Source organism: Microtus oregoni, unplaced genomic scaffold (genome assembly GCF_018167655.1).
Source record: "Microtus oregoni isolate MIOR12 unplaced genomic scaffold, Mior012 000032F_ref0000030, whole genome shotgun sequence".
Taxonomy (NCBI): domain Eukaryota; kingdom Metazoa; phylum Chordata; class Mammalia; order Rodentia; family Cricetidae; genus Microtus; species Microtus oregoni.
In genome coordinates, this window is record NW_024543091.1 from 3,910,748 (window position 1) to 3,981,905 (window position 71,158).

The window sequence follows — 71,158 nt, forward strand, 5'->3', positions numbered from 1 at the left end:
GCCTACATGAGACATGTCCAAGTCCACAGAATGAACCTTCCACGCACTGTGGATTTTCAGTCATGGGTTGTCACAAAAGGCATCACTGAGCTGTGGGATTCTGATGTCGTAATGACAAAAGTGACAGCAGCCTGTGAGAGAGGGTAAAGGACACCTAAGAGTTCTGTTTTCTTGTGGACCTAAAGCTGCTCTTCAAAAAGGAAATCTAATATATTATTTTAGAAAGTAATACTGTGTTAATGCAAGGCAAAGTTGAGTATCAATACATGGGAATATTTGAGGGAAGTATTCAGAATTCTGGTTTGGAAATAATTGCACATATACTGTGTGTGATTCTTGCAAGGTGCTGGGTTTGATCCCCAACATGGGGGGAGGAGTGGGGAACAGGAGAAAGAAAAACAGGCCCACACACTGAGGCCACATTTATAATAATCCATTGCCAAAAAGTACTCAATAAAGGCATGCAACTATAATTATACAACTATACCACATACATCACGGCAACAGTCTGGATACCAAACCCATATGTACTATTAAGCATCAAAGGCCAAACTGAAAAAGCCACGTGCAGGCTGAATACTATAGATGGCATCAGGGCCACAGATAATTAGGAAACCTATTTAAAATCTTTTTGTTAGTGGTGGTAGTTTTTTTTTTTTTTTTTTGTTTTTTTTTTTGAGACACCATTTCTTTTGTATCCCTGACTGTCTAGCTCTGTAGACAGTCTTGTCTACAAGACTGGCTGTGAACTCACGAGATCCGCCTGCACCACCCAGACCTACTTACAATCTTAAACCCTTTGGAAATTTAACTGATATACTTTATTTACTAAGGTCTATTCTTAATCCAGTTCTAAGAATTTTGCTATCATGCCAGTAACACATTAAAGAAAAGTGTCGTACAACTTGGGGACGGTGGTGTCCCTCATGAGGATAAACTTTATTTACACAGGTCTTCAGAGTAAGAGGTCCTCTTATTTACAGAGATCGTCAACAGTCCAGAGTCCCCGCTCCGTGTGAAATGTTACCAGACCGATTAGATTTACAGAAAAGCAAAAAACAAAAGCACAACTTTCTAATCTAATACAGTGGTTAACTTTACAGTTTTCTGAGAGGATAATTTACAGATTTTTACTGAAGAAAATTAGGCAAGTTTGTTTCCTAAGGTAGATTTCCATGGCGATTCAAGAGTATAGCAGATGGACAGATTTAGTGTTTTTGGTTTGTGAGTAGCTGTACATCAATTTCCTTCTGCCTTTTTGTTAAATGTCTTGGATGATGAAGAATCTTGACTTTCACCACAATTATAGCGTTCATAGAGAGTCTGAAATAAAAACACAAATCTGTTTTTCAACATTTTAGCTCAATGTATTACTAAATTAGTAAAGACTGTGATGAATTCTAAATATAAAGAAATGCAGCTCAACCTTTCCACAAGAGAACTATAATACGACACAATCGGCACATAGGCGGACCTGCAAGACCACCGCAAGCCCCTTACTTTTCCTTAAAACTTACTCATAAATTCCTACATGTATATTCATTAGGAAACAATATATAATCTCAGAAGTTATTTACACTAATGAACAAAGACATTAAAATTATTATGTAAATAGTCATATAATTAGGTTCCCTTGTCCCTTAGTGTACTGAAGGGCTGGTTAGCAGGATTCCTACCTGACAGATGCTCCAGTCCCTTACAGAATGGGCATACTATTTGCATATATGTACACACATCTTTCTGAATATTTTAATACACACTTATAATAACTAATACAATTTCCTGAATTTTTTACAGAATAATAACAAGACAGTAGCTCAGTACACATAAATTATTTTTCAGAATGTTTTCGATTTGCAGTTGACTCTAGACATGGAACCCATGGACACAGGGGGTAACTGAATTATTAAAAGTAAAGAAAAGACTGAAGACTAGTCAACATCTAACTTATGAAGGTGACAGATATATTTGCCATTAAATAACATAAAATCTTAGTGACAGAATGATTAATTCACCTTAATTTTACTCAAAAGAACATTTTGAATAATATACTGGTATGAACTTAAAATATGGAGACATGAAATAAAAAGCAATAAAAATAAAAACATTTTGTTCAACTTAAACACCCCAAGGGTATTTTTTCAGCCATTAGCATCTGAGAAAAAAAGTCTAAGATTCCACGAATATACACAGTATAGAGAATATATAATAAATTCATTCAAGATGGGCCCACATTAGCAATATAGGTTGACTTGATCCTAATCCAGAAAGCAAAGTATTGTTATTTCAAATTTCCATAATTTTATGATATTATGATTCAAATTATCTAATTTGTTATAGCTTGGTAGCTAATCTAATTGATAAGCAATCATAGATATTAGAAATTACAAAAGTATTTGATGACAATGAGATCAAATATCACCAGGGATCTGAGTACAGTGTCCCACACTTTTATTCCCAGTTCCCCAGAAACAGAGGACAGGTGAATTTCTGCCTGAGTTCAAGGCTAGTCTTGATACACACCCTAAGGTCTAGGCTACAAAGGCAGGAACAGTGAAGGACTATCTCAAAACAAAACAAACAAACAAAATCAAGCCTCAACACAAAGGTAGAGAGAGAAAGTCCCAGGAAGCTGGCAAGCAAGAGATGTGCTTTGGGGAATGTACCAACTGCCCAGAAGCTATTGCACATGATAAATATTGTCATTTTCTTAAGGCTGTACTACAAATTGACTAGAAGAGATGATTTCTAGAGCTGTGCTAAGAATGTTGAGACAGTCTAAAAGATAAATCTTATTTATTCCAGCTGGAACCCCAAGAACAATAACAACACAAATCAGAAAGATTTACACTCGTAAAACACACTCAGAAACAGTAAGTACCAAATCGCAGAAATGTATTTCATCATAGATGTGAACAGTTAACTTTCCTTTCGGCTATGTCTTTAAGTATCTAACTCACTGCCTTAAAACAGCTGGAATTAATGTAGATACACTTACTTTGGCAGTTTTCAAAATGGAGTTAGGAGAATTCAGACCAACAAGTTGACTCAGAACATATTTCATTTCATCATTGGTTTTCCTAGCCACTTGGCTGCCTGTACAAGGAACATAATCAACAAAATGCTAGTACTAATAAGAATATTGTAAGTTCATTTGAAAATATACCTTCTGGCCAAGTACATGCCTGTAATTCTAGCCCTCGGGAGGCTGAAGTAGGAGTATTACTCAAGTTTAAGGCAAGACCCCTCCACCCCAATCAAAACAAACAAACAAACGAAAAACCACTTTTTGGAGGTTGGGTAAACAGATCATGAATTCAAGGCCATTCTGTCCACACATCCTACTTAATGAGTTGTACACTATTGAGCATTATTGTAATTTATCTCAATCCCTTATGTAAGATATGTAAGCTTATATAAGGAAGTTAAAAAAGGCAATGTTATTAACTTTATTATTGAGCAAAATACTAACTTCCTTGAAGAAGTCAGGCTCTAAGAGAGTGGCCAGTTTAGTTTCTGGTTTTCAATAGTTAACACACTATTCATTCATGTTGGTAATCTAGAAAATAGTAACCTTTAAGGAAACAGTACCTGAATGGGGTTGAATCTGAACATACGGATGTGCGAGCAGCTCAGGGATGGATATCCTCTCTTTAGGGTCCCTTACTAAACAGCGCTAAAGAAGAAAACCAAAAAGCAAGTTTTCATACACGAGGCTGAGAAATCAGCTCTCCAGATGACATCACACTACAGAAGCTGCGCACCAGCCATCTCTAACAGTGAGAGGCTTTCTGAGTCACCTCTAGAAATTCCCAACACCTTCCCTGGAAAGCATGCTTTCAAACAGCGTCCACCAGAAAGTCCCTTCATTGGACTACATTAAAGACAGCTGAACAACTCCGATCACCTCAACCATTTCCTTTAAACAACATGAAATTAGGAGAAATTATCTTTCTACATCCACATACGGTTAATGTTACCTTTAGCACGTCTTGAAGATCTTTTTCTGGAATATCAGGAAATTCAATTTCGTGATTAGGGTCAATTATGGCATGTAGTTTAGAGAGCTGATTAATGATATGCTGGAATGGGGTTTTCCCATAAGTCATATAGTACAAAATGCATCCCAAGGACCAAACATCACTTCTGGGGCTTATCTAAGTAGGAGAAGCAGAAAAGGTTGCTTTATTTTAAAAGGAAAGGTAACATAATATTATATATCTGTAATCCTGATTATATAGTAACACTTATCATCTCAGTGAATATCAAAGTGTAAGATTATGCTTACATGACATGACAAAACATCTTTTCCTAGTTTCTAACTTTAAACCTTTGAAAAACTCAAAACTACTTTAAAAGAAATAAATTCTTGGCATCTTGTGATATATATGTATATATATAGTTATATATATATATATCACTAAAAAATAACATACGTATAAATTTGAATTTATTTGTTCCAAAATGATTACACTGTAATGCATTTGTATCTGAACTCACAATATGTATGTATTTTTAAAAGGTTGTTTAAATTATACAACCCAAATTAGAGTATAAACCACTGAAACAGGCTGGATGGAGTCAGGGGCAGATCACTCACATGACATGCACAGAACCCCCAAGTGAATCCCAACAGCAAAAATAAGATAAAGCATATTGCCATGGGTATTAAATAAATAGAACATAGTAAATCACAGAAGTTTCTTTTTCCTTGCAGATTTATTTATTTATTTTATGTACATGTGTACATGAGTTCTGGGAACTGAGCCCAGGTTCTCTGCAACAGCAGCAAGTACTCTTAACTGCTGAGCTACCTCCTCAGGAGTTCTGAGTACTAACTAATAAGTATCATTCATTCTCCCCCAGATCAACACTATTAAATGTTCACGGTGTTAAATCACATTAGGAATAATCACAGCAACAGGAAGATGGGGAAGGAAAAACAAACACGGACATAAACTTTCCACAAAGAATAAATCTAAATCAAATGATACAAAAAGTTGGTGAAGGCAGGGAAGAAAAAGAAATGGACATTCAAAACCTTTTTAGTTTAAGAAATGAAAGTAAAGTAGAAACTAAAATTCAATTAGGAAATGAGAGCAAAACATCACATAAAGAAAAGGAAGCGGTTTTAACCGTGATAAACAATATTACCAATTAAGGAAAAGGCTAAACTTGAAAAATAAAAATTATGTATGTGCGTGTGTGCACACGTGCCACGTGTATGGTTGTCCACAGAAAACAGAAGAAGGCATTGAATCCCCTGGAGCTGGCGTTACATGCAGCTCTGAGCTACCCAACAAGGATGCTGGGAATTTAACTGTCCTTTGCAAAAGCAGAACTTGCTCTTGAACACTGAGCCACGTCTCTGGCCCCAAGGATGAAATTTTAAAATGTTACTGTTTCATGAAAGCTGAGTCAGGTGTGGTGGCATACATCTGCAATCCCAGCATCTAGAAGGTTAAGATAAAGTCTAGACAATACAAGGAGAGAGACTATGTCTCAAAAATTGAAAATGGAGTAAAGAGAAGGGAGGGTGGGGAGGAGAAATTTGTCACTGCATATTAAATCCTGAGCTGACAATTGAAAAAACTATAATCTCTAGATATAATTCAAAATCTTAAAGTAAAAAAAGACAGATTCTAACTGAAATTACAAACCTTAGAAATAGGCATTTAAAATACTAAACTCTGTAAAAAATAGCCAAATTAAAACTCAGTAAACCTTTCATCTTTTTACACGAAAGGTGATGTTACAGAGCCCACAGTTGTTAGCCTCCTGATTCCCTCACCTTAGCTTCCCAGGGCTGGATCACAGGCTCGCACCACCACACCCAGCTAAATCAGATGCTTTAATTCAAGTACAAACACTAAATTTAAAACAATTGTGATTTAAATTAAGAAGACGGGAAAATAACCAGGGTACCAAGGAGAGAAGCTCAAGAGGCAAACACAAGATCCCCAGGTTGAGTTCCCTGCACTCCTACCCAAAAGAGTGAAAATATTTAGCTGGGCACTGTCAGTGGTAACTCAAGCAATGTAATTCCCATCCCACATAATGCCACCACTCCAAGAAGCCAAGGCAGGAGACTCGCCTCAGGTGCAAAGCCAGTCAAGGGTTCAAAACTGGACCTGGCCTTCAAGCAAAAGTTACAGTGAAACAAAGCAAAATAAACAAACACAAAGGCAGAAAAAAAAAAAAGAGAGAGAACATGGAGAGCACAAATAACCAAACACCTAACAAAGACAAAAACACAAATTGGAAAGTAAGATAAAATAGGAGTTGTGCATAAAATTAATATCTGTTTTTTTTAAGTTCAACAAAACCATGAGAAGTCTAAAGAAAATTTAAAAGACAGCAATTATAAATCGGAGAAGAAATCAGAAGGGAAACAGTTATGAAAACAGCTTTATAAAATAAAACAAGGTTTTACACAAGCTGGGCTGGGGAGACGGTCTGCTCAGTGGGAAAGCACTTACTGCCCGAGCTTGAGGGCCTGAGCTGAGATTCCCAGAACCCTGTGAAGTCAGGCATGGCAACCCAGAGCAAGGTGGGAGTGGGAGTCAAAAGAAACCCCCAAAGCCTGGGGAACAGCTAGCTTGCTGTACACCTGGGCACACAACAACAACAAAAAGACTATTTCCAACAGGCTGGGTGGTGACAATGGATACCCAAAGTTACCCTGTGCCATTTATGTATGTGCTATAGCACAATGTGCCCCCATTTAGAACATTAATGTGTGTATACACACACACACACACACACACACACACACACACACACACACCATACATGTGTGGACCAACATAGGCATGGACATATAAACACAGACATTATGTAAGTTCTTTGAATCCCTAAAAACCTAGTTTTCTAGGGAAGAAAGGCAAATTTATGCAGCAGTGAGTCAGATGCTGAAATGAAAGCTTCCTTTCTCAGTTACTCTGCTTTCTTCTAAAATAAATATTATTCACAAGTCCAACTCACAAGGGAAAACATAAGGTATGTCACTGCTGAAGAAGAGGCAGCATTACGGACATGAAGGTTGCTGGGTCCCAAGTATGTGCAAACACTGCAACAGCAAAAGAAAGATTAGCCTGGTAGCCTGATGTATCGTGAACAGAGAAAATAGGCCTCTGATGAGGGACATTGAGAGGGCTAAGAGCACTCAAGATTGAAATAAAGTTGCCACTGGTGGCTAGTAGAATTCACAAATAAATAAAGGATTATTAAAATACACAAGATTCTAGTTTCATTCCCCAGTACTACAAAAACAGTAAGTGCAAAAAATTAGAAAGGAAACAAACAAAAAGACACCACAGGATATCAAGGAATATCAATTCTGGTGTCTAAATTAGAGTTATTGTTAAAATTGCCTTTAACTTAAAACTTCAAAAAGCTCTTCCTAGGTCAACTTGATATGAGCACGCTGTGAAGAACCACCATACAAAAAAATAGCATCAGAGGACAACCTCAAGCCAATAAAGAACAGTGAAACTGGTGCTGGAGAGATGGCTCAGTGGTCAGGAGCACAGGCAGCTTCTCCAGAGGACTTGGGCTCCACCCCTAACACCCACCCCACAGCTCACAGCTTTCTAACTCCAGTCTCAGGGGATGTAATTGCCTCTTCTGGCCTCCAAGAACACTACAAACATGTGGTGAACAAACATATGTAGGCAATAACCACACACACATAAAATAATAAAATAAAAAAATTAAAAAAATGGGGAAAGTGAATCCCAAAGCAATTACAAAGGTGCAGTTCACTGGTGCCAGGCGAGGTGAGCTGTTTCCAGTACCTTGGTCTTGACTTTCCCATGTTCTCTCGAAGAAGACATGTCTCTGATTGCTTCTGGAGGCATGTAATTAACTGTACCAACCTATTTGCCAAATCACAGAAAACAATGAAAACATCTTTCTGTACTTGTAAATACGTGTCAGATTCTTAGAAACTTGGATAATTAGTGATTTAAGTAACAGATTTGAAAAATTCAAATAACTGCCAACAATATATGTAAGATCACGTCACAACTCCAACAAAGTGAGTCAGATTGGGAACGAACTGGCTCATTTCCGAGTGCCTGTGCTTTGTCTGTAACTGTGTTGGGAAACTAGTATTATCTGCCTTTTCACTGGCCTAGGCTAATTCCGAACTCAGGGATTTGACTGTCACTCACTTTCATGTTCAAATAAATTCAACATTTTCACTTCAGTAAACCAACCAACAAACTAACGTATAAATAAAAAGAACCAACTAGCTTTATCTTTCCAAAATCTTTGGCCCCCTATGCAGACTAAAGTGGGTTGGAAATCTAAATCATATAGAGTTTCTATAGTCAAAAATGGTATAGGATAATCTTTTAGTTTGGCAGTTCTCAAACTGTGGGTCTCAACCCCTTTGGGGGTCAAACGAACCTTTCCCAGGGGGGTTACATATCAGATGTCCACATTACATTTCATAATAATTGCAAATTTACTGTTATAAAGTAGCAATGAAAATAATTTTATGGTTGGGGTCACCACAACATGAGGCACTGTATTGAAGGGTCACAGCAGTAAGATGGTTAAGAACCACTGCATTAGTTCTAAGAACAAAAGAAACACACAAACAAAGCCTGGATGGTAGGATCTTGCCATAGATAACTTCAAGTTTATCTATAAACCAATGTTCACCTGTACTTTTGATACAAAAAGTAATGACTGACTGTCAAGTAGAATTATTTTAAGTGTATCCTGTCAACTGATTCTTCCTAACAAAGTCTGATTTTGCTTCAAGAATTGACAGACCTCTGTCAGGAATCTGCATTCCTCTGCAGGAATCAGCAAGGGAGGTTCAGCCAAGATTACCTTTCAGATCTATCTTCATGTCACTAGTTTATTTTTTATGACACAACTTCATTCCATTTGCTATTGAAGATTTTACTATAAGAACACAGCTGGGGCTACAGAGGTGAGCATGCTGCGCAATCTGATGTGAGCATGCTTGCACTTGAAAAACATACGCACAAACATACCACAAATAAGAAAGTAAATAATTCTTTTTTTTAATGTAGTTGAGCGGAATGTTTCACTATTTCCAATAAAGCTCTCTTAAAAAAATCTCCCAATTTAAGTGCGAAGAAAAGAAACAGGACAATGGAGAGCATGCAGCCACAGTCCCTCTTTGCTCTGCTTCAGCAATGAGAAAACCATTCAAAAATTTTTTGATATTATTTGTCTGATTTTGAACTGCTTTTCTAAATCAAATTGACTATGGTTTTGGACCTTTTATAATCATAGTTTCTATCCTTTTAAAAAGACTTCAAATTTTTTTGAAGAATATGGTCAGTAAAAAAAATATAATGGCAAAATATTTAACGGATATAAAGGAACTAAACCTTATTATCAGCAATCACTAAGAGTTCTACCTGAAGCAAGGCCTTGGGTTCACACTTGTAATTCCACACCTGGGAGGCACAGACAGCAGGATCAGGAACTGAAGGCTGGCCACTGATACAGAGCAAAGCCAAGGCCATTCTAGGTTATATGAAACCCTGGTTCAAAACACTAAAACACAATTCAAAACAGCAAAAAGTGTCCTACCTGAGAATCTTTAACTATGCTTGTTGTATCTGGCTGCATTTGGTTTGCAATCCCAAAATCAATTAGCTTCAGCATTCCTTCAACTATTAGAAAATTAGCAGGCTTCAGATCACTATGAACAATGCCTTCAAAATAAAATCGCTACATTAGATAAAGTAAAACATTCTATGAACAAAAACAGTTTACAATCTCTGGATCAAGCTGATTCTTTTAACTAGTCAATACATTAATATTCATTTATTACACATTCTATACCTTCTTAGAAATTCAGTGTGCCAAGTGCCACTCTAAACTTGCGACTTGTAATGAACACTTTGGACCTGTTAACAATGCTGAATAAATGAGCAAGTACCATTATCCTCATTTTCAGAGTGAGTACACTAATGTAATTTGACTGTAAGTGAATTGTTCAAGGTTACAGGGCCTAGATCTAAAGAAAGGAGGGGTTGAAGCTAGGTGTTTTGGCGGTCAAAATGTGGGACACTGTTGCACACTGCCCAGGAGAGCATCACCAACCACAGTCAGAGAGCAAGACCTTCCCACACCACCCAAGAATCCTAATCACTGACTAATTATTCTTAGGTTAGAAAAAGAGAAGCAGAGAAAACACGTTTATTTTAAAGACAGGGTAAAGTGCAAAGAAGAGCTATGAAAAGAACTAAGAACACATAAAAACAAACAAACAAACAAAACCAGGGGCTAATAGTAAAACACAAAAACAAAAAACCAACTCTGAGACAAGAAAACAGGAAATTCTGTGGAAGCTGAAGTACTGACCATCACTTTCCCATTTTTAGGACGTCCAGATCCCTAAGTCTAGGACCTACTACTACAATGCAAAGACATGAAGGTAAGAACCCCGAGTTAATATGAGGAGGATAGAGTTACACTGCACGTGTGTGGATTGAAGTTTGCATTCTGTGTCCTCTGTGTGACCACTCTTAATAAATGGGGTTGTTTCTTCATTTCGAAATAATCTTCCAATTAATTACTAAAGGTAGGTATTGACAAAATAAGAGTATCTTTCTAAGAGGACACAATTAACAACTATTTTAAACTTTATATATATGAAGAGATTTTAAAATACCATGCTGATGGATTGTGTGTACTGCTTCCAACATGTTTTTCCAGTAGCTCTTGCGTTCCCATGGATTGATGGATTTTTTCTTTTTAAGCCAACTATTCAGGTCAATGTTTCCACATTCCATTACCAAGTAGATGTACCGCTCTGTGATTTCACTGCATTTAAAAATGAACAGAAGCAACAAAACAATAATTGCCTACATTAAATCAATAAGGATTTACTCTTTGCCTATGAATTATAGCAAAATAAAGTTTTCCTTTAAAAATAAAAATGGATCCATACTAATCATAGAGTCGGATGATCTTATCACTGTGTTGCTGTAGTTTGCTCAAATAAGCTATCTCATTCCGGTAACTGTCAAGAGTTTCCTTATCTGCATCTTCTAGGTTCACAAATTTGATAGCATATATATGCTTCTTTTCACTCAATACCTGAAATACCTGCATAGACAGCAAAGAGAAAAGTTTAGAATACACCCTCCCTCTAGAAACGATTACAATTCTGAAAGAAATACCACCATGAACAATGGAAGATTCTGGGCTTTTGAATGTAGAAGTAAAGTAAACCCTGGATGATGAGCAAGTGAGTGCCCATTTCTAGCCCCTGTGACAATGGACATTCAAATAACTCAACTGTACAAATGCCTCAAGTTCTCTACATCAACATCTAAGAAAAGCAACTTAAATTTGCTGCTATGTTCACAAAACTCTAGGGATGCCTCATCCATGGAAGAAACCCTGAGAAAAAGACATTCAGAAATGGTAAGGATGACTAAGGCTGCAACAGACAACTTGCTTTTTTTCATTGTGCCTAATATTGACAAGTTTATTTCTTAGAGAATAGTTTTAAAAATACAGTAACTGTAAGCCATCATTATATTCATTTGTGAAAAGTAGGGTAAGTCACATTTTCAGTTAGGTTGGCAATACGTTCTTATGAGTCAATTTCTAAAAACACCAATAGGAAAATAACATCTGAAAGAGGGAAGCATGTGAGGGTACAACTTCCAGTATGTATGATGTGGGAGTCCCCTCTGTGTGCTGTGATTACCATTAATGAATAAAAAACTGCTTTGGACCTATAGCAAGGCAGAACTTAGGTAGGCAGGCAAAGCTAGGCTGAATGCTGGGAGAAAGAAGGGAGCAGTCAGGGGGCTGCCATGGAGCCGCCACTGGAGTCAGACATGCCAAAACTTTGCCGGTAAGCCACAGCCATGTGGCGATATACAGACTGATGGAAATGGGTTAAATTAATATGTAAGAGTTAGCTAACAAGAAGTTAGAGCTAATGGGCCAAGCAGTGATTTAATAAATACAGTTTCTGTGTGATTATTTTGGAGCTAAGTGGCCGGGAGCCAACAAGTGGCCCCTTCTCCAATACATATAACATACACATCACAACAGTAATCCAAATCCAAAGAACAGTGCCTATAACACGCATCTATTCACTTCCATCCTGACACTGAACAGTGTGTCTGTCATTTAACTGTGACTACCCCATAGATACTGGGGATGAATGAGTCTAAACGCATGTGAGGCTCAAGACCTGAAACTGTACACATTAGAGGGCCCATCAGGTCCTAAGCAGAGCATACTCTTCTTCAATACTGGTTTTCCCAAAGAAAATGCACAGAGTAAAGTGTTTCATTATGACATTTCATATATAGTCTCTTCTTCCTTCATGTCTCTCCCCTGTCCCCACCTGCTCATCTCCTTCCCATAAGGCATCCTCTTTCCTATCATTCCTATTCAATGACTCTCTTACCCCAACTCCTTCCTTATGCTTATAACTGAGATTTTGATAACGGGAACATGAAAAGGAAAATATTTATTGGAAGACTTGCTAGATGTTGTAATATACACTCTATTTTATGTTTTGCTTATGATTTTGATGTTGGGGATTAAACCCAGGGTCTTGCACACACAATGTACATATTCTACCAGAGCAAACCCCTTAGCCTACATATCCTATGTTTGCAGTCCAGGCAAATCTTGCCTCAGCCTGGCAAGTGATGGGATTATAGATGAGTGCCACAATGTCTGATGCTTTCCTCATTTGCAATATGTTAATAAGATAGCCGGAAACAAGACTCGTTATTGTTAGTTGATTTAGAGAACTACAGCAAAACCTAAAATAAGCCCAAAAGCCCTGTTTCACATACTACCACAGCACAGAATAGCCTAATAACCAGGGAGAAACAGTCAACAAATGAATGATGTCCCTATTCAGTTGCAGGCATCTGAGCAGTCAAATATTGCCATCTCGATAGTAAGTATAGGGTGGAGCACAAACAACAAACTATTCACAGAATGTGGTTAATAGGGAAGCTACAGATAGGCATGGTTACACACACCTTTAATCTCAGCATTTAGGAGGCAGAGGCAGGTTGATTTCTGAGTTTGATGCCAGTCTTGAAGAAAAAAAAGAAAAAACTACAGTAGACACAGAGAGGAGAATGGAGAACACTGGTGATTGGAAGGTAGGAGTTGCAGTTAAATTAAGAGTGTAATCAAGTACTCCTTGGCCGAGAGGACACAAGCACATAAGCAAAGCCTTGAGGACAGAGATGGGCTGGTGACACACACCTGTAATCTCAGCATTTGGGAGGCTGAGGCAGGAGAATTGCTACAAATTCAAGGCTACCTGGGCTAAAAAGCAAGACACCATGGTAAGGGACAGAAGGAAGAAAAGAAGAAAAGATATAGGCCAGATTCGAAGAACAAAGACTGAGTGAGTAAAATTATTTATTGTAATAAACTAAGCAAAAAGATAATAGCAAACTAACAACACCAATAAAAAGTAGATTCTGAAGCTACTCAAGAGGTAGGAAAGACAGCATGGCTTGCTGACAAGCTAGTTGTAAATATGATAATAAGAGTAGTCAATAGGTTTTTAGCTAAGTAATTTTAAGAATAGAGCTGCTATTTACTGCAACTGGAAAAACGAGAGAGTGAGTGTTTACACAACTGTCTTAAACACCTGGTAACCAAGAAGAGATGCTGAGCAGTCAAGTGTGGAAAGTTAGTCTGGAAATGAGAGGCCTGAACTGGAAATACAAGTCTGGAAGCTGTAAGCACAAATACAGCACTTACAATCACCACCCTGGAGGAAAACACTGAAGGAAGCCTGAGTTCAGAGAGAAGGAAAGTGATGAAAGCCTAAGTCCTGAGGCCTCGCACCTAAGGTTCAGGGACGCAGGAAGACTGAGAAAGATGCATCAGAGTGAGAGAATAAATACAGGGCTGCATGTGTGTGTGTGTGTTGTTGGACTCTAGTGTCCAAACACCGAGGAGGAGTCGCCCCCAGAGACCACCTCACACACCACAGCCGATGCAAAAGCATGAGGATTTTATTAATTCTGTCATGACAGGGTCCCCCAGCATTCGGGAAGCCGAGGGACCTTGAACAGCGGGTACAGTCTACTTTTAAAGGGGCCACAGAAGCAAGGGGGGTTGTTCTTTGACTATTCTGATTGGCTTATTTGAAAGGGCTCTTACCAATAATTGACTGGAGAGCTGTTGCCAGATCAGATGAGGTAAGAAGTCATTTTGACCCCGTTTCCCAGGGGACCGAACCAAAGCATACGTATATGGGTAATTGTTCAGGAACTGGGTACATGCGAGTGTAGCTGTTAGGTCCTTGGTTCCCAGGGGAGGAGGGGAAGCACTATGGCACAGAGGCTGAGAGGATTCAGAATTGTCAAAAATGGCTTCAGGATTCAGAATTGTCAAAAATGGCTTCAGGATTGTCTTAAAGTCTTACAGTGTGTTCTCGCCAATGAGAACAACTACAATAAAAACAAACCCCAACTGTCTACTAAGAAACCTAAAAATCAAAGCACAGAACCAGTTTTAAAAAAAGCTCCAATGATCTTGAGGGTGGCTCTGTGGGGAGTGTCAAAGGCAGAGATGACTGCAGTGGGCGAGAACCATGGTCTATAAAGACAGCACTCACCATGCGTTCCTTGTTACGCAGGCAGATGAGAACAGAGCTCACGGCACCAAGTAGTCCCAGAAAAAAATGTTATCATTGAGACTGAAATAATTCAGAGCCCTACTTTTGAAATGAATTAATGACCAGACCAAAGACTTAAACAGGCATGTGCATGGTCTTAGGAAATAAATCCAAGACCCCAAAAGTTATTATTACCAACTGTTTAGGATAATAAGGAAATATAGGATAGTAATTAGTCACCTATTACAATTAAACCTGTAGTCATATTGATACCCAGATCAAACAGAGATATATTTTAAATAGATAGTCTTCAATATTTCAGAGATCTACAGAATATAGCATTTAAAATTTTCTAATAGGGTTCATTTATTTATGACAATGAAACAGATCTGCTCCTGGCAGTACCAATCTTCTTCAGAGAAGATGATGGACACCAAAGAAACTTCACATGGAGTTTACTGTCTTTGTGGCAAAAGTAAGTCACTGGGCAAGAAAGTGACCTTGCCTCGACTGCTGACAGTATGTTGTCCTAATTGGAAAAGCAGGACAGAGAAGAGAATGACTGATAAGCCTTGTCAAACCAAGTGAGACAGTCCTTCAAAAATCCTGTTTCATAGAAAAGTGTGTCAAATATTCTAGGCAGTTAGGCTGAAGATGTCCCAATGTTGCAGGGGAACTTTGGGTGACTGTCCAGGCAGCCAGATATTTGTTATTTCTCACATTTTTTAGAAGTTACTTGCTTGCACTTCCTGCTTACTCAGTTAATATTATTTTCTTCTCAGGTCTCTGAGGGAGTTGAAGACTATACATATATATGGTTTTCCTTGCTTACCAAACTCAGAAGAGAAATTCATTAAAGAAATGCAAAGCATATAAGATTGAGACATCAAAAGATAGTTTTGGATGGTAATTCAAGTAAGATAGAAAGTGAATTAGGTACAACATTTTGAACTTACCAAGATAGGATAGATAATGGAGTATTTTCTCTAAATTTGTCAAATGTAAATGAACTAGACATTGTTGATGTACTTATTGTTTGTACATATTATATATAGTTATTATGTTTATTGTATATAGTTTTTCTGTAGTGGCATTTCATTTGTATTTTAATAAATAAAGCCTGCCTGAAGATCAGGGAGTAAAACAGCCCCACTGGTCAGCTTTACAGACCAGGCAGTGGTAACACACATCTTTAATTCCAGTAGTCACACCAGTTGCTATAGCAACTAGGCAATGCATGCCTTTAATCCCAGCCCTAAAGAATATAAAACAGAAATAAAGACAGCTCATAATCTCAGCCTCTTTCTGAGATTCCTGGAGGCAGGATCATCATCTCAGACTCAGATAGAGGTAAAAGCCAATGGCTGGCTGTTTTGCTTTTCTAACCTTCAGATAGAACCCCAATTTCTGTCTCCGAGTTTTAATCGTGCTTCATTTTTCTTTTATTAGTATAGCCTTTTTTCTTTTAGACAAAAAAGGGAAAATGTAGTGATATTTTTTTATGTGTTTTAACAAATAAAGCTTTCCTGAAGATCAGAGTGCAGAGTTAAGGCACGAGAGACCTTAGTGGCACACACCTTTAATCCCGGACAGAAGCAGAGGGATATTTATTAGTTCAAGGCCACCCTGAATTCAGGACAAAGCCTGAAAAGGCAGTCTGAGGACAGGATAGCCCCTTTGGTCTGAGCATTGGTAGAGGTAAAAGGTTTCTCTAGTGGCTGGCTGTTCTGCTTCTCTGATCTCTTAGCCTTCACTCCCTATTATCTGACTCCGGGCTTTTATTAAGAATGATTAGAATTCACGCTACAATATCCTTTGTAGGCATATGTTCCAAGACTCCATATCCTACAACACAGACACTGTATATCCATGCTAATTGCCATTCTATTCATAGCAGCAAGAAATGAAACCAGTAAATGTTCATCCACAATTGAATGCAAAATGAAAAATATATATTCATAATGAGATTTCATTTAGCTATATAGAAAAATAAAACCCGTAGGAAAATGGATGGAAATGGAAGGCGATAATGCTATCTAATATCTTGCACACTAATCTAAAAAATAAAAATACATTTAAAAATAAATCACTCAGATATGTAGGGATAAGTCCCGCCCCTTAAGGGGCGTGTTCGCCTCGGGCTAATGTCTGCCTATAAATTTGGCGAGCGTGCTCCCAGCTGTCTCTTCTGCTTTCCTGGTCTCCGCAGAATGGTGGTTCTGTAAGTCTATTTCTACATTAAAACTATATATATTTTTACAATCTGTCTGCATTCGTTTACGCTGCTACACAGATAAATTTAGGAAATAATCTAATTGCAGAAATTTATGTGACTAGAGCATCGTAAAATGGGAACCTCAAATAAAACAAACTCACTACTGAAAATTTTTACTGAATGACTCTATGCACAGCCGCAGATCATGTCATGTCCTCAATTATAGCCTCCCTGTGATCATACATAGTGGTTACTGCCACTGCAAGCCAATGTCAAGGCGATACAGAAGAAATCTGAAAGCACAGGACACTGAAGAAAAGGCATGAGACAGATCCAATTTTAAGTCTAAAAAGGGTAACTTACTTTACAGGAAGGAGGGGAGGATATGAGGCAGTTTTTCTGGCTCCAGGGAAACAAGGGCTTCTAGAAAATAAAACTGCTCCCATACTTGAAAAGACAGACAGAGTGTTTTTTATTTTATTTGTTACTTACCTTACTGGAACCTCCACTGCCTATCTGTTTTAATATGGAATAAATTCTTCCTTTAACAGAAATGCATTCATTTATCGTTGAGGATCCTGAAACCTAAACAATTAAAATATGTAAATATAAGTTCAAAGAACATATCTAAGACACTAGTTTGCATTAGGTATAGTGGAATGCTCCCAATTTTGGCAAGCCTGAGCTACAAAAGACTGCCTCAAAAAGAATCTAAAACAACAAAAGTTGTAAAAGGTGAATAAGAAAAATATGTTAAATTTGTTCAGAGACAAACCTCTAAAGGAGTTCCCTCTTTAACTGATTTTTACTTAATCTGAGCAGAAACATTTCATCTTTCTCTCATATTTCTTTTCCCTGTGTCTCTTTACTCCACAAGCAGGCAGTCACCCTCCCATTTAACTTTATATAAAAGCAATGTGCTAAGGTGCAGTCAGCTCCAGTCAATTAGACAGTGACATTTCATCCATGCCTGTCCCTCTTTTCTGTCCTGAGAGCAGTTCAAGAAGTGATGTAATTTCTCCAAACGTCAGCATCTTCCCAGGCAATCTACTAACAGCAGTGCCCTTTCTTTCCTTCTTGGACTGGACGGTCTTGCTTTGTGCTTATAGAGACTTTAAAAGAGACGGTGTGCTAAGAGACCACTTGAGACCGTAAGGAAAATGCAGAGTTTGTAATTACCAAAGTAACTAAACTGAATCAATTGAAGTCTGAATAAACTTCAGTTTTACTGAGCCATGTTTTCAATTCAAAATGACAGGATCTTCCATGAAGTTTCCTACAGAAGCTAACAGAAAGATTTAATTTCTTTATTCAGGACTTGAGAGTCTTAAGTCAGAGCAGTATCCCAAGCGTTCTCCTTGTTTCTCCTTAAACAGCATTTCTTAGACAATAATTACTTTGACATTCTTGCCGCTGCTGTGTACACTTTTCAGAATACAGTGACACCAGTGAACTCTACTTCAATACCAGCATCTTCCTCTATAAGTCTCCTCATCCCTACCCACCTCTCCTCATCAGGCCAAAAGCTTGCAAACTACTAATTAGGTAAGTTTACTCTGTTTCGCTATGCTATCTACAACTTTTAAAGCCTAGGAAACCCTCCAGCACCACTTTCCTTCCCCAATGTGTAAGTCACACCTGATTCCTTTTGAAGTCCCTCTAGAACAGTCTCCAAGCCCCCTTCCCAATCACTTCTGAATTGCCTTCCAGATTTTAGTTAGAACAGGACCTGTTACCACTAACAGGTCAATAAACAGACCTGAACCAACATAAATCTCTCCCTCTCCCCCTGGAGAAAGGGTCTTCCTATGTAATCCTGGATGTACTGGAACCTTCTATGACGATCAGGCTGGTTTCAAGCTCACAGGGATCCTGTTGCCTATGTCCTGAGGACATATGCCACCATGTTAGGCTTTCCTTTCACTTTGTAACTTATATAATTTCAAGACTGCAGACACTATCAAGTCTTTCCATAGCTAATATTATATAATTGATCATCTTTCGGTCATTCTTGTTAATAGTGGCAAAATATACTTAACCCAACAGTTGCCTTTGTAACCAATTTTAAGTACAATTCAGTGGTATAGAAGCAGTAGTCATTGTGGAAACATCACCACTGTCCATCTCCAGAAGTTTTTGTCATCAAATACTGAAACTCTATACCCATTGCTCTTTAAGAATTCCCCAATTCTTCCCTCCAAGGAAGGTAACTACTCTTCTACTTTATGTCAATTATTTTTAACAAATCAGTTTTAATAGATGATCACTCTTCTGGCTGTTTCACTTAAACAACAATATAAGCTAATGTTTACTAACTTTAAGTGTCGGGTCCTCCATGCTCTGCTTTAGGAGTTACACATGTAATTAACGTAACCTTAACAACCATTCTAGCAGCAGGCAGTGTGATTGCTCCATTTGTTATATGATGAAATGGGTACAAAGAGCTCATGGAACCTGCCAAAGATCACACAGCTGGTGAATCACACAGCCAAGAATCACCTCCATGAAGCCTCTCTAAAAGACCCATGTTCACACTGCGTTCACAGGTACTATACAGTAATTTCAGTAAGTTGGTACCTTGTTTTGTTGTCAAATGGTAAATCACATATAAGCAAAATCTTTGTTAGTTTACAACAATTATAATACATTCTAAGTACCTCACACTGCTATACTGATTATTCAGAAAATTCACTTTTCCAATTGAATAGCATATTAACAATGGAAACAAAGCTACTCACAAATAGAAAGTAAGTTCCATCATAAGACAAGTTTTACCAGACTACACAAACTGGATCCTTGGCCTACTCCCCAAGAATAGGTGGGAGACACTCTAATCAAGAGACAAAGAGTTTCCTAAGAATGGACAGGTTCTAAAGACCTTTCTCAAGAACTTGATACTGTGAAAGCAAAAGCTATGAAAGTGACTGCACCTTAATACATGTCACCACAGAGCATGCTCATCAAACCTGTAAGTTTTGAAGAGGAGTACTGAGTCCTTGCTGCTGTTGGTGCTGCTGCTGCTGCTGTTGCTGCTGCTGCAGGCAGGCAGGCTGGCTGTAAGGTGTCGATAATGGGCAGGCAGGCAGAAAGTCCTTCTTCACAACTGGAGTCCTAAAACTGGAGAAGATTTTTATTTTGTTTAATATAAAAATATTAACAAGTTAAAAGGATAATTTTAAGTCTTTATATATACTCTAAAAAGAGTCACATAAACCTAAAACTGCCATATTAGCTAGCTTTTTTCATAAGAGCTAATATTTATATTTTCTATTTATGGCACATTACCTACTTTTCATAATAGCTAATATTTATATTCTACTTATATCACCACCAGACATTTAATTTGGTGGAAATTATTCTGAAATCAATTTTCATCCCCTAAAAAGAAATCCTTGTTAATAAAATAAGCAAAATGGAATTAAAAATAAGGAGTAAAGAGAATTCTATAATAGTTTAGTTAAGGCAAAGGTCTGACCACAGATTTTAGAACTGGTTTTAAATAATAATGTTCTATGACAGCCTGCTGGAAATATCTGAGAGCCAGTTATATTACCAAAGGTGTTTGGTCTTCCAGCTTGTGTGTCTGTTCAGCACACACCCACACTTTGTTCCTTTGTTTGCTGTTATATCTCCAATATCGGCAACAGTAGTTGGTACAAAAAAATTCTAAAAATATGAACAATAAATAATTTGGGGCTGGAAAGATGGCTCAGAGGGTAAGGCTGTGCAAGCACAAGGACCTGAGTCAGAATCACCAACACCCACGTGAAAAGTTGGGCATGGCTATGTGCAGGACCGTAACCCTAAAGTGCGCGGGCCGGAGGCACAAATACTACTAAGGCTTGCTAGCTGCCAGTCTAGCCCCAGGTCCCATGAGAGATCCCATCTAAAGGGAATAAGGTAGAGAGTGACACCCCACTCTGGCCTGCAGGCACATGTACGTGCAACTGTGCATACATGTGCAATACAGCACACACACACACACACACACACACACACACATCTTAAGAAATGCATTATTATTTTAGCTAGCAATCAATCATTCTTTGAAATGTCCTACACGAAATAAAATGAGGCAATAATAAAATTGTATTACATAGATAAGAAACTGGTTATAAGAAGGACAGTTCCAATTAGTATAAAAAAATAACATTCTGAAAATAAAAAGTCAAAGGCTTTTTATTGTAGAATTATGTTATCCCTTAAAAACATTAAAAACAGAGCCAACAGTTGAAGGCTATTTCTTTTCTCTGAAATGCCATTCATTTTCTGTTGCAAAACCTTTATTTCCCCTTTTCATCAGCTCTGACCATCCAATATCCTAACTCATCCCTCATTCCCAAGGCCTGCATCTTTGAGTATTTTCCAAACCATGTAAATTATACACCTGAACTCTTTCAGGAGCCATCCCATTCCAATCACCACTCCCTACAGAAATATTTATCCCTTTATCCATTCTAAGAATGCTAAACTTCCTGTAAAACATGGTCTCAATCAGAAAGCTATACATGTTAAAAAGAGACTGTGCACTCAGAAGATTTCCAACCTCTAACAAATATTACAATATCATATAGACTACTTCTACAACAGTTCTTAAAAGCAGAATCATTTGGTGGCGCACGCCTTTAATCCCAGCACTCAGGTGGCAGAGATAGGTGGATCTCTGTGAGTTCGAGGCCAGCCTGGCCTATAGATTGAGTTCTAGGACATTTTCCAAAGCTACACAGAAATCTTGTCTTGAAAAATCAACAACAGCCGGGCGGTGGTGGCGCATGCCTTTAATCCCAGCACTCGGGAGGCAGAGGCAGGCGGATCTCTGTGAGTTCGAGGCCAGCCTGGTCTAAAAGCGCTAGTTCCAGGACAAGCTCTAAGCTACAGAGAAACCCTGTCTCGAAAAACAACAATAACAACAAAAACAAACAAAAAAATCAACAACAACAACAAAAACCAAAGCCAAACCAAACCAAAAAAAACCCCCAGAATTATTATACATCAAGATAATACACGTGGGGGCTGGAGAGATGGCTCAGAGGTTAAGATCACTGTCTATTCTTCCAAAGGACCCGTGTTCAATTCCCAGCACCCACATGACAGCTAACAACTGTCTGTAACTCCAGTTTCTGGGATCTGATACCTTCTCACCAATCCACATAAAATAAAATTAAATAAATTAAAAAAAAAAACATAATACACGTGTAACCATAACCACTTTCCTGTTTGCATTTTACAGGTGATAAAAACTGATGTTGAGAAAAACAGTAATTTCAAAGTGTCTAAAATAAGAAAGCAGGTTCAAGCAAGTTCAGTTTGGTTCCAAATCGTGTCTTATTTCTCTTTACGACCTAGCATTCTGAGCTTGATGCAAAGGTAATTACCAGCTCATGTAATCATCCATGGAATTACTACTGGGTGTCTCACAGACAGACTTCGGATCAATCCATTTAGGAACTGACATCGGAGGCGACTGCTTTGAAACTGGTAAGGCAAGCTGCTCAACAGTGGGACACTTCTGCTAAAAGAAAAATTCCATTACTTAAGAGTTTTCAAATTAGACAGTGAGATAACAGCTTAACAAATAAAACCTTTATAATTGTAAAAATATGAAAACCAAATCATGATAAAACAGGTGGGCATATATGTTCATGTACGTATATGCAGGAGTTTATGCACATGTGCAGATAGAGCTCACTGGTCAACTTAGAGTGTTCTTCAGACAAAGTCTTGATCTAGGACCCGAGGCTAGGCTAATCTATGAGCCTCAGGTCCTAGGCCTCACCTGTCTCCGTCTCCCTACAAGCACATGCCAGCGCCCCACGTGCTTTACATTGATGCTCAGGATCAAACTCAGGGCCCCACACTTGTGCAGCAAGCACTGACTAAGCTACGGCCCACCCAATTTCCAGTTAAATTTTATTACAGTTCTTTTATTCCAAACTCTTAATCCTAATATACTCTACTCAAACTGGTTATATGTCAGAAAGGCACACATTACTTAACAAAACAAGACCCAGCATCTTCATTGTATCACAACTATTAAGTGTTAAAATTTTATAAAATGTTCTTTTACCTAAGGAGATGAACTTCAATTTGGGGACAGTTTTAGTTTTTAGAAAGTATTTGCACTAGATTGCACTGATTATAGTTTTAGACCTTGACACCTCATTATAGAAGAATCACAATGGATAAATCCATTCTACTTTTAACTTTAAAAATGGCTAAAAGACCTCTCTTCTTGGAATATTTTCACCTTTGTTTAAGACCTCCTCGTGTATAAACAGGAGTGCGGACATGTACACTGGAATTAGTGATGAGTATGTGAGGAAGAAACTACTTATGTAAGTTACTGAGCAATGGAATGTTAAAGACAGTGATGCAGTGGGCTGCGTGCCCTTGGTATTTTGGAAGTAAGGTAGTGAGCACGCAAGTATATGTGGCTGCCATGAAGGAATGATCATTAGAGAGGAGTTACGAATGTGAAGGCCAGCTATCAGACAGATGATGTATGGGATGGGTGTAGAAGCCAGGAGAAATTAGGAAGCTGCTGGCTTTTCTACGATCCAGAGCCCACTATTAGTTTTGTTGTGGACCAGTCTTCTTAATTTGCGGGTCATGATCCCTTTGACAACCTCTATTTTCAAAATATCTACACTGCGACTCATAACAGTACCAAATTACAGTTATGAAGTGGCAATGAAATACTTTAATGGTCAGGGGTCACCACAGCATGAGGAACTGTATTAAAGGGTCACAGCATTAGGAAGGGTGAGAACCACTGTTCTAGACAGTGTCAGTATTTAGCCCTGGCTAGACTGGAGCTCACAGAGATCTCCGGGAAGATCCAATGGCTCTAGTTTCATGAAAACCTGCATTTAGGGGGCTGGAGAGATGGCTCAGAGGTTAAGAGCACTAGCTACTCTTCCAGAGGTCATGAGTTCAATTCCTAGCAACCACACGGCGGCTCACAACCATCTGTAATGAGATCTGTCACCCTTTTCTGGTGTGCAGGCATACATGGAGGCAGAATGTTGTATACATAATAAATAAATAAATATTTAAAAAAATAAACCTGCATTTACAGGCACATACCCACACATACAAAAAACTAACAAAACTACAAGTCTATTAGTAAACTGACAAAACCAGAACTTATCCTGACATGTACTCTTACTGAACCTATAGGTGTACAGTATTCTGAAAAAATAACATCTTGTAAACAAGTGATTCCACTAAATATGGCATAAACACTTTAAGACGCAGTACCCCACATTGCCACCAAGCTTCAGACAGGTATTACTAAAGACAGTATGTCCTTTAAGGGAACACATTACCTCTTTCTGAGTCTTAGGGGTAACATCCGGAATGTGCCACTGGTTCTGGCTCATACTCTCAGACTTTCTTGTGGACTGCCATGGTTTGTGCTTTCTTTCTGCAATCTCTGATTCTTGACGTACTTTAGTTTCTGAAATTTTAGTTATTAAAAATCAGTATTTGATGATAAAAATAATTAAGGCCAGGCACAGAGGCATCTGCCTGTAGTTTCAGCTACTCAGGAGGCTGCAGTAGGAGAGATCACTTGAACCAGGGTGTTTGATGTAGGACCATCTTTCTACATGGTGTGACAGCCAAGTTCTCGGGCCATAGTTGGGGTCCAAAGCAATCACACCCGCTAGACAGGCTGTTGCTACCTAACAAAGGCTCAGGATGTGCTGCTCCTTCTCCTTTGTTATTATGTAGATCGCCTGAGAAGAGGGGTAGATTCCAAGCTAGTGACCAAGGAACAGTCCTGCTACCCCTGGAAAGAGAATGTTAGTTAATGAACTTCCCCCTTAGTTTACCTTGGGGGAATAAAAGGTGTTTGAAAAATAAATGCAGGTGATCCTCCGGAATGAATAAAGCCTGAGACTCCCTTCCCATATTGCTGTGTGAACTGTGTCTCAATTATTCCCGCTCCTCCACCCCGGTCCAGAGAGGGAAAAGCAGTTTATGTTGGGGCATCGGACCCTGACAGTTTGAAACCACCTTGGGCAGTACACCAAGACCCCATCTCAAAATAAAACAAAATAAACCCCAAATACATAAGTAAGTGCAAGCAATAAGAAGGTGATATAAACTATGCTTCATTTTCATTCTGGAAAAAACAAAACAAACAAACAAAAAAAAAAGGGGGGGGGGAGGGAGGAAAGACGGGGTCAAGTTTACAAAAACTGCAAGGCAGTAACTTCCCTAAATAGTTTTGAAAGTTTAATTGGAAACCATACCAGATTTAAGTGTTTCTGCTTTTTAATAAATAAAAATTTTTAAGTGTGCATATTAAAGTCTTACTAATAAAGAGAAACTAACAAACTACTGTTCTTAGACCTCCATTTTAATACAGATTTTATTTTACTAGCTTCTAATTGACTGTCTTAAAGGCCTAAAAGCAAAAATGCCAATAACATATTCATAATTCAATAAATACCAAAATTCTAAGCTCTAAGCAAAATATTAACAATTAATGAATGACCTAATAAATTATATCAAAATAATTCATTCCTTAAAATCCCAAAAAAATCAGTGTACCTTCCTATAATCAAAAAGAAATATGACTAACTCAACAAAAGGTCCTTTAATAAAATCAATGTTGAACCACACACATACAAAAAAATATTAATAATCTACATCTAAAATAGAGCTTACAGAATTAGATAATAAACAACAATCAAAATCTATGACAGCTATAATTTCAAGAGTTAAAATACTAAAAATGTCCCCTTACAATAGAGACAAAAAATTTATCTCTCCTAGCAATAATAAACTGGACCTCTTAGATGCTGCAAAATAACCAAGAAAATGAAAAGGATCAGAAAAAAAAAGTTACTTATTTTCAAAGATGATTGTGTACCTACAAAACCCCACAAACTAAGCACTGACACATGCCTATAATTTCAGCCCTTAGTAGGTGGAGGCAGGAGAATTATGAGTTTGAAGCTACACAGCCTAGCATGAGACTTTGTCTCAGAAAAGAACAAATAAAACAAACAAGTATAAATACAAGACTCCTAAAGAATACATAGGGAAATTATTAGACTCGTTCAGTGAATGTAGAAATGGCAATATATCTACGTTAAAAAAAACATTAATTTTGTATACCAACAATAAAGTTGAACACGAAAACTTTGCAAAGCAAAAGATATCAGCTTCCTAGGGGTTAGGGATAGGTTCACCACAGCATATACAAGAGCTCTAGAGAACACAGCTCTCTCAGTGTAGTAAGTGAACAAAAACAAGCCCGTCTAGTGGGTTGAAAAGCTGATGAAGGAAGAGGACAATAGATCTCTAAAATCTTTACAGGTTCAACTGCTTCTCAATCAAACTTCCATTTTTCAAAGGTACTAATGCATAACTCCTAGTATTTTCATGGAAATTCAAAATGCTAATAAGAACTGAAACAATCCTAACGAAAACATACACGATAGCACTAACAGACATCAAGACTCACTATAATAAAGACAAAGTAACTATGAAACAAAGACAAAAATCCGAAACCACACACCAACATACAATCACCTAAGTTTCCAGACAGAGAAGAGAGGGTATTCAATATAGCTCTGGGTCAAACTGACATTTGTATGAGAAAAATCAAGAACAAATCTTTACACTTTATCTTATACATATGCATTCACGTTCATATTAAATTCAAGCAAAATTGAATCAAATATGAAAATAAAATGATTACCTAAAATCTGTAAATAAGTTTAGGATACTGCATAGACCTTGTTTAAAATAAAAGAAATTACAAGAACAAAGACTGGTAAGGAAGAATGCACAGAAATTCAGAATTCCATTTCATCAAATTAGCTACCAAATGAGCAGGCCTATTTGATAAAGATGATTTTTCCCAATGGTATCCAAAGACAAGAAAATATGAAATATAGCTTCAAACAAAGAGCAAGGCTAGGAATCTGTTCCCAATCAACTCCAGGCAAAGAATAAGAAGACTGCTCTAAGGATGGAACGCTGCTTGGGACAGAAGCTCTCCTGGGTGCCATGAGCTGTTGCGGGCCATGACTCCAATACAGCAGATGGCAACTGGTAATTCAGATGTCACCCGCCAGACGAATTATTCTCTGATGGAGAGAACCCCAGCTGCTTCTGTCTATAAAATCACATGTGCAAAAATAGCTGTGGAATCTCCCCATTACCGTGCATTTTCATGTAATTTGTACATGTTAACCTCATGACTACATTTCAATCTTATGGGCATGTATATCTGTGAACGGTCAGGAAGATGACTTCTCATTAAGTTATATAATTTTGATGAACAGAAATACACTAGGATATGCTTCATAACTAGATCTACTGTTCCATCAGGACTGTAAGACACTTAGAAACCTGTTTTGTTTCATTACCCAGACTAACATGAGAAAACAACAGTTACTCCCCAGTCTAAGACAAGCTACATATATTTAGCTGATTTAATACCTCAGAACAATTTCAAACTAGACTGTCTCTGTAAACAGACTGTAAGTTAAACACTTTACAGATACGCACAAGGATAGAATTACAGGTGTCTACAGGTTATTAGCACAAAGCAACCTAAAATACTATGCCAATTTCTCTCAGCAAACCTGGCTGATAAAGGACTCACTCCCTGCACAAATTCCTCAGCAGCTTGTCTTACTGGGTACTATGCCCCTGGCCTCAGGTCACAGCCTCTGCACCAGGAACCTTGAAGCTGGGTGTTGCCATGGTTACTAACTTCCCTCGGATGCAGCTTTTATAGCTTTTTATATTGAAAGAAGTTTGTTGTTGACCGTGTGCATATATAAGCTATGTGAATGAAGGAGCTTGGGAAGGATCAGAATGAGAAAACTGGAACTGAGGAAGGAGAACTGGAAAGAATAAAGTGCTTGACCCTCAGATTGTGGATGGGAATCTTTTCCTTCAGATAGACAGGACATTTTTCTAAATCCCTGCTGCTCTGAAGACATTTTTTCTGTAATCCTGGGTGCAGCCCAGGGAGCTGGTGTCACAGGCTACAGTACCTGGGACATTGGACTTCCAGTATTAAAAACCATGAAAGCACCAGGCAAACATCAGGGCAAGTCCCACTTGTCTCCAAAGTCCCTCCTCAGCTCTACGGCAAGGGGAGAGGAAAACACTGAAACCTCTGACTGGACTCTGGGCTTCCCATAAACATTAAAATATTATCCTCAGCTCTTACCACAGCTTCAGAAAAGTATTAGAACACACTCAAAGTCAACTGGTGAGCCTGCTCCTCCCCTGAGAGCAGCTGCTTACTTTGGAGTGTAAGCATGTCACTCAAGTTACCTAGTCTTACTGACCACTCTACCCATCTGTCTTCAATTCAGCCTCACTGGACAGCCCTGTTTAGGTTCTATTTGTCTGCCTAACCTATTCTCCCGTATCTGAGCTCTATTACCGTGAGCTGCCACTTATATGCAAACGGGGTTTCAAATTTCGTCTCTTTCATATATTCTTCCATATTTTCCCTAATTCAAATTAGGTTCCTAAAATTCTCTTTCTCCTAAATTCTCATAGCATTTTACTTGCATCTCTCCTAAAATCTGTACATTTTATTCACATTATGCATCACCTATTCTACATACACCCCATAATTGATTTGAAATTTTGAGACCCCATTCCTAAAATTATTGGATCCCTAGAACATTTATTACAGTATCTACATAGTGGAAAATCAAAGTATGATTTAAAATAAAAATGAGATTGGGCTGTGATATAGAAGTTGCTTTTATGTCCTTTGATAAAAATAGCAGCCAAACCAACTAAAAGAAATAACTAAGTTATTTTATTTCTATTATATTGTCTCTCCTTTCTTCATTTTATGCACCCTCTAGACAAATAGCTTCCTCCTCTATAGGATTCAATACTATTCATGCACTCTGTAAAAAAATTAAAATGGAAAATAAAGGAAGGCAGAGTGTTGTATCACAAATAGGTTGTTAATCTGTTTTCTCAAGCTATGTGCCCTCATGTGTGTTATGACATGTGCACACTTGGGTATCTGTGAACACATGAAAATTTGAGAACAACTTCAGGTACCAGCTCTTGCCTTCCATTTTGTTAGATACAGGGTCTCTTCTTGTTCCATACTGTAGACATTAGAATAGATGGCCCATGAGTTGCTGAGGATTCCCCTGTCCCTGCCTTCCATCTTACCATAGGACCACTGGAGTTACAGGTCTATACTACCAAATTCAGCTTTATGTGGGTTCTGGAGATCTGGATTCAGTCCTCATGCATACATGGCAGACATTTTACCCACAGAGTCATCTCCCCAATCTATGTGCTTTATTCTTTGATACTTTCAAACATATATAGAATGAATCATTTTCATGCTATGGTTACCTTCTCTTATCTTTCTCTCTCCCCAACTGAAAGCCAACAAGTCCCCCTCCGACTTTCATGTCCCTCTTTTGTAACAGCCCACTGAGTTTAATCAAGGTTGCTTACATGAGAACTTACCTTCCAATTTTGTTAGAAGACTTGATTCAGTTTTACTCTTCGAGATTACTAAATCAGAAATAAGCTCAGAACTTTTTTCATTGGACACCAGAGAGTCTTTGAAATGGACACTTTGAATGGGCTACACAAAAAGCATAGAAAGATTTCAAGTAAGATAACAATATTATAAATAACAGTACTTCTAATTTGTCCTACTGTTCAATATAATAAAGTCTTATCTATGTGAAATGACTGTAAAACTTTATCTCATATTTGAGTAGGCTCACAAACTCAGAAAATATTTTCTCAATTACTGATTAAACATCAGAATAGACATAACCATTAACTTGGTTAATTTGCTTTTTCAGTGGACATATTAATATTACTTAATTATTACACTATATTTCACCCAACAAAGAAAGGGTTAGAAGGTTTATATCCACCACAGAATAAGTCTGATGACAAGAGAAAACATAATTATCTTGTTTACATTACTATACTTTTTATTTAGTTTGCGTTTATGGGTTGTGCAGTGCTGGGAAATGAGCCCAGAGCCTCACATACAGCAGCAAAGTGCTCTACCACTGAGTCAAAACCCCTGCTCTGATTTTACTGTATCACTAAGGAACAGCACTAATAAAAATTAGCACTTGCATAACCTCAATGCAGTAGTTATTATAAATTCAGAGAGTAATCTTTTTATAAAATTAAGTACCATTCCCTAAAAATAGAGAAAATTAGTATTTCAAAGCATAAGACCATTAAAGCTTGCAATGCTGAAAATTTATACCACAACGCCAGGGATTTAAGTCAAGTATGCTAAGAATATTAAAACCCCTAGAAATCACTGTATCAGAGCTAGTCACTTCTTTGTAAAGTTAACGAAGGTGGGCAGGGCAGATTAACTTTGATACTTATGTTCTCACCTCTGTACCAACATGGGCTCTGATTTTAAAGATGTTTTGAGTCATAAGATAAAACATAGTAATAAACAAAACCTAGTGAATAGCTCCATGTTGATTCCTAGACCCAGGCAATCCACTTAAACATTAGTGTACCTCATGGTTCTTCTAAAAGATGGTTGACACTTGCTCGAACAACTTAATGTTTGAGCGACAGTCCAGGACTTGTGTGTCGCCTCCCAGGGTGGTCTCAAACCAATACACTGGAGATAGATAAACACTAGATCCTTTCCCTAAAGAAAGCTTTATAACTTTTAGACCTGGAACCTTTACTTCATATTCACTTAAAACTGAAATACCTTTAAAGTTCTCAATTCACAGGAATCATTTCCACTTGGTTTGGATCCAGGAATAATTGAATCTCGGGAATCTGATCCGGATATCTTTCTATTACCCACAAAAAAAATGGATTTTAACAGTTAACTTGAAATTGCTCCATCATTTGAAAATTGGTTTTAAATACACATATTTGATACTACACACTTTGAATTGGAAGCATCTGTTTAAGAGGCATCTTTAAGAATGACATAATTCTAAAACAAAGGTGACTATGCTTAAAAATTAGGTGCTGGGCAATGACAAAATTGATGAAGAGATAGGTGATTGCCAATGTCTTCATTACCTAATAAGTCACAGCTGGAGTTCAGATAAGAATGTGGGAAAGGAAAAGTACGTAGGCTTTTCAGACTGCACACAGATCAAGGATAAGAACACACAGTGAGCTGCCATGTGGACCTCTATAATCTGGCAGATAGTCTTCTGTAAAAAGGATCAAAACCTGGCTGAATAAAGCTTGAGGGATGGGGAGAATTCAAAAAAAAAAATACATTTTTAGAGTGGGAGAAAATCTCCTGCATGTTTCAACTAGGTATTTGAAATGGAGGCACAAGATAAACTAACAGGGATATGTACCTTGAATGCAGGTCCCCTTTTAACTATCACTATTTACTCAAAGTCTAAATATAACAAGGCCTCAACTATTGAAGGTACCAACTAAAATAGTTGTTTCTCAGTTTTACTAGCACCTACCACACATCCAGCATATTCACATTTCTTATATGGGAACAAACACTAAAGCTGAGAGTATGGGAGTATACCACATGCCATGAACGACATTTCTTTCATTCCTGAAGATGGAGTCTTACGATGTTGCCCAGGGTAAACCCCCCAGCCCCACCCCAACCTCTTGATTTAAAAGATTCCCCTGGCTCAGCCACCCTGCTAGCTGGGGTTACAGGTCTGCACCACTGTACTCAGCAGTCCATTAACTGATCCTATTTCTTTCTTCATTCTGAGCATGACTAGGGCCCTAGGCTCAAGCAATCCCTAGAACTACAAAGAAAAATAAACTAACCATAATCACTACTACTCAGAAAAAAAAAAAAAGTTCTGACATCAGTCTTTAAATATAAACAAAATTTAAAAATCCAAACATACCTTTTTGAAAAATTTGGCACAGCTGAACCATCTGTCTTCACATGATAATCTGGGCTATTCAGAAGGTTAACCGGGACTCTTCCAAAGGGACATGACTAGAAAAGATTTGAAAGATTAAGAAACCAATGGATCCACACAAAGAATTCACTAACATCGGCTTGCTCAGAGGAGACCAAAAATGACTTACCGGTTTAGCTTTGTTAGTTTGTTTTAAGGGATTTCGATGACTTATTTCTGCATCTTGTGGAGGTATGTTCTCTCTGAATAGAAAGAAAATAGCTGTGATTTTTTCAGAGACTATTATGAATATGTATCTTCATTTTACTGCTAAACATAGTTACTACACTTGCATGAAATGTATATATAAATAATATATATTCATATGTATATGTGGATATATAAAAGATAACCATGTAAAGAGCTGAATTCATCATCTTACCCATATAAAATCCTGGCTATAGCAGGCTGTCCTCTGGAATCACAACTCATGTTCCTATTCTGTAGATTTCCAAGGGAACTAGAGAACGATTCTTGGGCAGTTAGTACTGTAGATGCTGTAAAAATTTCACAATTATTATTAAATTTACAAAAAAAGTAATCTTATAAACAGGAATATTTTAAAAGACAACTTGTAATAGGTAAGAGCCTCATGCAAGGTATGGAAGCACAATGCCATCAATACATTCTTTTACATGGCTTTATCCCCAGGGTAAAAGTATATCTTTACTTCTAAATAAGTGCAACTTTCTTACTTGGACCAAGTCATTTTAAAGGAGTTACCAACACAAGTTTATGCAGGAAGGACCTTTGTTTCTGAATATCTTACCTCTTATACACCTACAATCTAACTTTAGGTTTTAAGTACTATATCTAAACGATTTTTTTTTGGTCATCTTTAAGGAATCCAGAATCCTAATTTTACTCCAGCAAACCATAGTACACACTGACAGTCACCTGATAAACTCTTCTTGTCCTCCTCTGACAGTAGCTGCTTTTTCTGGAGGTGTAAGTTGCGTATGGCGATCTCCAGCATCTGCAGCGGCACTGCTCCGCTTTCTACAGCTTTATGAAGAAGCTGTTCGCTTTTTTTAAGATTGCCTAAGACAGGAAAAAATAACTGATTTGATCCAGCACTTTTCACCCTCCATCTCCAGCTTCTTATTTACTCATTAGTGCCTAGGGGGTGGGGAGCAGACTGACTCACATTATTGCACAGGCAAACAAATAAGTAATTTCTCACTTCTCATACATATACTCAATTCCTCCATACCAATTCCTGTCCATCACTGAAACACCATTTAGAAGTTTAATAAATTAACAAAAAAAAACCCAAACCCAACTACAGCAATTAGAAACATCTCAACCATTCTATGTAGTACAGCAGTACTAGTAACAGTCATTTGTTATAAAAAACTATTCATTGTAACATTTAGTCATCAAGACTAAAAATTTGTTAAAGCCTCTTCTTTACATAAAAAGGACAAAGGGCTAACACCCGCTGTTAGACTAATCTACACACAACTGCCAAAATACAAAATAACCAAGAAAAATTACATACAAATTTTCTTTCAAATGCAAATTTATCCCTAATATTTGATAAATATTCAATGCGTACATCATGTATCACACAGGATGTGATCAACAACAACGGAACCCATGGGCTATAGTGCTATGAATGTGGTCCTTAGGGTATAGAGAATATAAAGTAGGGATAACACTTCAAGATAGCACTATTGGAAAAGACTTTCTGAAAGGAGTCCCAGATCTTGGAGAACCGAGGCCAAACTGGCAAATGAGACCTCATGACATTAAAAAGTTTCCATACAACAAAGGAGATAGTTAATCAAAGTAAAGAAACCACCTATAACATGGGAATCTTTGCGAGCTATGCATCTAATAGAGGTCTAATATCCAGAATATAAAAATACTTAAAAAAACAACAACTAAGAAAATAAATCAAACAATAAATAAGCTAATGAAAAGGAAAGACAGCCGTAAAGGAAAAAATACAAGTGGTCAATAAATACATGAACGTGTTCAACTTCACTAGTCACCAGACAAACGCAAATCAAACTGCATCAAGAATCCATCCTATTCCAGTTCTGACTGGAGTACGTGAGTCACTAAGAATACAAACAATAAATGTAGGTGCGGAGGTGGACAAAAGAAAATTCTTATACACCACTGATGGGAATATAAATTAGCCCAATCTTTGTGGACATCAGTACCAAGGCTTCTCAGAACACTAGAAACAGACTTAACACATGGTCCAACTATTTCCTGGGTATTCACTTACTCAAAGGACATATAATATAAAACAGAGAGACTTCACAGCAGTGTTTGCTGCAGCAGTATAGGCAAGGCTAGAGATGTGGCTCAGAGTTTAACACTTGTTCTTGTAGAGAACCAGGGTTTGGTGCACAGCACTCACAGGGTAGCCCACAACCATCTAGAACTCCGGTTTCAGGGGACCCGATGCCTTCCTCAGACTTCTATGGGTTGCAGGTATATAAATGGCTCAAGAACATACAAGCAGGCAAAACACTCATACACATAAAACAGAAAACTAGTCACAACAGTTAAGCCATGAAATAAAGATGGGTATCTAACAGAGAAATGGATGACAAAAATGTGGTATATATACCCAATGAAATTATTTTCAGCCAAAAAAAGAATGAAGTTACGACCTTTGCAGGAAAATGGATGCAACTAGAGACAATCATATTAAGCAAACCAAGCTGATCTTAGCTAAATATCATTTTTTTCTTTTATGGCCCTAGATTTTTATACAGTAACATAAAATCATATATATATATATATATATATGCAAATAGAAGTAAAACTGACTGGGGGAACAAAGGTGATTAAAGAGGGAGAGGGAGAGGGAGAGAAAAAGGCAGGTGGGGAGAACTGGGGTAGGGAAGATGCACTCACTCAGCATATAACACATGCCCTACAAAAACCTTTAACAATTAAATCCTTATGTTTATTGAGAAACGTGAAAAAATTGCATGTAACTGAGAACTTTAGTAAACCTAAATACTTAGAGAAGCACCAATAATTTAAGACCTTATTAACTCAAGTCAAAAAGTCATGAGAGCCTCTGGAAAATGCTGGGATCCCCTTCCCCTCTAAAGGCAGACAGCAGTCTGGGCACAGATCCCAGGAAGCTGCTTAGCTCCAGCAGCCGTCTATCCGCCCTGCTCAAAGCAATCACAATTTTGACCTGGCAGCTACTGCTACGCTTCAGGGATTTAGCTTTGTGTTTATAGACAGCTCAGTTTATTCGTTCTCCATTACAGCTACTATTGAAAGGCCACTGGGTCTTAAAGGCCTGACCGGACCTACCATAAAAAGCAAGGAGAATTGTGGTTCCGTGCTCCCCTGTCCAACCTTCCTTTATCCCAATCCTCCTGCTTTCCCAAGGCCCGACCTCCTTCCCTTCTAACTTTTCTCTCCCCATCTCCCCTTACCCCCAACCCACCCCACCCCAAGATCCCAATTTTCTCCCCGGCAATTTTGTCTACTTCCCTTAGCCAAGAGGATAACTATATGTTTTTCCTTGGGTTCCCCTTCTTACTTAGCTTCTTTAGATTCACCTATTGTAGACTCCGTGACCCTTATTTATGGTTAGAAACCAATTATGAGTGAGTACATCCCATGTTCATCTTTTTGGGTCTGGGATACCTCACTCAGGATAGTGTTTTCTATTTCCATCCATTTGCATGCAAAATTCGAGAAGTCATTGTTTTTTACCGCAGCGTAGTACCCTAGCGTGTATATATTCCATACTTTCTTCATCCATTCTTCCATTGAAGGGCATCTAGGTTGTTTCCAGGTTCTGGCTATTACAAATAATACTGCTATGAACATAGTTGAACCACAATTCTTAGTTAAGGGAACCACTTTAGGGTTGGCAAGAGACCTGACCCTAGAGGGGCTCCCAGGTGCCCAAGCTGAGGTCCCCAGTTAGTTCCTTGGGCAGTTGAGAATAGGGAACCTGAAATGACCCTATCCTATAGCAATACTGACGAATATCTTGCATATCATCATAGAACCTTCATCTGGTGATGGATGGAGATAGAGACAGAGACCCACACTGGAGCACTGGACTGAGCTCCCAAAGTCCCAATGAGGAGCAGAAGGAGGGAGAACATGAGCAAAGAAGTCGGGACCACGAGGGATGCACCCACCCACTGAGACAGTGGAGCTGATCTATTGAGAGCTCACCAAGACCGGCTGGACTGTGACTGAAAAAGCATGGGATAAAACTGGACTCTCTGAACATGGCGAACAATGAGGGCTGATGAGACGCAAAGGACAAAGGCACGGGGGTTTGATCCTACGTAATGTGATGGCTTTGTGGGAGCCCAGCCAGTTTGGATGTTCACCTTCCTAGATATGGACGGAGGTGGGAGGTCCTAGGTCTTACCACAGGGCAGAAAACCCTGACTGCTCTTTGGACTGGAGAGGGAGGGGGAAAGGAGTTGGGGGAGGGGGAGAAGGGGGGGAGGAGGGGGCGTAGGGGGGGAGGAGGGGGAGGGAAATGGGAGGCTGGGAGGAAGTGGAAACTTGTTTTTTTTTTCTCCTTTTCTCAATAAAAAAAGAAAAAAAAAAGCAAGGAGATATCAGTTTCTCTAGGAGGAAAATGTGTGTTTTATAAATACACAGTACACTACAGATTTGATTACTAGAACTTGGGAAACCCCTCGGTAAACTGAGGATTCCCAAACCATGTCTGAGTTGTTCAATGTTTTTTTCCACCTCAAACCTGGGGAGGAGTTTGCCTTGAATAAACCTTACTTTAGTCACATCAGGTATAAAATCAAATCAGGTACAAAGATCCCCAGAATATGAGGGGAAAAATACTATGGAATAGGCAGCTTAAAAATGTCTCAGGGATGCCCCTACCCACCACCAGCTGCAACAGTTGGGAGAGCAGGCCTTGCACCTCATGTAGGCAGCACAACAGAGTTAACTCTATCGGCAGAGGCATGGGTGAGTAAGGAGGAGCTGTCCCTATGACCCATCAGTCACGTGGTGGCACAGGTGGGAGTGAGATTCCCTCCCCTCTTCTGTCCACCAATGCTTGACCTTGAGGTCATGAGAGAGGGAGTGCTAGCCCTGCTCCTCCTTTGCTGCAGCACTCAGGAGAGTGGCCCTATACCCAGTCTGGGTAACACAATAGAGCAGGCCATGAGGACAGGAAAGCAGAACAAGCCCCGCCCATGGCCTGCAAGGGGTGAACTTGCAGGAACAATGCAGGAGAGTTCACCCCGGTGGTGAGAGACAAGGGAGGGCTGACCAACACTGCAACTACCCAGGCCTAGAACCGGGGTTATGGGTTGGTCCCATAATATCCCCCAATATCCACCCGATCTGTGATCTGCTGGAGCACGTGAAGAGACAGATCCTGTAGACGCAAAGCTGCAGGATCTCCATGATACAGGGTAACAGCAGGATAACCAACAGGGGTTCCAGTGAGGGCCCAGCATCACTGCTGTAGCAGAAACCAGAGGCCTCAAACTAAACATTCTTTGCAATGAACACTTGCAAGTGAAGATATACTGATAAAAGGATTTACTGCGTGACTCCCTGTGTCACACTACAGCTTCTGTGATGAGATTCCCCCCCTTTTCTTTTTTCACTTATATTTTGTGGGGGTGGGTGCTGCAAGGGCAGAGGGCGCATACTCAAGGATGGGAAATGAAAAGGATCAAGACGCATGATGTGAAAGACACAAAGAATAAATAAAAAGAAAGTTAAACAAAGATTATAATTTTTAACAAGCTTATAAAATGTCTCACAGAAAAGATGCTTTGGCCTTATAGCAAAAGGCAGACTATGAAGAATCACATAAGCAGAAGAAAAGTTCTTGCAGTGGGGTATTAGGGAGATCCACCAGGTCAAGGTTAGAGTATTATTTTAACACACCCTCCAGGGCTAGGACACACAGACTAGACAAGTTTATCTAAGTTCCAGTATTTGTATTCTACAAATACTCAGTGAGAAAGCTTTGCTTCAGAAGTCGGGGTTTATTTCCACAGACCTTTCCTTGTGAGCAGAGAGCAGAGTGCACACTCTACTTACACCACAAAGCACGCCCGTTCCACGCTCTCATCTGCTCAACTGCAGTACTTCCGCTTTAACTGTTCACTTCAAATCTATGATTCAACACTACGTACACTAGGACAGGCTTTCACTTAAAGTGTACTCGTGACACTTTCAGATTACCTTGAGACAGTTCAAACTGTGCAAAAGACACATGCACAAAAGCAAACTTCTTGCAGTTTTCTCTGGCCATTTGAAAGTAGTCATAAGCATCATCAGGTTCTTGAATACTACAACAAAACATACCCAAATTTAAAAAATCCCAAAAGGACAAAGTTACCTACCCTTGATAACTTCTCTTTTCAAAGACATGGATTATTGTTTATGCAAAAATAAAAAACCCTCGGTGACATTTGTGCACTGTTTTAGGAACTTTCTAAACTCTGCAACTTTGAAAAATCTATATCCACAGGAAAACATTTATATTAAAACAAAAGTCTTGGGTTAAAAAACACAAATTACAAGTTTTAACCTTCTCTCTTTATAATGTAGTACATATATAGTTGGTTAAGTATAGTTTCTAAGCTAAAACTTACGCTTTTAATTCAGCAAGTCTGACTTGGATTCGAGCAAAGCTCTCGTTCTGGCCATATTTATCTGGAGGAAGGGCTTCAATTGCTTGACTATAGCGACCGATCAACTTATTTAAAAAAGCATCATTTAGGGGGACACTGTTCTTCTCTAGTTTCAGCAAGAAATTCAACCAGTTCTCTGGGGTGTTCGCCATCATCATAATTTGGTTAACCGTTTCTGTATTATATGAATAAAGAGAAAAAGAATTACAACAGAGAAACAGATAAATAGTAAACAAATTACAGTGCCCTCCAAATTATAGCTAAGCATTTACAATACTGCCAATGTACATAAGCACATTACTATTTTAATTCATGATTTTATTTATTTTTAAAATAATTTATTTTGGGTGTATGGGTGTTTTGCTTACATGTATGTCTGTGCACCACATGCATGCTCGGTGCTCTGGGAAGCCAGAGGTCTTGAGATATCTTTTTAGGATTGTCTAAACTATGTAATTATAAACTTAAAAACAGAGACAGTTGTGAACTGCAGTATAGGAGCTGGGAATTGAACTTGGGTCCTCTGCCAGTACTTTAATCACTGAGCCATCTCTCCAGGTCATATCTCACTATTTTCAACTGTGAGAATTCACACTGAAAAATTCTCTATCAATCATCTAATTCACGTTTCAGAAGTTTGAGCCTCTGGCTTGACACAACTTTTCCTGGGTAATAGTAATAATAATAGCCAACATTAGTTCCATGTACCTCAAACTTACTTAAACTACAATCAGAGAAGCTAAGGAACAAGAGCACTAAGGCTTTCTTCTTTCTCTTCTTCCAAGTTTCCTACATTTCTCTTAAACGCCCTTCTAATTTCCTGGTCTCACCAATCCCTGCCTTCAGATCCTACAGGGCTTCTTGTAGGCATTAGTTTTCGTGCTGTGAAATCTCATCCTACATAGAACAGCAAGAATAAACCTCAAGCGAGGCATGATGATGCACACTTTTCATCCCAGGGCTGGGGAGGCAGAGGTAAGAGTATCTCTGTGAGTTTTGAGATCAGTCTGGTCTACACAGCCGTACCAGAATGGCTACAGGGAGACTGTCTCAAAATAAATAAACCAAAACCACAACAAGAAAATAAATTTCAGACAAGCTTGTTTTGTTTTTATAGCAGAGTTTCATATAGCCCAGGTAGTATACAACTCAATACTTAGCGGAGGGTGACCTTGTACCTCTGGTCCCCTCTCTACCTTCTGGGTGTTGAGTTTCAAGGCATTCAACAACCAAGCCTGTCCTGCCTAGTGTACACAGTCCTGGGTTAAATCCGCCAAGCATAGTTTCACTTGGTAACGCACTTATTCAGTGCTGACTCGTTGTTTTGTTTTTGTTTTGTTTTTAAAGAAACTTACCTGCCAATCTCCTAATTAGGATATTTTAGTGGTTACTAAGTACTTATAAATTATAGTTTCCCAAAGGAGCTGTCACCTCATTTACAGACAAAAATGACTCTTCTTGCTTTCTGCCAGAACACCTCACTCAGGACTTTGCTTTCTCACTCTGAATTTAATTTGGCCGAATCCTAACTTAATTTCTCAGTTTATCTTCTACTATTTTCCTAAAAGCTACTTTGTGAAATACCTAAAAAATGCATTTTGTCATTTGTGATCTGGAGATAGATTCCCAAGCCCTCTGGGCACCAACCAACCTCTCTATTGAACAGAGAGTGCTTCCAAATCTGCAATCCCCTTTCACCTGAGAAATTTTTAAGCTACTACCAGGGATGCAAGAATATAAAACAGACATACAAATTGAACATTTATTGACAATAACATAAATCAACCTATTTCAAAATAATTTTGTCACATATAAATTTTACCATTTATCAAGAACGAAAGCAAAGCCGGGCAGTGGCCATGCACGCCTTTAACCCCAGCACTTGGGAGGCAAAGACAAGTGGATTTCTATGAGTTCGAGGCCAGTCTGGTCAACAGAGTGAGTTCCAAGACAGGCTCCAAAGCTACAGAGAAACCCTTTTTCAAAAAACAAAACAAAACAAAGAATGAAGGCAAACCTATATCCTAATAAAATGGATGCATTTATTTATATTTTACGCAAAAAATAAAATCTTGGCTGAATATTTGAAATTGGAAGGCAAGGAATATCTCTAGTGTTCTCTAAACTGATCAGTATTTTGATTTTATTATCATCAATGCTGAGATTGTCACTTACCATAAATATATAGTACAAAATGGAAGAAATACATTCATGGCAATTTTAAAAACTCTTGGAAATTCTGTTCTAATCCTAAGCATAAATTAACATTTTTAAATGAAATTTAAGTCAGCAAACCTGCAACTTTTAAAATCAAGCATTCTAACATATTACAATCCAAAGATAATGGTAATTTCATACCCATAAGGAATAACAGTGGGAAAATGTTAAAAGCTTTGCTGTTCATCATTAAACTATTGCATTTCTGTAAGAGCAAGAAACTTCATATGCACAGTTAAAACATGCGATCATCTCAAATCTGAGCCAAGGGATTGCAGACAGTGTTTACCAGCACTGAGTGGTGGGACTCTGTGCACAGTGCAAAGTACACACACTGGGCACTTGGAACCGAGGCTACAGGGCAGCTGAGCAATGCAACATGGGCACATAGAGGCAGAAGCACCTTGGATTTATCGTACATTTGCCTTTGAATTAAATTTCAATTACCATGCATTCAGACATTGTTGCCAATTTTTCCTGACCCGCCATCCACATAGTTACTAAGTTCTAACCCACAGTTTATAAAGATGGAACACAGAGCATCTCTGTCTTATCCTGTGATATGCTGGCACTCAAATGACATCAAACATTTGAAGAATAAAGACTTCAGCTTGTGAGACTAATGCTTCTGACAAAGCTAGTGCATTACGCACTCAGCTGTCATCACCCACTAAGTGCCAACTTCATACCAGGCTTCATTCTAAGCCCTGGACAGAGCAACAGATTGGAAACTGTCCTCAGGGAAACAGCACTCTAGTGGAGAACAGAACGGTATCTAAACATACAGATAAAATTATACATGAAATGAATTCGGGCTGGCTGTATAAATAGCACAAGGGGACACACTCCCACCTCAGTAGGTAACTGTCTGAAACAGGCACATTAGGGAAGGCCACGCAAGCGGACATTTAGAAGTAGGAAGAGGTAAAAGTGACACCTGTTTGGGACTGAAGGGACCTCTGGCTATAAGAGGGCTAACAGAGGAAAGGGGGTGGGAAAGCCACAAGACCAATAGGAGGACCCTTCAAATCCAGAGTTCGGTGTTAAGATTAAATATAACTTTAAGGAGACTGGAGTTAAGAGGATTTGTTGCTCTTGCAGAAAAGCCAGGTTCCATTCCCAGCACCCATATGGTGGCTCACAACTCCCATAACTCCAGTTCCAGGGGATCCAGACCCTCTCCTAACCTTCAAGAGCACCAAGCATAAAAGTGGTATACACACCTATGTGCCAGTAACACATTCACACATAAATCAAAAAAAAATTTAAATATAACTTTAGTAAAATTCATGAGCCTTCCTCAGCCCATAAAAAAAAAAGGAGCAGATAAACAAAAAGAAAAAACCCTGCACGTGTAAGGCGAGCAGGCAGATTAGCCAACACAGCCAGCTGGCAGGAGCAGAACAGTTAAGAAAACTACCGGTGAGTACACTAATAAATGATGCTTTTTTGTTGTTGTTTTGAGTTTTTGATTTGGGCCTTACTGTATTTCCCCCGCTGGCCATAAACTTGAGATCTTGCTGCCTCAAATCCCCAAGTGCTGGGATAACGGTATAAGGCACCCTACCATGCCCTTGATGCATCCCCCTGCCTCTCCCTGGACAGCAGAAAAGTTTGTAATATTTATCAACAAAAAAGATAAAGTATGAAGTACAGTCTAATGGATAGCCATAAATTTCTGAAGAAAAAAAAAAAACCATGTTAGGCAACAAACAGTGGTTGATCTCTTTTCTTTACCTTAGAGGCACTCAAAAAAGTTGGGAGTTTTGTTTGTTTGTTAAAGAAAAGAAAAACTCACCTGTAGGATCAGCACAGATTTTATTCGAGCTCAGCTCATCAGTAAGGTCTTCCTTTATCTTATTTTTAATATCTCTTACTTTGTTCATTATGGAATCAATTGTCAACTTCCTGCCATCTAATTCTTCAGCCTCCATTTCTAAATTGTAATTCATCTTCCAGAACGAAGAAAACAAAACATTAACTTTGTAAACATATCTAAATGTCATTGTTATTGGTGACAGTGGAGCACCAAAATCAAACCAAAACCAAACAAAACACACAAAGACATGGGTTTACAATTTACCAGAAAAGTTTCAACAAGCCAAACACATCCCAATATACTATCAATGACAGTACACTGCATGTATCTGGAAGACAAATGCTGGCCATGAGTTTTGTTTGTGTGTTTGAATCAAGGTGTCCAGTAGCCTAGGATGGCTTTGATCTGTCTACGTGCCTGCGGCTGGTCTTAATTCATCTTCTTCTTTCGCCTCCCTGGTGCTAGGATTAATACATACACCACCGTGCCCAGCGGATGCCCTTTAAAACTTCATTTCACTGAAGGTCTTCCTTTCACTATTTTTTTTCCAGAATTATTTTCTCGGGGCCGTCTATAGATTTTTTCATTAAAAACAAGAGAAAGGAAGTGTTCTCTTGAATTCTGGGAGTGATAGAAGTATGGAACCCGTTAGGTACTGAGAATAAGTTGCCCCTTTGGTTACCTACTCTGCCTGAGTATTCACCGACATTGAGAATACAAAGCAAGAAGAAAAGCCATCCTTCCGCTGATTGACTTTCAACAGTTCTGTCCCTGACAAAGCTGTGATTTGCGCCTTTGCAATTCTAACGCAAGGATTAAGGTAGTGTCGCAGCACTGAGCAAATCCCCAGCTTTTTTTGCGAAGATGTTTTTTTTTTTGTTTTGTTTTGTTTTTTCTTTGTGTACACATTGGTTTTTATTGTAACAAAGCAACTTGTATGCTTCAACATTTAAAATGAGCATCTTTTCCTTCCAGTGAAAACCAAAAAACTAAAAATAAAAAAATTAAAAATAAAGTTACAACAGAGAATGTGAACTCCAAATAATAGAATTCTAGCTTTTTTTCCTTTCTCTGTATATTGGGCTCAGAGATTACACTGTGTCTATGTGAATACAGACAGTTAGCATTTACCAACATGTATCTGTCTACTTTCTCTTGTTTAATAAAAAGAAAATAAGGGGGGGTTAGAAGGTCAGCAAGGGTGGGTTTGAGGTGTCTGGGGGGGTAAGTGGGCATTGTGACAACATGGCTTCTCCTTTGGCATGTTTAATTGTGATGTTTAACAGACATCCTTGCAGTTTAAGATGACGCTTTTAAAATAAAATTCTCTCCTAACGATGACTCGAGCGAAGATGTTTTTAACTGTCTTTCTTCCTGTCGCGCCCATTACCGATTCTCCACAACGCAGTAACTCAAGCCCACGGCAGAAACGAGGCGAGAAAGGCAGCAAGGGGCTCCCCACCTCCTCCCAGCTCCCAGCCAGCAGAGGCAGGTTGTGAGGGGTGCGCAGTCAGTCCCGCCCGCTTCCCACCCACTTCCGGGCCCCTCTTCCCACTCCCAGACCCGGATCATGCAGCTCTCACCGCCGCCCAGCGCTCCCGCCCGGCCGGCCCGGGTCCCCAGCGCCCGTCGCCATCACCGCCCCGCAGCCTCCCGCGTCTGTAGCCGCTCCGCAACGCCCGCTCCGCTGCACTCACCTCGGGAGGCCGAGCAAGGACGCAAACTGCCGAGCCCCAACTCCTCTCCGGAGCCACGTTTGAATTTCCCCGCTGACTTCGACGCCCCCTCCGATTGGTTACGGCTCATCACGTGGCAACGCCGTTCGTGATTGGTTCCGTGTGCCGCGCCGCCTCCTGCGTGGAGGCCGGGCGCACCCACCTGCAAAAGTCCCGGGGAATTATCCCGGTCTGCCTGGGATGGCAGTTCGCAGCCTCTCACCTCCCGCCTGGGTCCATCGGCCTGGAGTCAGGGGCTTTGGCGCTCCGCCGCAGGCTCTTCCAACACCCTCCAGGGAGCCTCGACCTCGTCTTCACCCCAAAGCCCATCCTGCCTTTTGTTAGGATTCTGATGCCCCTTCCGCCTTGACTGCCCAGGCTGCACACTCAGCGCTCCTGACCTCCTCCCTCCCTGGGGTGCTGCGCTTAGAATAGCTTGGCTATAGGCTTCCTGTCTGTTACCCAGCGCCCCTGCCTCCAGAGTGCTGGGATTAAAGGCGTACGCCACCACTTCCACCTTCCAGAATAGTTTAAAATGAATGGTCTCTACATCATTGTAACACCTGATTCAATATAGATATGATATGAATAGGTGTTATACAACATTATTTAGGGAATATCGACAAGAAAAGTCTGTTCAATACAGATGCAAGCAAAAAAAAAAAAGTTCATCTACAGTTGGTTAAATCCAAGGGTGTGAAACCCACATAAATAGAGGGTTTAGTGCAGTAATCCCTTAAAAAAAAAATAATAAGCCATCTTTTCCGGGCAGTGATGGCGCGTGCCTTTAACCAGCACTAGGAGGCAGAGGCAGGCGGATCTCTGTGAGTTCGAGGCCAGCCTGGTCTACAAGAGCTATTCCAGGACAGGCGCCAAAGCTACAGAGAAACCTTGTCAAAAAAAAAAAAAAGTCATCTTTGGTCAAGCACAAAAGTTGAAAAACAAACCTTAAAATTATCAGACTATTGCAGACTATGTAACTTAACTACAGACCTGAACACAGCTCAGCAGTATTTATAGAAATACAAAAACAAACAAAAGCCTTGAACAGGGGTCTTGTTTACATCTGTGATCTAACTGGAAAAGAAAATCACCAGACTTTGAAAAGAAAAAAATGAGACTGTTAACTAGGCAGTGGTGGCTCAGGCCTTTTATCCCAGCACTCGGGAGGCAGAAACAGGTGGATCTCTGTGAGTTTGAGTACAGCCTGGTCTATAGAGCAAGTTCCAAGATAGGCTCCAAAGCTACAGAGAAGCCATGTCTCAAAAAGTCAAAAACAGAAAAAGAAAGAAAAACAAAAAGCAAAAGAAAACTAAACTGTTAAGGGGGGGGGCAGGAATAAATTAAAACGGATCCAGAAATGACACGGATGACATATTGGTTGATAAGAACATTAAAATAGTAATTTTTATTGTATTTCATGTCTTCTAAAACCTAAGAGAAAAATTTAACTGAACATGTTAAGGAGTCATTCAGAGTGTGTGAGAAAAAAACCAAAATAATTGTGTGGAAATGAATTGTCCAAGGAACGCAGTAGAAATTACATTATATATGGTTTGCAGCCAATTTGCTGGGGAAAGAAAAAAATCACTAGGATTGGAAACATAATTTAAAAACGGAAAAAAGGGCAGGAGAGATGGCTCAGCAGTTAAGAGCACATCTGGCTTTCCCAGAGGACCCACATCAGGGGCTCACAATCTCCTATAACTCCAGCTCCAGCTTTGGAGGCACCTGCGTTCATGTACATAACACACACACACACATACACACACACATACACACACACCTATAAATAATACAAAGATCTTTATTTTAAAATATGTAAAATTAAACACAGAGACAAAAATGAACAAAAGCATTGGTGGATTGTGGCACAAAGTGCTATAATGTACGTAAAATTGGAGGTTTTGAAGGAAACAAGGAGAAACAGGAAAAAAAACTGGCCGGTTTGTTCAGTTGTGATTTAAAAACCTATTAACCAACATATTGAATAATTTCCAGAATATCTTAAATTTAGTCAGAATATCTGACTAAATTGCTTAAAGGGTTTATAAAGAAAAAAGTCTTAAAAGCAACTGAAGTCTAAAAGGCAATTACACATAGGAAACTATCATAAAGACGATACAAAATATAGATAGGAGAGCCAAGTCTGTAGAATCCTAAAGAGAAAAAGGGGGTACAGCCAGCTTAGACAAGTTCTCCATCCACCAAAAGCATTATTCATTATGCTGAGAAAATATATTTTCATACATAGAAATGATAAAAGAATTTATCAGCAATAGTACTAAAATACAAGATACAGTTGAAAAAGTTCTTCAGGTAAGTAATTCTGAATCTGCAATGAGTATGCACACACATATACACACCAAAATAATGTGTGTGATCCTATTCGTATAATGATAGTATTACTAAAAACCTAATGTAACCACTAAAAACAAAACAAAAAATGACAAAACAAGCAAAAATTAAGAAGAAAACAAAAAGTTAGGGCTGCTGGTGGGCAAAAAAATGAAAATGAAAAGTGGGCAATCAATCCATAATCATCTAAAATGGAAGAGAAAAACAGGAAAAAATACATTATCAAAATGGTAGGTTGAAATTCAGCTATATCAATAATTGCATTAAATGTACAGGATCAAAAAAATTCTCAGAAAAGAAGCTAGTCTCAATTTGCAACCTACAAGAAACCCAATACATCTGGAGAGGTTGTTATTATTTTGTTTGATTTGATTTTGTTTTCAGATGGCGGTCTCTCTGCATTGGTCTCAGACTCTTGCTTGAGCTTCCGTAGTGGCTGGAACTGCCATGCCCAGCTATCTAATTTAAATGTGAAGACACAGATCAAATAAAAATGAAAGAATAAAAAAAGGTATCACGCTAAACTAGTGAAGCACTAAAACCAGGAAGTCTAACTGGGCAGAAACCTCTATGGACAGATCTAGTAGCTTGTCTTACATGAGGAAATGGCCTGTGATTTCTGAAAATGAGAGGACCTGTTTTGAAAGCATCCTCGCCTATGGGTCTGAGGCGAGTGTGTCCTCTGGAAGTTGAGATCAAAAGCTTGGAAGTCTAGTTGCAGGTTCCGTACCACAAATCTTCATACAGTTATAAAGACAGACCTCATTCGCTGATGGATGCAAGTACTTTTTAAAAACACATTTCAACACCCAATTTGCAGGCCTGGACAGATGTGAACAGTTAACAACTGACGTGTTCTTGCCAAAACTTCAGAGTGGAGAAATGGGATATAATTGGAATAATAAATCTGCTCTGTATAGGAACATGTGGACGGCACAGTATCTCCTCTGGATTCTGCACTTTGCCAGGACCCAGGCAGTTTGTCTGGAGAGGACTGAAAATAAACCAAGAAGAGAAAGGCAAATGACAGACAAAATGCTGTCCTGTGACGTATTCTGTTTTGCAGTAAGATGATGGCCCTTAAAATACTGGTTTACTTAAAATATTGAATATTTCTAGTGAACCAGACAAACAGTCTTGCATCTTCGTGTCAGAGTACGGACTCACCAACTTTCTTACCAGAAGGGAATTCTAGAAAATGTATGGCTTAAACAACAATTACATTTTTCACAGTCTGGAAGCTGGAAACCCAAGGTGAGGTGCCAACAGAAATAGTTTCCTGTGTTGCCTCTTCCCTTAGTGTGAATAAGGTGTCACTTTGTCTGTACAAGGGGTTTTGGTTGCTGTTTGTTTCCTGTGTGGGGGCAGAGACAAATTGTCTGTGGTAGCTCTTCCTATAAAAATGCTAATCCTATTGGATTAGAACTCCACCCTTATGACTTCATTCCACCTTAATTACCTCCTTACAGGCCTTCCTTCTAAATATAATCACATTGTGGATTGTGTTTTGGGAAGACATAATTCAGTCCAGAAGGAGCTGTATCTAGGGAGAGTGGAAGAATTAGCCTAGTGTTTGCAAGCTGACTGTCCCTCAGTAATGCTTATTACCTTGAAATTTTGCTGGCAATGCTAAGGATCAAATCCCAGGGCCTCTGTTCGCTAAGTAAGAGCTCTACTATTGAGCTATCCTCCATCCCAAAGGAAGTGTTGGTAGTCACATTTCACATTACTGTGACAAAATCCCCGATAGAAACAATGTAAAGACAGGTTTAATTGGCTCACAATTTGAGGGCCTCGTCCATCACAGCAGGGAAGTCATGGCGGCAAGACTTTGAGGCCTGGTCCATCACACCCACTGTCAGGAAACGAAGGGATAAATGCTGGCACAGCCTTCTTGGTCCCTTTCACACTAGGAGCCCAGCCCCTAGGGTGGTGCCACCTACATCTGGGGTTTCTCACCTTGATCAACCCAATCTAGAATCTCCCTCGAAGGCGTTCTTGAAGTTTGTCTCTTGGATGATTCTAGATCTTGAGAAATTGATAATTAATAATAACCATCAGAGTAAGATTATCATTTAATAGCTATGTGCTGTAAAGATATACGGGAGGATGTGAGTGTACCAAAAGGCTGTGGAATAATTAATAAAGCGAAATCAAACAGTGAAACAGTGCCAAAAGCCCTCTGATCTGCTTTCATGACGTTTTCAAGCCCCCTTCTCCCTTTATTTTATGGTGCTAAGGATCACATCCAGGGCATCACCCAAGACCTCGAAACCACATCGTCTTCTTTTTGTTCCTAAGTTTGCACTGTCGTTTTCACTATGTTTCTTGACTCAGTGCACCCAGTTGTTGAAAGGCCCTACAGACCCCCTCCTCAAAACCCGCAGCTAGCATGCTCCCGGGGGAACGTCCTGTTTGCTTAAAAAAAAAAAAATTCTCCGGATCAGCAGCCAGCCTGCTCTCGTAAGAACATCCCATGTGCTTGAGAGAGCAGGATGTCTATGAGATAGGAAGACTGCAAGGCAGGATATCGATAAGATAGGACATCAACAAAGCAGGTTGACTGCAAAACAGGATCCATGCTGAGAGAGGAAACCATTCATGCCCCCCCCACCTCATTCCGATAACCACGCTTTTGCTTCTGTAAACTTGCTTTTTGCTCTTCCCTATAAAAAGCCCACCCTCCAGTTGGCAGGCGCGCAAGTCTTCCAAGAGATCTTGCTGCCCGCAGGTACCTGTGTCTACTCAATAAACCTCTTGCTAATTGCATCCTGTGGTTTGGTCTCGGAGTGTCCTGGTTCTGGGGTCTTCATCATCGGAGGAAAGGTCCCTGAGGGTCTTTCATTGTTTTAATGTGGAGCCGATGGTTAGATGTGGGGCCTCATAGATACTAGGCTAGTACTCTACCACTCAGTTGCACCTTTTTCTTGTCATTACTTTTAAACACATCCATCTTTCCTTGACACAAAACATGATCATGTCTTCACAATTCACATTTATTCTGTTCTCCTTCAAATGACCCACTAAATGTATAAATCAGATTTTTTAATGTCTTTGATGTCTTCCTGTTGTTATATCTATGAGCTCTGGCTCCCTCCTAAGCCATATTTATATATGCATATTTGTGTGTGTGTGGGTAGGCCAGAGGTTGGCCTCAAATGTCATTCCCTTTCTCTTGAGTCAGGTCCTTTCAATTGGCCTGGTACTAGCCACTTAGGCTAGACTGGCTGACCAGCAAGCAAGCTCCTGAGAAGCCCAGTTTCTGCCTCCCTGAGTGTTGGGATTACAAGGACAGACCACCACACCCAGCTTCTGTACCTGGGTTCTGGAGATTAAACTCTGGTCCTTATGCTTGGCAAGAAAGTACTTTACCAACTAAGCTATCTCCCCAGGGCCTTGAGCCACATCCTATACTCTTTCCATCACTACTCTCTGGGTTTCTTATAAAACAGAAGTTATCCCTCCCAAATGCCTTCCCCTCAGCTGGCATAATCCTGCTCATTCTCCAGCACCTGCCACTTTTGCAGTTCTTAAGCAAATCTTTGCTTTTATGTCTTTTCTTCAGGGGAGCTCTGCAAAGTCAGGCCTCCTCATTACGTCGCCTTTACATTACCTGACTCTAGGTCTTGAAAAGGTCTCAGATGCTTAGCTTCAAGCCTTAATACTTGTCCATGTCACTACTTTTCTGTCTGGGATTCCTGAGACTTAAACTACAAGAAAGGACTGAACTATGTCAAAAGGGCATTTTGCAGAATAAAGTCTCTTAGATGCTTAGCATGGATGCATCAAAATCTGCAGTTAGAAAAGCACAGTGAAGAGCAGACTCGCCCATGGAAATCGATAGCTCAGAGTGGTAGAATGTTTTATATCATTCTGTAGCAAGAAGATAGAAATGCACATTTGTGTCCCGTGCACACAATGGCAGGTCGGGAGAGTGTCAGGGCAGAGTGCAAAGGTTTCACTGACTATGCCACAGGTAAAATGTTGCTAGCTCATCAATGAGGGAGAATATATATGAATTCTGTAATATACTTTTGAAGGAAGTGAATATATAAAACAGACATAATTAAAAGTTTTATACAGATGGTATGTAAAATAAATCATTCATATTGAAATTACAAATGTTGGTAAATTTTTTTATTTGATAAAATTACATAGGCGTGTCTGTTGTATCAACCATTCTTTTTCAAATTTTTCTTATGTCCTTATACTGGGCGTTCTTTTGGGGGGGGTCACCAACCAGGTCCTAAAACATGACATGAAGACTTATTAGTTATGAATGCTTGGGCCTTATCATAGCTCTTATCTTAATCTGTTTCTCTTTATCTACATTTTGGCACAGGATCTCTCTCTCTCTCTCTCTCTCTCTCTCTCTCTCTCTCTCTCTCTCTCTGTATATCTTACTTTCCTTCTGTTTCCATGTCTGGCTGGGGGTTGCCTGGCTTCTGGCCCTGGTGTGTCTCCCTCTTTCTCGCTTGTTCTCTTCTTCTCTATTTTTTCGAGTGTAGATTTCTCCTCCTATTTATTCTCTCTGCTCACCAGCCCTGCCTAACCCTCTTTTGACTAGCAATGATCTGCTCGGCTTTTTATCAGACCAATCAGGTGCCTTAGGCAGGCAAGGTGAAACAAATGCAACACATCTTTACATAATTAAACAAATGCAGCACAGAGAAATGTAACACATCTTTGCATCGTTAACAAAGGCAGCGGAAACAAATGTAACACACCTTCACATAGTTAAAGTAATATTCCACAACACAGACAAATATAACATGTTTTTGCCCAGTTAAAATAATACTTCACAATTTACCTTGGTTATTTTCCCCTTCCATATATCTCTCCATCTGTGGCCCAGGGACACATGGATCCATTTAGATACAAAATACATAAGCTTGCATTTTGGATAATTTACTACCGATGGAATCATTCAACAATGACATAATATATTTTCTGTACCCTAATAATAGGTTTCTCCACTGACAAAGTAAGCCAGATCAAGCAGAATTAAAAAGTAAAAGACCAGGTTTATTCTGAACAAAGCAACTACTGGGTAACTCCTCCAGTCCCTAGAGATGAAGGTGTGGGGTGGGGGTTGAGGGGACAGGGGGAAATCACGGGATTTATCTAAAGGAGGGAGCTTACATACTCTGGAGGCGTGGGATGATGATGTGTCCACCACAAACTGGGTTTGTGTCCAATTATGGTATGCTTTCAGGTGGGGTCTTAGGCAGCTGTCAACTTCTGGGGATGACCCACCCATCGCCACCAGAATTAGAACTGGGCTTCTTAACTGTCTCCATTGGAGATTTTATGAGAGGGTGAGGTTTGGAGAGAGAGAGAAAAATGAATGCTTTTGCAGGAGCGAGCTGGAAGTCCCAACCGAACAGTTTGTTTTGCCTTGTTTCATCTGATTTCATGATGATTTTGAGGCTTGTTCATGGGGTTGTGTGTGCTGATTGTCCACTCCCTTTTACTGCCAACATTATTCTACTTTATGACAATAAGACAGTTTGCTAATCCGTTTCCATGATTGTCTACACTTAGATTCTTTTCAGTTGGGCTTGTTACATGTAAAGCTTCTAAGAGACTTCACATACAAGCCTTGATATGGAGTATAGTTGACTTTCTTTGGAGCAAATAGAGAGGCTCCATCATATGGTAGGTATATAATTTATAATTTTGTTTCTCAAAGTTATTAGATTGTACATTCCTTCAGCCAGCCTTGCATGACCCTTTCAATCTCTTCATATCCACTCTACCACTAGGTGTGGTTAATCTTTTCAGTTTCAGCCATTTGGCTACATTTGTTCAGTATTTCTGAAAGCCCCTGGAGATTTTCACAACTGTTCACATGGAAGAATGTGTGGCTCCTCCATAATACTGTGGTACTGTGGGCTTTTTGTTTGTTTGTTTGACATCTTCCTCTACTGCTCCTTGGGCCACACTGGGTTTGAAAGAGAACTCTACTCCTCTATTGCATCAGTATCAGTGAAACTCTGTTGTGTCACAGGTTGTGTGTGTATCTATAAAGTTATAGAATACCTTCAGTGCAAGATACAGGCCATCAAAATTTGGTTTCCATGAAACTTTGGAAAGGCAGTAGTAGCTAGATAGCCAGTCTGGGAAAAGAAATTCTTCAACAGAGAGGGAGTGACTAAATCTGTACTGATGTCTGCAAAAGTGTCCTACTACCCCTTGTGTAGGCAGGAGTTTAGATATTCAATACAGAGGGCATGAAGAGCCGGCTTTGTGGAAAGCTCCCAAGTGGTGACACTTGACCTTTTCTCAAAACCAGGTTAAGGAAGCTCATCTTCAATGCTTGCAGAATGAGGCGGGCAGTGATGTTAAAGATGGGAAGGCGAATCAGATCGTATGATGTAACTGCTCAGCTCATGATGGATCCTTGCTTACAATACTCGGCCTTCCTAGGAAATGTAAAAGTGAAACCATGCTCTTTAGGAAAACCTCCAAGTCTCTGCAAGAACTCCCTTTTCATTTCTGCAGTCGGGCTTTGAATATGTTGGCGAGCACTTGACCTCTGCTCTACATTCCTGGTCCAAGGGGACACTTTTCAGTTCTGCAAACCATCTTTGCCTCATTTTCTTCTCCTTCACTAGCTCTGGCTCATGGGTCGTCTCTGTTCCTTCAGCATAGATGGATGTTTCCTGGCCCTTCATTTTGTTGCAATTTCTGCCCAAATACTCATCCATAGATCTTTATATATATTCAGGAGTTATCCTTAGTTCATTTTTATGTTCAAATGTTGTCTTTTCTTCTGAGAAATATTATTTTTTATTTAAAGTTATGTATATCTTTAGGAGGATTGCACCTGAGCACAATAGCATTATGTCACCCCAAAGCCAGAGTTACAGGCCATTGTGAGCCTTCTCCCAATAATGAATGCCCTCTAGCACCCCCAACCCCTGCCCTGTGTCATGCTTTTAATGAGACCTCATGCAACTACAAGCCCTCCATGAAGCACAATTAATAAAAACTCAGAGAGAGAAATTGGGGTTCAACCTGAAGGGCAGAAAAGCAAAACAACCAACTACTGGCTCTTACCTCAACCTTAGTCTGAAAATGATGGTCTTACCTTCAGGAATTTCAGAATGAGATCATGACTGAGAGCTGTCTCCTCCCATTTTATAATCCTCTCTAACTCTGGGATTAAAGTTGTGCACCACTAACGCCTGGTTTCTATGGCAACTGGTGTGGCTACTGGGATTAAAGGTGTGTGTTGTTGTTGCCTAGTCTATAAGGCTGGCTGGTGTGGCTATTTTACTTTTCTGATGCTCAGACAAGTTTTATTTATTAAAATACAAGTGAAATGCCACTGCACCTCCATGATTTTCTTCAAATTCTTCATCACATCCCTATGCTTAGTCTTGCACAGATTTTTAAAAAAAAATCACTATCAATAGTAATCCTGTTCATTTGCGTTTACTGTTTGTTTTCCCTAACCACATATACTTTGAGCATGAGATCCTTAGATCTGTCCTTCTTTGCCAATGTGTCCAACCCACCAAAGGGCATCTAGTTTAGAGGAAATAGCTGTTACAAAACGTCCAACGGATTTGTGTTTATCCATGCTATACTCCAGATTATGACTTCTATAAGAACCAGAACAGTGTCTGGTTATTTTATTGCTTTGCCTGCACACCGAGAATATGTGTTGAATGCAAATGAAAACGACGACAATGATGGTGGTGGTGATGATGGTAACAGTAGCTGCAAAGCTAGGGACACTGTAAAGATCTAATCAGGCTAGGTCGTTTTGACCAGATAGTAGTTAATGGCAGCAACTTCCTCTACTTGTGGGGTCATGAACCTGCATCTAGCTTTGAGAGAACCAGGACAATACTAGCAAAATGCAAACAGCCAAAAGTCCATCTAGGTTGTATTCACAGTCAAGATGACAAGAAAACCACCCAGATATCAGAGTGTGTTTTTCTTATCTCCATGTCTGGTTCTTTGCTCCTGAGACTGTCACTCTCATCCTCAAGGAGCTTTCCACTTGTGATCAGGAACAAATCTCGCTTTAGTTATATGCCTGCCCTAGAGATACTCCTCCTCCTCCCAGAGCCACCACTGCTCTCCCGTCACAGTCCCCTAAGCACCTCGTTCTTAGTAAACTCTACTGCTTCTGCACTAACTGCAAAGAACTCTACTGCCCTCCACACATAGCTTCAAAGTTCACAGCATCCAAGCTTGGTGATCCGTGACAGACTGGCAGCCATCAAAGGTAAACAGAAATACATTTGCCTGAACTAGTCTCCATTCTTGAATAATAAAGGAAGTCTAACCTGGGTCTGCACAACGAGAGCTTAAACCTGTCTGGACAACAAACAAACCAAACGCATGTGTCATTGCTTGAGCTCTAACCAATCACAGGCTGCCAGTGCATTAGACCATGTCCATATGAAGAACATGTTAATTGCAGCCAATCTGGTTGTTCTGTTCCTCTCCACCTCTTCTTTTGCTAGAAATATGATTGATGCATATGGTATGGTGAGATATTCTGACCCATCTTTGGTCCAAAATGTTGTCCTGTTCCAGAATGTATTGCTCATCCAATGCTTTATTAAGTTGAACTGGTTTGATTCTTTTTTTTTGTTTGTTTGTTTTAATGCCTTACAGTCTCCTTCCTCCCCCTTTCAATCTAAAAATTACATCTTTTCATGCACTTTGATGTTCTATGGAGCGCTCAGTGATCGCCCTTGAAGCTCTTACATATCTCATTTACCCAGATCCTAGACTGAACTGGACTTTGAGTGAGAGTCAGTCACAAAACTCTTCTTGGGCCTCCTTTCCCCTCTGATGCATAAGGGTTGTGACTGAGGAGCTTGCAATTTCCTTCTCCCATTCTTAGAATGAGCTCCTTGGAGGAGACTCAATGGCCTCCCTTCAGTTAGAAATCTATCATAGAATTTCATGATTTACCCAAAATGCCTACTAGCCCAACCAGCATACAAAGCTCACGCTGTCCCACATGTTCTTCAGGTCCCAGAAAAACAGCTGGTCTTACAGTTTCTCCAGACATGCTCAGACAGGTGGAACCCGTGGCAGCTTCAGCTCAGATCACAGCCAAGTCTGTGCTGTCCTGATGCACAAGAAATTCTTCACATGAGCTCAGTAGTGACAAGCCTTGAAGTCCCAGAAAGCCACCCACACCCTTGGCATTAAAGACAGTGTCTCCAGAAAGAAAATGACCTTTTGTTTCTTCTAAAAGGGGCCTGACAAAACTTGCTATTGGATTGTAAGAACCCAAATCCTTTCTTGAGCTGGCTAGAAAAAAAAGAAATCACCAGTTTATTGTGGTCTGGAATTTCCTTCCTAAATAAGAAAATGTGAGTTTTTGGTGATAGGAGCAATTTCCTGTAATTTTTTTTTTTTTTGCATTGCATTGCTGCATTCCTTTCATTGCAAAGTTTCATGGGGATTTATCTGCCATATGCAAAGATGCAGCAAGGCACTCCGTAGGGTACAGGGTAGAAGTCACCCTCATTAGCCTCTCATATAACAACTCTGATCAGAGATGGACTTGCATGTGGACACTCAGCATGGTGGCTGTCAGAGGCCCCCTCCCTGGTTTACCTGACAGGGCAAGGATGCCAGGGAGTATCCTGCAGCCCGGCTAGTCAGAACCACAGATGCCTCTTGGGTGGGGATGCAGGCAACCGGGGAGCCTTTCTTCTAAAAAACAGTCAGAATGAGAAAAACTAAGAGGTCCCTTCCCCATCAATACCACAGAGGAGTGGATGTGGACGGAAGAAAAGCAGATGATGCTGTTACCAAGATAAATGGTAAATGTTACCATTTGTCCTGGCAGCATACTTCCCTCATGCATAAATCTTCTGATTTTGAAAAATCAAAAGAGAAAGATGGAGTAATAAGAATGTGAAACCAAAGTATCCCTATATTATCAGATGGACTCTGAGTTTTTAAAGTCAATTATTTTTTAAATCATACTGCAATGGTTTTGATATTTGATATGTGTGATTTAAATTTCTGGGCTGCAGTCATTGGGGAATGAAAAATGTCTTACCAGAGAATCACATCAAGTGACCCCAAGCAATGATGGTATCAGTAGAGTGGCAATCAGTCCCAGGTTTCTGAAGGAAACCTCACAGAGGGCAACCAAAATGCCAGTGTTTTGTATTTTCTAACTGCCGTGTGGTGATCAACGTGCCTTACCATAAACAGTCTCATCAGATCCTAATACTAGTTTCCAAAGTAGGCAGTTTAATTTTCTCATTATTTTTTTTCTCCAGATAGGAGACTGAAGTCTAGACCAGATTGAAGACTTGCCCTGGAATATCACCCCAAGGAAAACCCAAACAGACAACTGCTTCTCAGTCCATTTTTTATTTCTGTATTATTCAAACTTACACATTTGGTCACTGGAAATAGCTATCAGTGTCTAAAGGTGGTTGATTTACGTGCAAATCGGTAAAATTCACACCCTTACTCATGTTGGACATAGTGGTGCATGTCCTAGTACTAGTAAAATAATGTGTGAGCCAACCGAGCAGGCAAGTGCGCTGGCCACTTTCCTGCGGATCTCCAGGAGAACTCCTGTTGTTGTTCAGTTGGTACATGCTCCTCTTGAAGGACACCACTTCTACATACTCCACCCTTTGACCCAGTTTCTACCAAAAGTTGGCACCACGAGTATGGCATTGCACACACTGCAGGAGCTTTGCTGCCTCTGAAATCTGTCTCAGCAACTTTCAGACTATTTAATTCACCCTGGAAGAAGCAAGGGTGATGAAACATGCTTGCAAGGACGTTACCAAGATCGTTCTCTTCGATGTCTCAGGTTCATTCACCCAGGCTACACAGATGCATACAGACCTTCAGAGGCCATCGTGACTGCCTAGGACTGCAGGGGCTACTGCAGAGGCTTCAGGCAAGGTGACACTCCACTCAGAAGAATGCTTAGGTGGGGACTTTCTGGTAACTAGGTAGCCCTCGGACATTTGTGATGTACACAAGAAGAGAACAAAGGGAACCCCACATTCCTCTTGTTGAAATATTTAAATGTCAGACTAAATACCTATAAAAAATGTCCTTTCTTCCTACCAAGACTATACTGTTGAATAATAGTCAAATTGAAATGTATGTTTAAACTTATGGTTTCTATATTCTGATATTTAGCAAAATATAAGACATATTCAAATGTTTTTATTTCTTTACACTTTAGACATTCTTGTAAATGAGCCAGTAATCTTTCAAAGGTTGATAACATCAAAGTACATAATTTATAAACATAATTTGCAAATTATTTTTCTTCACAACTGTGTTCTTATTTTCACCAGAAAATATCATCTATTAAGTTGCTATAATTAAGATTTTCACTGGGTCTGGTGGTTCATGCCTGTGATACCAGGACTTAGGAGACTGACACAGTAGAATACTGTGAGTTTGAGGCCAGCCTGTTTCATGGTGAGTAGGCTAGTGGTCCAAAAAAACAAAATGAAATGAATGAAAATCAAAATCAGGATTTTTCACACAATTTATGACAATTAACACAAATATATACCTTAAATGTGTTTTCAGAAAATTAAATATGATGAAAATTATTTTATACTTAGATTCTAAAAGATAATTTTTCTTTAAAATGATCTATTAAAATGAAGAATCACATTCAAATTAATGCAAATGAAAACTGTAGATAATTAAAATAAACTGTAAAGAGATAAAATTATCTAGAGTTAAAATTTTAACTCACTGTTCAAAATATCTATATTTTCAAATCATACATTGGTGTTGTCAAATAAAATATAGTGAAAATCTTTTGTAAAAAGAGATTGCTTGTTAGTTTCCCAGCCGCCCAGACCCAAATAATCACACAGAAACTATATTAATTACAGCACTGTTTGGCCAATAGTTTAAGCATATTCCTGACTAACTCTATATCTTAAATTAACCCATTTCTATTAATCTGTGTATCGCCACGAGGCTGTGGCCTACTGGCTAGTTTTTGCTGGTGTCTGGCAACTCCGCCTACTTTCTCTATATATCATCATTTGGATTTTCCACTTGGCTTTACTCTGCTAAGCCATTGGCAGAAACAGTGTCTTTATTAACCAATGGTAATAAAACATTCACAGCATATGGAGGGGAATCCTACATATGCCTATTTTTTTCATATTTGGTGTTAAAACTTTACCCTTCTTAGAAATTTAAAAGAATAATGCAATCACTGGAGAAATTATCAATTTTTATGATTTATTTATTCCTGTATGGCTGAAATATTATTTCAACACATGACCAATATAAAGCAATGAAGTCTTTTATATCATTTTCACACTACCTTCAAAAAAAAATTTTAAAACCTTTGTAAGTGATCACATTGATCACACTCCCAGCCTGGTGAGTTCTGAGTCAGATGTCCGACAGCCACAATTTCTCCACATGGCAACGATTACTTGGCTGCTCATGTGGAATCGTTGCAAATAATGCATTCCTCAGTGAATCTGAATCCAGATCCATGAAAGAGTAGTTGATACGTTGAATTGATACATGAAAATTGATGCATGAAAAAAAGCAAGAAAATGAGTTCCCATTACTGGGAATAACTGAGCAGAGAGACATGTTATTTTCTTTGTCTTTCCTCTTGCCCCGCCCCCTTCCACCACTCCAGCTCTCGAGCAGTATCCACTGTCCATGCCGTCAGTGGCAGGATCCCCAGGCTCACAGATGTGGCTGTTTTTATTTAAAAAGACATAGGGCAGGATTTTGAAAAAAGTATTTCTTGGGGTCCAAGTAGGATTATCCATAAAAGTTCATATTTATTTCATAATCATTTCAGGCCTCCATGGGTATAAATGAATAGTGGAGATCAACGTGTATGCTAATTTATGGGCTGACATGTTTTTCTAAGTCACAGCCGTGGGTGGCACCTTCAAAGGTATGAGGGAGGACCTGGATCAGAGTAGCCCCAAGATTAGCCAGATTTTCTAGGAGCACATCAGGACAGGAAATGACTGGAATGAGCCAGCCCTCTCAAGACTGAGCTAGAGAAAAGTAGATAGGCTGGACTTTGAATCTTTGCATGGCAAGAACAGTATTCCAAGAATGAAGTGAATGGCAGGGCAAGGTGGAAGAGCCTGCCCAGTTGGCCATCGTTAGCACACTGATGATTCGGAATGCACATATCCATTAACTACAGCTGACCCAGATTTTCCACAATGACCAAATACCTAAGTAAAGACACAAATTCTTCCAGTGGCCACTTACATGTTCTAATTCACCTTTCAGTCCATTCTTAATCAACAATTGTCATCTGTATTGAACATTAATTTATTGGAGGATGGTTCTCAGGACCACAGTACAAAGGTGGCTAGGACATCAATAACTCTTACCATAGTGTAGTAATTGACCTCACAGAGCCTTCTTTCTTTCCTTTGCTAGTAATTTCCTCTGAAATGTGAACACCTGGTTGCACTGCCCTCATCAATGCTGGTGAAGACCAAGGCTGCTGTGGGAAGTGTTCTCCATTGTAACATTTTTGGGGGAGACAAAAATTGCCGTGTAGCATTTCATGGGGTCTCCTTTTACAATCACTTGTTGAAGGAATTGTAGGTTCTCTATGGATTGTCTGAGTTGAATACATGGCATAGGAAGAAGAGAGAGAAATACTTGTAAGGTAATTCTGAACTATGTGTAATGGGAAAGAAAGATGAAATAATGCTAACCCTACATCCAACAAGAGATGTTCTTTAAAAGAATGCTAAAAGCAACAAATGGTCTGTTTGTTTACAACGTAAACATAGTAATCAAATCTGTACAATTATTTTATATCATTTTTGTTATCATGTACAATTCAACATATTGTAGAATACTTGTAACTTTTCCTCTTAGAAAAAATATTTTTTTTCTGTTTTTTTGAGACAGGGTTTCCCTGTGTAACAGTCTTAGCTGTCCTGGAACTAGCTCTTGTATACCAGGCTGGCCTTGAACTCACAGGGATTCACTTGCCTCTGCCTCCTGAGTGCTGGGATCAAAGGCCTGCACCACCACTGCCTGGCCAAGAAATAGTTTTTAATGGCTATTTCTTTTTTGTACATTTGAAGAACATTTTAGAATAATGGTCTTCAACCTTTCTAATGCTGCCACCCTTTAATACAGTTCCTAATGTTGTGGTGACCCCCACAACCATAAAGTTATTTTTGTTCCTACTTCATAACTGTAATTTTGTTACTGTTATAAATCATAATGTAAATATCTGAGATGTAGGATATCTGATATGTGGATCCACTGTGAAAGGCTTGTTCAAGCCCTGTCATGATGCACAGGTTAAAAATCATTTTTAGAATATTATATGTCGTTATTTAATTCAATTATTGATTATGAGATATGGTTGTGTCTTAAGACATCTCTGATTTCCATGTAAACTTACGGTGGAGAACTATTTCAGTAGTAAAAACAAATACCATTCTTTAAATAAACTTAAATATTCATCCCACACAACTGTGTAAAGTAGATATGGCGGGCATTATCTTCGTTTATCAGATGGAGAGACTAAATTTGTTGACTTGCCTGTTCCCACACATACTAGGGCCAGAAATAGACAGAACCGAAGTCTCTCTCGACTGCTGGTGAAAGATACTTCCCACTGTAATACAGAACTCTCCTACCTGCTGCTCAAGAAACCTGTGATCTTTGCACGTATGTTCTAAAATAGAATCCCATGTGTAAAAACAGCGTCTTCTAAGCTAGGACTCTATAACATGAACTCAAAATGTGTGACTTTCCCTTTTTTATTCTCAGTCAGAAGTGAAGAAGTAAATGCACACCACCAGAAAGAAACTTGCTGAGAGTACGCAATTTTGTGGACCAACATTAATTCACTCATCATTCCTTATTGGGAAGTGGCTTAAATTATTCTGCACAAAAAAATAATTCAAATACTATAGGGAATGTGGCTGGATCTAATTTTTTTTTTTGCAATAAGATTTTGCAAATGTGTTGATGAGTTTACAGTTCTGCTAGACAAACCTGACAGTTGATTCTTGATTTTATTTTTCAACAAAATGATTCTCTCAGTAGATAATGAAGGCATGCTATTCCTTCCACTCCTGCTTCAAATTCATAACTAGAAAAAAGTTCACGACTGGGCGTGTACTACATCATTGTTAAACCACTGCAACTTAATTCTACATATCTTATAGTAAGGACAACACAAGTAATAAGCATTTGCTTTTATTTCTCCAGAGAATATCCCTTAGCCCAGATAGGCAATTGAGTGATATCAATTACTTCATAGAAAAGAAAAATCTGTAGAAGGCAGTCACGTGGTAGAGCTGGTGTTTGGAAAGCTGTTTGTAGCACTTAGGATGTGCCTGGCTTGATCTGGTTGCCCTCGCATAGAGAACAGAGATTCATGGTGGGAATCCAAGCAGTTATGGTGGGCTGTTACAGAGCAGTGGAATATAGAGACACAGATATATAGTGAAGGTATAGTTACACCAAACGACGAGTCAGGATAGCAGGGGCGTGTTGGAGCAGCGTCTCCCTAGCTCATAGGTGCCAACTGTGAGCAGCTCCTTCCAGATCTACATTCACTGATGAAATTGCTGCTGGGCTTAGTTGCAGAGAGAGTATTTAATCATAGAAACCAAAAATAAAATATAAAGCTGCAAATGAGGCCTCTGAACCCTCGTATTTCCGGGCCCAGTTAAATACTTACAGGTCCATCTTCGGCAGCAAAAGTTAAAAAATATATAAATATAAATATAAACCATTTTGGACATGGTTTGGGTTACGCAGAGTCCTCCTTCTGTGCCCCCATGCTCAATTCTTTCAATTCTTTCCCTTAAACTCCGCTCAAACCTTTCTCTTCTCAACATCTGCAGCTGCTGTTTGCAGCCTAGTTATCTCTTCCTTATACCACTTGAAAGGTTCCTGATTTCCCAGTTGAGAGTGTTGACCACTGAAGTGCATCTTTCAAACATCAAGTCAAGGATGTTTTGTAAAATAGATACTAAGTACTGTCGTGTTTATTATCTTTTATGCCGGTTATATACAGTAAAGGCCCACACTCCTTAGCATGATTTCCCAAAGTCTTTATCCTCGGTTCTACCATCTGATACTCCTGCCTTGGTCTTATGACCTGGCAATCTTTCAACACTTCTTATTCTAAGCACAATGTTGTCGAGATAAGCACAAGTTCAATTTCTCCACTTTAAGCTTGTTTTGTTTTTAAAGAACACCTTGTATTTATTTGCTGATAATTTTAATGTACATATACAATGTGTCTTGATCATATCTAACTTTTATTTTCCCTTGCCAAAGACTGGCTCTTAAAACGTCACTACTGTGTGAAATATTGTCCTACCCTGTGACAGTTAGTTCTGTTAACTTGATCTAGACTCTCCTGGGATGAGAGGCTCAATGAAGGTCTAGTTGCAGTTGGCCTGTGAGTGTATCTGTGGGAGATTGTCTTAATTACATTTATCCACGGGGAATTTTAACTTGAATAAAATACCCACCCCCTCCTTTTGGATTTTGGAAACAGGGTTTTGCTGTGTAGCATTGGCTATTCTGGAACTAGCTCTGTAGACCAAGTTTACCTTGAACTCATAGAGATCTGCTTGCCTCTGCCTCCTAAGTGCTGGTATTAAAGGTGTGGGTCACCACTGCCTGGCTATGTTGGAGTATTTTAATCATACCGCCAGAAATGAAACTAGGATACATACCCAACTCATCACAAGAACCTTTGTTTTGGAAAGTCATGCATGATTGCTGTCCCCCCAAAGGCTACCTTGTAAGTTCTAACCTCTGCCCTCTTGGCCATAAGTTATGCTTAGTTCTTTATATTAAAATGTTACCCATTTTTCTCTCTAAGAATACTCAGGAGAAAGGCAGCCTGACACACACTACAAACCAGCATACACAGAAACTCAGTTGGATGTTTATTTAATGATTGATTAGTTAATGTTTATTCATGGCATACATTTTAGTTATTACATTTTCCAACAATAAGGGAATATCCTTTGTCAAAATTGGGAAGTTTTTTTTTTTATTTTTGTTTCTACCCATCATTCCTCTAGTCTCATCTCATCAATAGTGTTTTTGAGACTAATGTTACCTAGATCATCATTGTTGCTTTCATTTATTTAGTGTTACAGGCTTAGGCAGTAGAACTAACTATTTTTATGAGGTCAAATAGCAAGCTAAGAGTTATTTATCATCAATTACTTGCTCTTTATTATGGTCACTCTTGCTCATCTCAACCACACCGTCAGTTCTTTGAGGATTGTGTATTATTCACAGCCAGTTTTAAATAAAAGTATTATCTAGTAACAATAAAATGCCAGTAGCAAAATTTATTGAGAACTCATACTACTTCTTATGGTGGACTTCATCGAAGCATCTCAGTGTGCTAATTCCACAGATGATATTATTAAATCTACATTAAATGATATAGTAGATGTTTCCTCAGAATAAATTCTCAGACTCAAAATTACTTCAAAGTGTCATATTTTGGCTTCTTATTTATTATTTCAAAATATTTTTCACTTAGAACAGTTTAGGATTTATGTAGAATTTTTGAAGAAAGAACAAAGTATCAATATATCCCATCTTCAGGTCTACTTGTTATCAAATATGACAACTTTTCACAATTACTGAAAAAAACATAGAGCCTATATTTCAAGATTTACTTGGTTTTCCATAATGACCAGCTATAATTTGCTTCTCTTTTGCTATCATAAAACACTGACTAAAAAGAACAAGAAAAAGAAAAGTTCATCATACTATTTAGGTCACAATCCATCACTGAGGGAAGTTAGGACAGGAACTCAAGGCAGGAACCTGGAGGCAGGAACTGGATCAGAGACCATGGAGAAACATTGCTTACTGGCTTACTTTCCACGGCTTGCTCAACTGGCTTTCTTATACACCCCAGCCCCACTTGCCCAGGGGTGGCACCACCTACAGTGGGTTGGATCCTCCCACATCCATCAGTAATAAAAAAAATATACCAAAGGCATGCCCATGGGCCAATCTGATGAAGGCAATTCCTCAATTTAGGATCCTTCTCCCCAGGTGACTCAAGTTTGTGCCAAATTGACAAAAACTAGCCAGAACAACTGACCCCAATTTCATACAATATATTTTGGTTATACTCTTTCCCCTCCCACAACTTCTCCAAGATCCTCCCTTACCTACCCAACTGAATTCAAACACAAATTCATCACTATTAAAACATAACCTGTTCTTTCTTGTTTATCCACAAGATCTCATGTTAATCAACAATATAGCGCTTAGCATTGTTTAAAAAGTCCCACAATCCTTACAATATTCAAAGTCTCTAACTTTGGGTTCCTGTAAAAAAAATTAAAAAGCAAGTTAAATAATCTTTTACTCCAAAAGGAAGGCCATGGAGAACATAAAAGCACTCACACTTTAGCAGGACCAGTGAGTAGAGAGGCTAACTCCAGACCTTGTGGCAGGGTAGGATTCCCTGAAATGGGCCTGGGAGGCCATTGGTGAAGGTGCTGCTTCCATTGTGATGGAAACCTCAGCTTATTGGCGACAACAGGACTCTGGGACAAACAACAAGGACAGGTATGGAGTTGAGCCAGGCTGAGCCTCGGTGTCAAGCTATGTGCTGCAGATGGCAGAGACAGGCCAGTTCCTTGTGTTGTGGAACAAGCTGCGATTCGAACTTGTCTGCTGTTTCTCTCAAGATTAGAACTTTGAGGACCAGGACCAAGAGGCCAGTTCATTTTACCACATCAGAGCAATGGTTCATATCAACATTCTTGTCATGGTTGTAATAGTCCTCTTTTTCTTCCATCTGATTATGTTATTCTCTGTCAGCTTACCTATTTCTTATTTCAGTCCTGGGAATGACATCATGTGTGTAGAACATGCTTATGGGTATCATGAAGTGGATATCTTGAAGGGAGGCAATGAACAAAAATTATTTGGAGTTTGCTGCAAAGGTAATTTTATCAGGGCTATAAAAGTCAGGGCATCATCCATTCTAAGCATGTACTCTATCCTTGAGCTAAATCCCCAGTCCCACATAACAAATGTATCTATGCATAATCATTAATATCTGTATTAATCCCCAAATAAGTTTGTGCTTTATGCCAAATTCTAATCTAGTGTTAAATGACTATTCTAGCCTGTTTCTATATAAAGCCTTAGTCTTTTAAAAATGTCTTTTTTTGAGAATTTCATACCATATAATTTGATCATACCCTTTCCTCTCCTCCAACTTCTCCCAGATCATCTCTTCCCTACCCAATTTAATGTTCTTTATCCCCCTAAGAAAATAAAAATAACCAAATCAAACACACACACATAGAACGATGGAATGCAAAATGTGTTGACCAATTACTCCTGAGCATGGGGTCTACCCTGGAGTGTGGTTGATATGCCTAGTGTCACTTCATTGACGAAAACTGATTTTCTCTCTCCCATAAGCTGTCAATTACAAATAGTTTCTTGGCTAAGGGTGGGGCTTTTGCCCACTTCCCCTCTTTTATTGTAGGATTTTTCTCTGGCTTGAACTTGTGCATGTTTTGAACCTGTGCATGCTTTGTGTATGCAGTCATGGTCTCTGTGAGTTCATGTGTACATTTTCCCGGTTGGCTCTGGAAAACACTATTTTCTTGAAGTTGTCCACTTCCTCTGTCTCTTCCGATATTTTAACTTCCTATTCTACATAGATTCCCGAGTATTGGGGGAATGCTAAAGACATCCAATTTCTGGCTTAGTGCTCACTCTCTGAACGTTGTTCAGTTGTGGGTCTTGGTGTTAATTATCATCTACTACACAAAGAAGTGTTTCTGCTGAAGGTTCATGGATCTATGAGTAGTAGAGCATTAAGAGTGGTTTTATTGGTGCGTTCACTGAGCAGAAAAACTGTAGTAGGTATTCCCTACGGTCCTTGACCTATGTAGTCCTCAGGCTCCTGACCTCATTAACATTGTAAGGAATGAGTTCTACTTTATGGAGGGCCTTGAAGTCCAATAAAGAAGTCATTGGCTACCACAATAATACTTGTGCCTTCATTGCACCAATGGGCATGTCTTTCAGGCAGAGTGCCATTATAGCTCACAGGGTTCATAGCTGAGTGAGAGTGAGGGTTGCTGTTCTCCAGCATCATGAGGAGCATCTTCTAGCACTGTGAATGCTAACTTAGTGGATGTGAATCTATCCGTTGAATGCTAGCTTGATTTCTTCATGTCCTGTTACATCAAGAACGTGTTGTCTTTAGTAATAGTATCTTACCATCAGCTTGTGGAGGCTGATGATGGCAATGCCATTTTGCCTTAGTCTTATTATTTATTTTGGTCAAAAAAATTAAACTCTGACCCCATTCAGTGAGTTTTTTTCTGAAATAAAAAAGACAAGGAGTTAGGCATGAGGCAACCAAGAAAGATTATAGATTGATGACTATGTCTCCTGGTTAGATAAGAAATTAGATGTGGGCTAGGCAGTGGCACACGCCTTTAATGTCAGTACTCAGGAGGCAGATGCAGGCAGATCTCTGAGTTTGAGACAAGCCTGGTCTACAGAGTGAGTTCCATGACAGCCAGGACTACACAGAGAAACTCTGTCTTGAAAAAACAAATTAATAAATAAGAAAATAAGTAAGTAAGTAAGTTAGATGTGAGGGAATCAAAGGAAATTCCAGGTGGATCTAGAGTGACGTGTCTACTGACAGAATGTCTCACTCTGGCTAAACATCCTTGAATCTGCAATTAGGTTCTTTCTTACATATCAAAAATGAAGGTACCGGGGAACTTTCCAAGTTGACATACATGGTCACTAATGAAGAGTCTGCACCTCTAAAAGACCCCAACCTTTAAAATATTATTTACATTGTCGTTTTGACATCCCTACCTCATTGTGGCGTCTCAGGAGAATTGTGGGAAGAATCACCCTTAAACGTAATAATCCACCATGATTTGGGAGGGGAGAAGAGGGTCATATTATCCCAGAAAATATGATACCCACTTTGATGGAGGAAGGTCATTGGCTAATAAAGGAACTGCCTTGGCCCATTTTATTGGTTAGAGGATAGGTGGGAGGAGTAAACAGAACAGAACGCTGGGAGGAAGAGGAAGTGAGCTCAGAGACTCGACAACTCTCCTCTCAGGGGCAGACGCCTCAGAGAGTCGCCACGCCCCACTCCAGGGATGAAGCTCTGACCCAGGATGGACATAGGCTAGAATCTCCCCGGTAAGCGCACCTTGGGGTGCTACACACAGATGATTAGAAATGGGCTAAATTAATATGTGAGAATTAGCCTAGAAGAGAATGGGCTAAGCAGTGTTTAAATGAATACAGTTTGTGTGTTGTTATTTCAGGGCATAAGCTAGCCGAGCAGGTAGCCGGGGTGCTGGGGACACAGCCCTGCCGTCTTTATTACTACACCACTTCAGAAATATTCATACAGAGTACTTCTTAAAATCCCACAATGCACTTGAAATCAGTCCGCCTTAATTGTTGTATGAGTGTATTATTGTCTTTGGTCTGTTTTGGCTAAGAAGCTCCTGTTGAAACTGTCTGTCTTCTCTGAATTATTTCTTTTAAGAAGAACCAGGGGAACCTCCCTTCATAGCAGTTCTAAGTATTTTGTGCATGACTACATTCTTTTGCAGCAATCTGAATTTACTTATTTACCTAGGAAAGGGCATTTTGTCTGTTTGCTGCACGCGGTGATTACAAGCAAAACCACTACAGATACCTGTGTGAATAACACACTTACTTTTATTTAGCTGACTTTCCATTCGTTTGAATGTCTGAAAGTAGGCTATCACATGCATTCTGGATTTAATGGTTTCTGCAAAAATGGTGAATGTAATTTGATACAAACTTACCACTAAGGCCATGGGAGCTGGTCAGTCACCAGAAAGCTACCTTTCTCCAGATTGCTCTCCTTTTGTGTGCTTTGCTGTCTGGAGTCAGGAGGCTTGGGCACATAGATGTATTTCTTGCTCAAGTGAAATTCAATTTCACCTGAGAATAAATAAATTTTAAAAAGAGCTGTGTGTTTTTGTTGGTTTTAGAAAATTTACTCATATCTAACCAAACCAAGTCAAAACAAACAAACAAAAAGCCAGTCTCAAACTGCTGCCCTCCAGACAGTCCTAGTCCCAGAAGGCCTCCAAGGGATTTGAGATGGAGGGAAGAGCTGCAGAGCCATGTGCGGGTTTGCGGATAAGCAGACATCTTTAAGTCAGAGAGTTACTAGGTCTGTCATGTCTAACCAGATCCAACTAAAATCAACTGCCCCACCCTGTGATTAGAATTTATTTTTACAATACATACATCCCAGCTCATCACTCTTTTTTTGGGGGGGGGGGGGTTTCTAGACAGGGTTTCTCTGTAGCTTTGGTGCCTGTCCCTGAACTAGCTCTTGTAGAACAGGCTGGCCTCGAACTCCCAGAGATCCACCTGCCTCTGCCTCTGCCTCCCCAGTGCTGGGATTAAAGGCGTGTGCCACCACCGCCCGGCCCCAGCTCATCACTCTTAATCTGCCTTCTGTACATCCCTAGGCATGGGCACAATTCCGCCAATTTCTTCGCCATCTTGTAACAAGGACAATTTACTCCAGTTTCCAATCTTGTGATCTTTGTTGCCTTTGGAGGTACCATCAACACAGCCTGTATCATCTATACGTCCATCAGCATTCTGCTAGTGACCACTAAGGTAATCTTAAGCAGTCATTCTTCCCCGAGATCTCTCTTCTGCATCACACTGTTCTAAACGTTCCTAGGAAACCTAGATTTTATGGCTAATCTTCGAAACTCTTCTGATCTCTATCCATCACTCTTCTCCTAATTCACGTCCATATTCCCAGGTATCTGCAATAGCCATAGCCCCACTTCTCATTACTTTGTCTTAGTCTGTTTCATGTTGCTACAAAGGAGTGACCAAGACTAAGTAACTTACAGAGAACACAGATTTATTTCTTACAGTTCTGAAAACTAGGACACTCAAGATCAAGGTCCTAGATCTGGTGAGGGTTTTCCCCCTGCCACTCTACAGAAAAAAAAAAAAAAAAAAGGAAACAACAAGTATTTATTGTGAGGGGCCAATTTCATGAAGGATGAGCCCTCATGACCTACACAGTTCCCTGTAGGCCTCTCCTTCTACCTTCCTGTACTGGGGATTAAGTTCCAACACATGAACTTAGTGGGATCTATTCAAACCACAACAGCAGGCTTTGGTTCTGGACAATCACTGGAATTTGTAAACTGCTTGTGAATTAAGGAGCAGACTATAATCTTTCATGGAAGGTAGTGGAGATATCCTAAGACCTGGTTTCTTTTTTGTATGCTTGAACAGTTCATAAGTGTAAATAAAAAAAATGACTATACTCTCAAGTAAGGCAGACCAAGTGATAAAGTATGAGGCCATTTCTAAGTTAACATTGATCATGACTTGTCTAGGATTTCCTTATGTGACAAGCGCCCCCTAGTGAATAAGGAGCTTAAATTGGCCTCCAAAGCAGAAGAGGGGCACCAATGAAATACTTGAGTAGAGCTGCTTTGACAATTTCACATGATGTTAAATAAGCAAAGACGGAGAGGTTTTGTGAGGTGAGAGTAGGAATCCGTTCTCCTTAAAAAAAGCATCCAAGACTCCAAGACAATGGAGAGGTAGCAATCAATATTATAAGTGAAGGGAAAGCTAACTCACACTTAGGTTACCAAAGGAAATGAGACTTGATTAGAGTATTTTAGATCATAATTAGCAATTGGGACTTAAGAAATTTTTCAGAGAAACTTCAGTTTGCCAGGTTGGGTTTGCCAAATTAAAAAATCATACCACATGGCCCTGGTGGCCTGAGTTCTATAATAAATCAGTTACTTTTAGTTACCGCTTTCTCCCTGAAGCTCTTTGTTCTTAACTCCCATTATGCTCTGAAGGTGGTGTGAGTTGTAATTTTGTCACATAAATATTTATGACTTGCCATTTAGAGCACCGAGTTAGCACTCACGGAGCACGCACTCATGCTAACAGTGTCAGACATTTGACACGGAGGCCTTTAAAATAAGCATTCTAAATTAGCAGGTGGAGAGAAACTGAAACAAAAGGAGGTGGAACGTCTGAATAAGGAGCAGAGGAAATTGTTACTGGATCATTCAAAAAATTTTGCTTTATGTCGGAAACTATGAAATTTATATAGCGTAATTTTGTCTTTGTCGCTTTTCGCAGGTGTGGCCTTTTCTATTGCTTCTCATCTTATCTGAACTTTTTGTTTTTCAAAATGAAAAATCATTAGTTGGCCCTCTTCTCTGGAGTCAATTGCCTTTGTCTCCTCAGCAACATCCTTTCAAATTGACCAAGCAGACTTTTCAACCTATTCTTATGGCTCCCTCTTCTCTGAACTACCAGCAGCCTAATTCGACACAACCACATGGCTTTGATCGGTCCGTGTTTCAGTACTTGCAGGAGTTTAACAATACGCTAATGTATTTATGGGATGACCACGGACTACCGCCACCGCCGCTGCATGAGACAAATGGCATTCCTTTAGAGTGAAACCACCTGCATTTCCTTGTCTGGGTGACAAGCACGTGCCAAAGGCGAAGACAGCAAAAGCACAAGTGAAATAGAGGTGAATGACAGGCAGGAACCAGAAACGCCTCGCCTACACATGTTTGTCCACAAACTCCCCTTCTTTTCGGTC

The 71,158-nt window shown here is 39.4% G+C and overlaps 1 protein-coding gene across 2 annotated transcripts; it reads right to left on the bottom strand.

The window, feature by feature from the left end:
- Positions 1-765: 765 nt before the first annotated feature.
- Positions 766-44,192, bottom strand: Ttk (TTK protein kinase). 2 transcript variants are annotated; one of them, XM_041679694.1, is made up of 22 exons: positions 44,116-44,192; positions 42,398-42,551; positions 38,344-38,557; positions 37,931-38,037; positions 32,651-32,794; positions 32,136-32,250; positions 31,884-31,956; positions 31,697-31,791; positions 30,559-30,646; positions 29,319-29,439; positions 24,161-24,291; positions 22,208-22,341; positions 19,799-19,949; positions 17,325-17,417; positions 10,946-11,103; positions 10,667-10,818; positions 9,580-9,704; positions 7,797-7,877; positions 3,981-4,157; positions 3,592-3,676; positions 2,999-3,096; positions 766-1,323 (listed from the first exon to the last, which is right to left on the bottom strand). In XM_041679694.1, the coding sequence occupies exons 2-22, from the start codon at positions 42,549-42,551 to the stop codon at positions 1,240-1,242; spliced, it is 2,580 nt and encodes an 859-aa protein (XP_041535628.1). In that variant the 5' UTR covers positions 44,116-44,192; the 3' UTR covers positions 766-1,239. The 2 variants fall into 2 exon arrangements, with proteins under 2 accessions (XP_041535628.1, XP_041535629.1); XM_041679695.1 differs by lacking the exon at positions 32,651-32,794.
- Positions 44,193-71,158: the final 26,966 nt, after the last annotated feature.

What these genes read in the sequence shown, in the direction of transcription:
- Ttk (XM_041679694.1), bottom strand. Translation starts at nt 42,551, where the DNA reads ATGAATTACAATTTAGAAATGGAGGCTGAAGAATTAGATGGCAGGAAG. An exon ending in AAACTAACAAAGCTAAACCG is followed by an intron (nt 31,792 to 31,883) that starts GTAAGTCATTTT and finishes AATCTTTTCTAG; the next exon opens with TCATGTCCCTTTGGAAGAGT. An exon ending in ACACACAATCCATCAGCATG is followed by an intron (nt 9,705 to 10,666) that starts GTATTTTAAAAT and finishes TTTATTTTGAAG; the next exon opens with GCATTGTTCATAGTGATCTG.